We start from the raw sequence: 52,644 nt of genomic DNA, 5'->3' as shown, positions 1-52,644 counted from the left end.
CCATCTGAAATGAGATTTGGCGCCCTCTTCTGGCCTGCAAGCATGCATGTAGGCAGAACACTATATACATAATAATAAATAAATCTTTAAAAAAAAAAAAAAGACTCAGTCAAAATGCAAGACCAAAGACTTTAAATAGATATTTAATTTTTAAAACATTTTATTAGTGAATATTCAGAATTTTTTTTATTTGACATGTATGAGTGCTTTGTCTTCATGTATGTCTGGGCACCATGTGCATGCAATGTCCAAATATGCCAGGAGAGGGTGTCAAATTCTCTGGAATGAGAGTTACAGAAAATTGTTAGCCACCATGTAGAAGCTGGGACCTGAACTCAAGTCCTCTGGATCCTCTGCAAAATCAGCAAGTGCTCTTAACTGTTAAGCCGTCTCTCCAGCCCCAAAAGATTTAATTTTAATCATTTCTATATCTGTGTGTATGTATGTGCACACGAATGCAGATACCCATGGATGTCAGAAGTGGGCATCAAATATCCTGGAGCCGGAGTTACAGGGCAGTTGTGAACCATCCAACATTAGTGGTAGGGTTCTCTGTAGGAGCAGCACATGAACTTAACTGATGAGCGATCTATCTATTCCAAGACGAAGGAATTTAAATACAGCAAAAAAGTTCATTACTGTGATGCTGTTTTTTGTTTGGTTGTTTCGTTTTGTTTTTGAGGCAAGGTCTCCCTATGTAGCTCTGGATGGCTTGGAACTCACTCACAGAGATCTGCCTACCTCTGCCTTCTGAGTACTGGGGTTAAAGGTGTGCCCCACCACACCTGGGGCTAGGATAGTGTTTAGAGAGGTGATTGTGTCACAAGATGATGGCACTTGAGCAATAGAAATTAAATTTTGTCCACTATCCCATGAACAACCCACAGTATTGTTGATGCCTTGGGACATTTATTCCACTTTCGACTGTCACTGTTCTTACAATGAAAATGTCTGTGCATGCATTGCCCCATCACTATGTACCTCTAAGCACATTACAAAGTAGCAGAGGAGTGGATGCTTGAATTTAAGTGGCATATTGCTGCACACCGAGGAGGAGACCAAGCGACCGATAGTGTCCAGTGGAGGTAACTGACTAGAGAGCCCTGAGAGCCTAATGGGAAGGAGATGAAATTCAAAGTCATATTTCAGGCAGTGGATGGAGTTCAGTTGGTAGCATGTTCACACAGAGCCCTATGTTCCATCCCCAGCACTACATGAAACACGTATGATGGGGTTTTTTTTGTTTTGTTTTGTTTTTTGTTTTTTGGTTTTTCGAGACAGGGTTTCTCTGTGTAGCTTTGCGCCTCTCCTGGAACTCACTTGGTAGCCCAGGCTGGCCTCGAACTCACAGAGATCCACCTGGCTCTGCCTCCCAAGTGCTGGGATTAAAGGCGTGCGCCACCACCGCCCGGTGTATGATGGTTTTTAATTGCAGCATTCAGGAGGTGGAGGCAGGAGACTCAGATGCCCAAGGGTAGCTTTTCTTGGCTACATAGTGAGTACCCCACTCTGGGTACCAAGTTCAAGGCCTGTCTTCAATATTTGAGACTCTGGCTCAAAAGAAAGAGAGAGAGGATGAGAGAGAGAAAGGGAGGGGAGAGAAAGAAAGGAAAAGAAAATGACAGGAATAGGCAAAAGCTCCTTGTCCTAAGGACTGCCATTTGGACTTCAAACTCCATTTTACCTATAGGATGAAACAAAGTTCAGGTTCCTAAACCCTAGGGGAACTTTCCAGCGGCTGACCAACCTCCTCTTTTTTTTTTTTTTTTTTTTTAGATTTATTTATTATGCATGTAGTATTCTGCCCGCATGTATCCCTGCAGGCCAGAAGAGGGCACCAGATCTCATTACAGATGGTTGTGAGCCACCATGTGGTTGCTGGGAATTGAACTCAGGACCTCTGGACGAGCAGCCAGTACTCTTAACCACTGAGCCATCTTTCCAGCCCCCAACCTCCTCCTTAAACAATGGAAATGGTCTGTTATGCCCCTTAGCTCTCTAAGACATTATGGTTGTCCCTAACAACAGAACAAATGACTCCAATGTACTGGACTGAAAAGTTTACAGGAACACACAAGGAAAAACCCTCATCTTTGACTCTTATGGGTTAAAAATATAACTGTAACTTGGTACAAGTGTGTTTATGGTTTGGGGGCTTATAAACCCACTTCTGCCCCAGCTCGGGGCTGTCAGGAAAAGCAAGGCTCCTGAGTCCTTGTCCTTCAGCCCTGGTCAGTCAGAGACTTTGTTTATGTGGTGATTTATTAAAGTTTTTGGAACCCATAAGTGTTGTCTCTCTCCTTCCTCGTGGCTCACAACGGACTAGGTATAACAAACGAAAAAAAAGAAAGAATTGTATTTCAGCAAAAATATGTCCTGTGTTTTCAAAACCTTCCTCTGTATTCCCTTATTCCTAAGGGAGAAAGTAATAGAAAACAGTGCTTTGAATTTTGCAAGTTCTTCAGAAACAGCTCGTACACAGAGTGGTGTTACCATAAATTAAGAGAGAGCGTGCGTTCCAATCTTCTTTTTGTATCTTCTAGCTTGGTCTCAAATTATGCACAGTTTTTACAAGAATAGGGACACATTCTATTTTTGTGTAGATGTATGTGTGTGGTGCTGGGAATCAAGCTACCAAATGTCTTTACAAGCTACCAAATGTTCTACTATTGAACTACATTTCCAGCCTAAATAGGACCACACTTGACAGTCATATAATTCCTGCCTTTTTTCCCTTTCATTTCCCATGAATTAGACACCTTCACCATGTGATCAATACACATCATTTTCAGTGTCTCTTCCAGTTCTATTTGTGTGTAACTACAATTTATTTGATTCACATATTCAAAGATCTAGATTGTTTCCAGTGTTTTGAAAATATGATGCATATTCTTTTTTAGACAATTTTATGATATTTGTGTGTGTGTGTGTGTGTGTGTGTGTGTGTGTGCATTCACAAATGTGCCCCAGTGTGCATGTGAAGGTCAGAGGACAACTTGTGGGAGTTGGTTCTCTTCTTTCACCTTGTGGGGGACCACTGTCCAGATTGGCCTTGACTTCTACTTCTGAGCACTGGGACTACCTCTGTCCCTCTCCTCCCCAACTCCACGCTTCAGAAACAATTTTGTGTATACTTTACACAGAGTTAAAATTATATCGTCATTTACAAATTTTAAGAGTTGTTTTTGTTTCTTGAAACAGGGTTTTTCTGTTGTGGAACTCTCTGTAGACCAGCCGCTACCTCCTGAGTACTGGGATTAAAGCGTGTGCCACCACTGCCCTGAAATTTTTAAGATTTTATGTGTATGAATGCTTTGCCTATGTGTATGTATGTGCACCATATACATGCAGTGTTCACAGAGGTGGTCAGTACTGAAATAAAGTCATTCGGCATGGTACAGTTCACCTGTAATCCCATTAAGTAGGAAGCTGCAACAGGAAGATCCTTAAGTTTGAAGCCAGCCTAGAGTTGGTGACAAGACCATCTCCAATCAACATGGGGTTATTTGTGTCAGTCCTTCCAAAAATAACTATAAGGGCGAGAGGTTGAGGGAAATGGTGGTTTTATTTTGTGGGTTGTGTGTGTGTGTGTGTGTGTGGTAGTGGCGGGGAGTTGATTGTTCCAAAACTGGGTCTCACTATGTAGCCCTAGCTGGCCTGAAACTCTGTCCTCGAACTCCCAAGGATCTGCCTGCTTCTACCTCCCGACTTGCTGGGATTAGAGGCTGCACTACCCCGCCCAGAAAGATGTGTGTTCCTTACGTGGTTGAGATTCAGGTTGATATTTGCTTTAATGTACGTGTTTTGTAGCTGAAAAAGAGTTCATCGATTACTCGTGAAATTTCTAAAACCCAGGTTTTTTAATAGCGTACAAGGAGGAAAGAGACTGTCCTCGGAGAGCAGAACACAGTCCGCACTTCGGTTAATTGGGAAAGCGTTTCCCACCCTACAAACTTCCCAGAGTGCCTAGCACCGTGGCTCGGAGGCGTATGGGAATTGTAGTCCTGAGACCCGCGTCACTGCTCCGAGGACTCTGGGTACGGCCGCCCGCTCTACAGCCTGCGCGCTTGCGCGAACGCACCGGCGGTCGCCCTTCCCCCACCTGCAGTCGCGAGTGGGTGACAGGGCCCCCTTCTCCACGCGCTTCGTGACCCGGAACCCTGAGTGGAGGCTAAACCTCTCCAGGTATGTCTGCAAGGCCCGAGAGAAGGGTCGTGTCCGCGCCAGGGTGGGCGCCTCGCGGGCCGTGACGACCCCCGGGGCGTAGGTTCGGGCCTCCAGCCCTTCTGAGAGTTGGTCCCGGTGGGCTGCTCCTGACGAACGCGTGCGGGGTCGCGGGAGGACGGGCGGCTCCGAACTCCAGCCTGCCTTTGTCAGGAGACGCGCCTCTGCCGGGCATCGCGGGGCGGCCTCCCCCGCGCGGGAACGAGTCCGGAAGCCCGGCGGGCGCACTCGTGACCCTCCACGAGGGTGTGGGGGCGGGCCCCACTCGGCTGGCCACGCCCCCGCTGCCACCTTAGCGGGCTCCAGCAGCCTCCTTGCGTTCCCCAGGATGCCTGGTGTTTCCAGTTGTAGCCTCACGGAATAATCGCGTTTACCCCTTATTTCCGGCTTGCGCCTCAGTGTGAACAGAATTTTTTTTTTTTTCTTCTAAGATTGGCTTTTCTGGGTAGCTGAGGTTAACCTGGAGCTGGCCATGTAGCCCAGGCTGGCCTCAAACTCGAGTTCTGTACAAGCCCAGCTTCACCTGTATTTTCTTGATTAGAGTTATGCTTTTGACTTATTTTTTTTAAAGTTTTCACACAGGTATCGGCGACGTATCAACCATACTCCCCCATATCTCCCAGTTGCATTTGTTTAACCCTCCCTCCTGTTCTTTTCTCCCTAGTTTCATTTCTATACACGATTTTGTGCATCTCTATAAAAATCTAGGAACCACTAGTCAGAAAAAAAACATGATATTTGCCTGAGAGTAATTTGTTTAATATGATTATATCCAGTTGCATCCATTTCCGGACAAATGACATAACTTCGTTCTTCTTTATGGTTGAAAAAAATTCCATTGTGGGGTTAGTGAGAGGCGCAGTGGGTAAAAGCACCTCCCGCCAGTGCTGGAAATCTGCGTTTGAGCCCAGGAACCCATTAGTAGGAGAGAACTGAGAGTTGTTCTCTGACCTCCACGTGCACGTGTGTGCACGAACATACACACACACTCACATGCAAACGTGTAAGAGTTCCATTATGTATGTATGTCATGTTTTCTTTATCCGTTACTTTGTTGTTGGACACCTTCGTTGGTTCATAACAACTATTTGTGAGTAATGCTGCAAAAAAAAAAAACAATAATGTGCAAGTGTCTGTCTCTGTGATACGGGAATTTTTTAGGTAAAAACCTGGAAGTGGTATAGCTGAGTCATATGGAAGATCTATCGTTAGTTTCTGGAGAAACCGCTTTTTTGTTTGTTTGTTTGTTTGTTTGTTTTCCAGACAGGGTTTCTCTGTTTTTGTGCCTGTCCTGGATCTCACTCTGTAGCCCAGGCTGGCCTCGAACTCACAGAGATTCACTTGGCTCTGCCTCCCAAGTGCTGGGATTAAAAACGTGGGCCACTGCCGCCCGGCTGGAGAAAACCTCTTTTCTGACTTCCATAGTTGGCTGAACTAGTCCATTCCCACTGGCAGTGTACAGGTTCCATTTGTCCACATTCTCGCCAGCATTTCCTGGTAGAAATGGAATCTCAGTGTAGTTCTGACTTGTGAATCTATTTTGGCTGGTGGGGTGGTCTTAACCTCCGAGCCATCTCTCCAGCCCTGTATTTTATCTTTTAAGAACCACTTCTGGCCGGGCAGTGGTGGCGCACGTCTTTAATCCCAGCACTCGGGAGGCAGAGGCAGGCGGATCTCTGTGAGTTCGAAGCCAGCCTGGTCTATAAATCGAGTTCCACGAAAAAAAAAAAAAAAAAAAAAAGAACCACTTATGTTGACTAGAGTTGTGGGAGGTGGAGATCTTGTCTCAAAGACTGGTCTATCATGATGGTATTTTCAGTATTTTATCTGGTTCAGCTGTCCACATTGCCCACTTGGTGGCTTTCTGTGCCAAGCATTTCCTCTGCTGGTGCAAGAGTTGTCTTTTTAATGATACTTACAAGTGAGTGATAGCTGCGTTTGAGGTAGCATCAACACTTCTAGCAAGGCAATGCCAATTCCTTTGTTTCATAGGGAGCCTTTGGCCACTAGTAACCCTTTCTTCCAAATGGACGCATGAGCATGACCCATACGTAGAGTCAGTTTAAATATTTACTTGCTCAAGTTGTAGAAGTCCAATTAAAGCAGGAAGGATAGGAATGTGCTCAACGAACCATGAGCTCTATGGTTGCAGCGGCATTTCCTGTGGCATGGTCTTCCAAGCTCTGTCTTTCAAATTCTTCTGATTTTTCTATTACAAGGAGAAGGGTAGCATAATTTAAGATTTGGCAGGTTTGGGGTTTTTTTTGTTTTTGTGTTTGGTTGGTTGGTTTGGTTTGGTTTTTTTGAGACAGGGTTTTTCTGTGTAGCCCTGGCTGTCTTGGAACTCACTCTGTAGACCAGGCTAGCCTCAAACTCACAGAGATCTGCCTGCCTCTGCCTCTGAGTGCTAGGATCAAAGGTGTATGCCACCACCGCCCGGCAGTTTGGCAGTTTTTAAGGTGAGGTCAGGAGTGCCATAGCTGGGTGTGATGCTATGTTACTGTTTAATCAGTGGTGTACCTTTGTTTTTTTGTTTTATGTTTGCTGGGTTTGGTTTTGTTTTGGGTTGTTGTTTGTTTTCTTTCTTTTTTTTTTTTTTTTTTTTTTTGGTTTTTCAAGACAGGGTTTCTCTGTGTAGCTTTGCGCCTTTTCCTGGAACTCACTTGGTAGCCCAGGCTGGCCTCGAACTCTCAGAGATCCACCTGGCTCTGCCTCCCGAGTGCTGGGATTAAAGGCGTGCGCCACCACCGCCCGGCATTGTTTGTTTTCTTTAAGCCAGGGTTTCTGTGTAGTCCCCACTGTCCTGGACCGAACTCTGTAGCCCAGGACCTTTATCTTTGGGGCTGTCCTCCCATAAGTTTTGATGCTTCACCCTTAAGCCAAAAAAACTGGACCAGGTGCTTCTTAGACTTTTGGAATTGGTTTGTGGAAGTAGTGTGGAAGAGTTTGGAACTTTGGGTTAGAAAAGCCCTAAAATGGTGTGAGCAGAACGAAGCGGGCCATTCTGGTGGACGTTCAGAGGACCAGAATATCAAGAGAAACTTAAGGGGTTGGAGAGATGGCTCAGCAGTTCAGAGCGCTGAGTTCCTGCTTTTGCTGAGGACACAGGTTCAACTTCTAGCAACCATGTTGGGTGGCTCACAACCACCTATAGTTCCAGCTCCAGGAATTCCAACGCCGCCTTCTGGCCTCTTCAGGCACCCTGTAGCGAGCACATACCCCAGTTACGGGGGAGGAATAATCACTCTTGATTCAGACTTGGTATAACACTCATTTATTTACACAGTAAGATTACAAGCAATATTCATCCTGTCTTCCAAATGGAAGCAGGAGTACCTCTCTGGATATACAGGTCCGGACTCGCCACGTCTTTTCCTCTGGATCTTGGGTCAGCCTTCCTCAGGTCAGCCACGTCTGCACTGGGCACAGGATCTCACGTCTCTGGCAGAGGAGAGTCGTCTCACGCGAGGGCCTGACGAGCTCTGTTGGTCGGGTCTGAGGCTTCATCTTTTATATTCTTTCCTGGCTAGGTTTCTAGTCTTATCCCTACTTTCACACATAGTCTATAGCTTATCACTACTCCATTTGTGGTTTACTTACATCATTCTATTGCTTATCACTCCTGACCAGGGTTGTTCACCCTAGGCCTTACATGTGTTCCTTACATTCCATCCCCTGATGCCTGAAATGTCTTCAACATAAAAGGCATCACATGAGGTCGCAGCCTGGGAATTTACAATATATTATCCTAATTTGTTAATCCTAGCATTCTTATCCTTCTCATTCTAGGTGGTTTATTTTTATGTTTTTTCTCTATATATGCATTATATAACTTCAACCAAGTGCTATAAGCTGCAAATTCTTTTAACACATCTATAACAAAATCTCTACACAATATTCTAGTACATATGCTTTGTAAATACATTGGTTCTCCTGTTTCCCACTGTGGGTCATTCAGGAAATCTTTATCAATGCTTATTATTGCTTCATCAGGATTATGTTTTAGCCATGTTCTATATGTTTCATATAGTCTGTGATTACCGCGGCCCACATATGCTGCAGCTAAAGTGGCGCTTATATGTAGGGCTGCATCCATGTTATTTCTGTGTATTTTATACATTCCATTCACCCTATATATACTAGATTGCATGGTTCCATAATATCTCATGTATCCATCTCCAATTAATCTCATATCATGTATACCTCTTTCTATTGTCAAGTGGAACGTTAAGTGCATCAAGAGCATTGGGAGGTTGTCTACCTCACCTGGTTCTGATAGGTAGAACATTGCATATTTATGGGTGCAGTATTTGCATCCCTGTATCGTTCCTGCCATAGATAATATACCTATTCTATAGAAAATATCAGACAATGGTTCCATATATTTTTGGTATGTGGTATATAGTAAATTACTCATTCCATTTTTACTAAGTAAATCGAAGCGTCTGCCTGATGGATTCCAAAGTGGGTTTCCTGTTACTTGATTCCTGTAAGACATCTTAAGCATGGAGTTATTATCAAGCACTTGATTTTTTTAGACAAACATAAAGCAATACTTATCCCTAAAATTACTAAAAACCAAAAGGTTGCTAACTTTATCCAATGCCACCATGTGTAAATTGGTGTACATATTAGATCTAATCTGACTAATCTGCCTAAATAATCCCAGAAGCTGCATTTCTGCATCTGTTTCGCCCAGTCCTTGTGTATGTATGTATTTGTTCTTAACAGATTCACTAGATTGTGTGTTTGTGCTTGTGATGTATGTATGGCTGCATCTTGTTCTTTAATTTTGTTATGTATGGATTCTAGTTGTTTCTGATTGAAATCTGCAATGTGTTGTAACTCCATTGCTTGTTTTACAAATGTTTGGTGATGTTCTAATTCTGTTGGGTCATTAAATAAGTGTGAGCCATCAAAATAATGTTTTTCTTCTAGTGTTAATGTGGTCACTCTTTGTTTGGTTATGTTTTTACCATCATAATTAGTGAAATTCATTTGTAGGATGCTACAGTTGTGTACCATATAGCATCCTGATTCTGTAATATTGAATGTTGTGATATCATCATTCATTGTGGTTTCATTAAGATTTATGCAGCTAACTAAAGTAGGTAAATATTTAGCACATATCAAGAAAGTGTAATCTCCTGTATCTTCTAGTGACTGTGTGATAGTAGTTACTGCTAATTGACTAGTTTCAAGTGTGCTTTCTGGTAGATGTGGATAAACGTATGTATTTGCTCCTAATGATATGGAGTCTTCTAATGGTATGTACACTGGTGTGTCATTCATATTGGTCCATAAGTAATGGTCTATGGGTACTAAGTATTGGTGGTTCCATTCTGATACTCCTGTTCTTTCAGTATATAGCTGTGGTATCGCCTTGGAATGATATGCTGAAAATGAATTTTGTAAGAAGATCTGTACTAAATGTATATTGCATAATCCATCTGTACATGAGCTTTCATATTCAGGGTTTAGTATACTTTGATATTCTCTTGTTCTTCTCCCTAACCCTGTGCTAAATAAACTATTTAATTCATTATTCATATTACTGACTTGAGTTCGATACATTTGACACATCATCATGTTATGGTTAGTATTAATAAGTTTTGCTTGATAGGAGAACTGCTCCTTATAAAGGTCTTGTGACATTTTTATCTCGCCTTGCATAGTTTGTATAAGTGTATGCATGCCATCTATAGAATTTGATATAGCTGCTAAAGCTTCTGCTGTTTTCTTATTTACTTCTTGTATGTGGTATATTTCTGCCTTTATTGGTTCTATTATTGCTGCTGATACTCCTCCACCCATTATTCCACCTAAAATTGCTCCTGCCATAAAGGCTGCTACTGCCATTGCTTGTAGTGGTTTTCTTCCTACTCTTGTTGGTGATGAGTAGTCTAAATCGAATCTAAAATTCACATCACTACAATATTCTATAGGTGGTTTCAGTGCTGTCAAGTCTATTGTAATTTCAATTTTTCTAATCCTAGGGTATAAAACTAATTTAGCTGGACTTTTTAGGTCTGGTATAATAGCTGGTGCCTTGACTACTGTTGGGGTTCCTTCTGGTGGTATTAGGTATCCTTTTGGAAAATGAGCTGTATATAATCCAATATTTTCTTTATTTGGTCTGGTCATATTTCCTCTAAATATAATTAATGGTGTGTTGGAATGTTCGCTGAGAAAATCCTTATTTCTTGATATTGGGAGATAATATATTTTATCCCAATATTGTGTATGTGATTTCATCGATCCTCTAGGTTTGTGTGCTACCCATTCAGCCTTATTCCATTCTTTATATTGTGGATTTGGCATTAACATGTAGAAATAATATGGGAGATTATGGTGCTGTAATTCAATTACTCTATCCATTTCATAATCCAAAGTTTGCCAAAAACTCCCTGATCTAGTTATCCCATTTTTATAATGTACCACTAGGTCATCTGGATCCATAACCTTATTGATTCTCATAGCCTTTGCCATTTGTACATATGGTGGGATATATTCTACCTCCCTTATACCTGTGAAGTTGTATGCCCTTTGTTCAATTGCCCTATTAAATATGAAAATATTTTTTGCTGCTACTTCATCTGTAGTAACATTGGCACTGACTTCCCAGGGTATGGGCATGTCCAGTAAGTCTTTAGATTCGTGAAACCAGCAAATTGATATCTTACTGCCACCTAGCATGTTATGTATTTTATGTTTTGGTTCATGTATCATACCTATGGTTAATATTGGTGTGCTGTCAAATTTTGCTAATGACATATGTTTGTTTATTATGGTAATTTTACCATATATATTCAAATTTATTATTGTGGTTGCTTTATTTGTGGTACAGTTAGTCCATACTGCTGTATTATTTGTTTCGGTAAAGCATGATAATTTGTTTCTTAGGCTTGTGGCACCTCGTGTTAGTGATTTTGCTAAGGTTAGGTTAAAAAGTCCCAAATTGCTTGCTTGCGTAAAATATGTTGGATATGACTGTTGGTCATCATTAAATCTCATTATTGCCTGGACCTGTTTAGTAGCTGTTATATTTGCAGTACTGTCCGCAAAAATTCCTAGCCATGGTATTTCCTGGCCTATTGTATCTGTGATTGCTATTAGATCTTGTACTGACCTTGATGTTCTTCCAGTAAATAAAGGTCCTACATGTAGGTCCACTATGGTTTTCGTATTGTTGTTTTGTCTAATGTTTGTGTTTGCTTCGGACATGTTGATACATGCATATGCAAAAGAGTGTTTTTCCCTGTGTAATGTGGAATTTACTGTAAGTATGCAGATGTGTGTTGTGGTGTCTGTGTTGCAATCATATTTAGGTTTCATTGTGTGTCTCATTGAAGCCCAAGGTTGTTGTATAATATCTGTAAGTATGATTGGGAATCTCCAATGTTCTACTCCTAATTGCAGTATTTTTGTCCAGTCATCCCATTTCCATTCCTTTCCTTTTACTGACGGGTTATCTGTGCTATATAATACAGAAAAGTTACCATAGAATGGTAAATTGGGATAGTCTGCTACGCATAACCAGTTAGTACTATTTTGTCCTGGTACATCTAGCTTATGTTTTTTAATGTATCTCCATAAGTTATTGGGACATCTATTTCCCCAGGGTTTGGGTAATGGTATTATTCCAGATACTACTGGCCATGGTTTTACCATTTCACCATCATTGCATACTGTCCAATTCATAGGGTTGCATGGGTTTATAGGTGTTGTAGTTACTTTAGGTGTTGTTGAATATGTACTAGTAGGGTAATCACCATCATAGTAATCATCATTGTAATTATATACTTGTTCTTCCCACCTTTCTGATATCTTATTATACAGCATACCTATCTCCTCCATTTGCTGTGCTATTACTGGTGCGAAATATTGTCTCACAAAGGAGCTATTCATGCCTAGTTCACAGTCAAATTCTGGTTCTGTCTCTATTCCCATTGTATTGGTCCTATAGTGTGAGTTTACCCTTAATGTGTTTGTTCTGATATGTGAATTCTTTGTCCAATACATGTTGTATATGGCTGCGTGATTGGTAATGTTGGTCCATAATTCATTGTAATGGCATTTTAATGGGTTCTGCTCATGTATGTTGGTGTTAACATCATCCCCTGATTCTAGCATATATTCTTTGTTTGGATGGTATATGCTAAGTGCCATTCTATATTGATCACAACCCTTATACCAGGCATATGTTAAACATGCTGCATATTTTTGCCAAAAACTATGTGTTTTTCCTATATAATGTGTAAATCTTCTCTCTGCTGACCAATATAGTGGTAATTTGCCTTCTAGATCATAAATTGTTGGAGTAGCAATGGTATTCTGTTTCCTAGTGCCCACTTGTATAACATGTGGTGTGGTGGTGGGTCTGTTTGTTGTGGGTGTACTGTCCAATAGGGATGGCATTGGTATGCTGTTATTGCCATCACATCTGCTAACCTGAGACAGAAAAATGAGCACACAGAGGCCCCAATAGCATATAGCTTGCTTGCCTTTAGTGTGTACATCACCTTTGCTATTCTTATTGCCTCCTGTGCAGATAGTGTATCCAGCATACCGTGAAGTTGGCTGCTCTGGATGCTGCAGAAGCGTATCCAGGATTGGTATTGTTGACTATGTTGTATGAGTAGCTTCTTTGGTAAATGATGTTACAGAAGGGAAAAACAAATTCTAAGATTGGCAGTACTATGTATACTGCAATAGCTATTAGCCAAATTGTCAGGAGGGTTGCCCTTATGAATATCACCTCCCTGACACACATTTATGCTATATCCTCCAGCCTGGCTAATTTCAAGTCCTTTTTACCTTGAGTTATCCACACGTTGTTTCCTGTTCCTGGTGCTATTATTTCTGCTGGGGATAATTTGTTATTCTTCCGGTTCCTGTAAAGGCAATTAGGATTCCTTATTACTTCTCTATCTATAACTGTAGGATAATCTATTGTATGTTGTTTTTGTATAGCTTCTTCTATTGGTGACTTCCTATTTATTCTGGGTCTGGTATTCAATTCATAAGTTGCTATTTTTATTGCTAATGACAGTGGTATTCCCTTATGCATCTCTAGCTGTTTTTTAATCATTCCGTTCCATCTTTCTATTGCTCCGGCTGCTGTCGGTGTATAGGCTCTATGGAAGTCCCATTGAATGTTTAAGTTTCTAGCCATTCTTTGTGTTTTGGCTCCTGTGAAATGAGTTCCTTGATCTGATTGTATTATATCAGGTGTTCCATATGCTGCACACCATCCCCAGACTGTAAGTATCGTCGTGTTTTGATCTGGGTGTGTGCTTTCTCGGGCCATTCCGAGACCTGTCGTTATGTCTACTAGGGTACAGCAATATTTTCCCTTGAAGCTGTTTAATGGTCCTATGAAGTCTATTTGTAGGATTCTATTAAAATCCATTCGGTGTCCTATTATCCCTTGGTAATTGTGTGTTAATCTTGTCATAGCCTTTGGGCAATTGTTGCAACTATTGATTGCTTTCCTTATTGTCTGCCATGTTATCTTAAGATTTCTTTTATCGAACCAACTTTTTAGTGCATGTGTACCTATATGTCCTAACTGCTCATGGATTTTCAATATCTCTTCTGTACTTATAGGTATGTCCTTAGTTGATGGTCTTACCTGTATCCATTCTCTCTGTATTTTACCTTTTCCTGTTTCTGGATCAATGTTTGCCTTCCATGCACCTTTTAATTTTATACTTAATGCTGAAGCTAGTTTGTCTACTACTTCATTGTTTTTACTTGTCTCATCCTGTTTCTTGGTATGTGCATCTACATGGTATACTATGATTTTGATTAGTCTGCTTGCTGCATCCAATTCCTGCCATGCTGCCTTTGACCATATGTCTTTACCATTAATTTTCCATCCATTATTTCTCCATTTACCTGACCATACTGCTATGCCATTTGCCACACACCATGAATCGGTGTATAAATAAATTTGTTTATAATTGTCCTTTATGGTTTGTCTTATCGCCAATAGTGCGGCTATAACTTCTGCATGTTGGGCTGATTTATCAGTGCCCTGGTCTGTAATGACCATTCCATCCCCAGGTCTATAGGCGGCTGCTTTCCATCTCACTTTGTTGTTCACCGTAGTTGCTGATCCATCAGTGAACCAGGCATTAACCAGGGAGGGATCGTACTCTCTAGTCCCCCAATGGCCCATTGGTACCTGTTTCTGGGGAGGGGTTGAGGTTGGGAAAATGTATCCCTCTGGAGTCATGGGCCTGTCGGACTGAAGTATCGACTCCGATACCGCTGGTACCGACCCCTTTGCTGACAGAGGTGTTGATCGAAGGAACTCCTGAAGGTACCATTTCCATTGAAGTACCTTTCCTTCCATGGGTAGTCCAGCCCATGCCTCTCCTGGTGCCTTTACCCAGTCCAAAATGGGTATATGTGACCGGAGAGTCACATGGTTCTCTTTGAGCAGTGAGTGGATTGTCCTGAATGCCTCGTAGGCTGTCCATATGGTTCTTTCGAACAGCGAATATTTGTTCTCTGACCATGGGAATTTCTTGCAGTAGAAGCCTATTGGTGTTTCCCTGTCTTTATTTCTTGAAAATATATTCCAATTACCATAGCCCTGCATATACAAGATGTCCACAAATACGTGGTCACCGGGCTGTATATAATATAGGTGGCTGTACTGGTTTATATATTCCAGTACCAGTTTAATGGCATTTTCACAGTTTTGGTCCCATTCAAAATCCTGTGCTTTTTTTGTTATTTTATATAAAGGCTGTAATATGATCTGTAGGTATGGGATATGTTGCCTCCAATATGCAAATAGGCCAATTAGATGTTGTACCTCAGTTTTATTCTGGGGTCGCTTAATTTGTTTTAATTTATCTATTACTGTTTCGGGTATTGTTGGTCCCTCTGTAGTCCAATGTACCCCTAAGAATTTTACTTCTGTTCCTGCTTTATTTACTTTTTCTAGGTTTATAGTCCATCCTTCATTTCTTAAATGTTGAATTAGTTTCTCTAATGTACTTTGTACTTTTTCAATGGCTTGTCCTGCTATCATTATATCATCTACATAGGTATATATGTTACATTCTGATTCTGGTTCGAAGTTCTTTAATGTAGTTGTTAAGGTGTTGTGTGCAATAATAGGACTGTTCAAATACCCTTGAGGGAGTCTCAAGAATTGATATTGCTGTCCTTGCCATGTAAATGTAGTAAGTTCCCTAGATGTTGGGTGTAATGGGATTCCAAAGAACATATCACTTAAGTCTATAGTTGCCATTGCCTTTGGAGCTGAATTTTTAATTCTAAGAAAGATGTCTTCCACATCAGGAAGTTGTCCTGGAAGTTTGGGTGTTTTTTCATTTACTCTCCTGAAGTCCACTGTAAATCTCCATTTGCCATTAGGTTTCAACACCGGCCATACCGGGCTGTTATAATTAAATGATTGAGATTTCTCTATAATGCCTTCTTTTAGCAAAGTTTGTACAGTCTCTGTTATTTCCTTAATACCTCCTTTGATAGGGTATTGTGCCGTGAAGGTCGGGGGTGTGTGTGGTAATTTAATAGGTTGTATTTTTACTTCTGCTAGGTTACATCTGACCTTAGCTATTCTCTTATTATTTAGAAAGTCTGGGAATAATTTTCTTATTTCTTTAATGCCTAGGATATTACAGGGTGCATTGAAACTAGCTGCTTCAATCTCATATTCCTTATTATATAATTTGAGTCTTAATTTTATTACTGGTACTTCTGTTTCTGCTGCTATTCCCTGTATTATAACCCTTTTGTCAGTTTTAAAATGTTCTGTAAATTCCGTTATTATACTAATTTCAGAACCTGTATCTATTAGCCATTTTACTATTCTCGGCCCTTTGTTAGTTATTATAGGTATAGCTACGAATGGTCTACCAGCCAGGTTGATCAGGTCCGTCTTGGTATGTAGCGTCTGGGGGGTCCTGTTCTTGGGGGCCTGTGGTTGTTCTGATTGAAAAATTTTGGTCTGAAATTTGGTTTGAAATTTCGATTGCCTAAAAAAAGTTTTGGTTGGTATGTCTGTCTCCATGGGTTGCTCTGTGTCTCTCTCCATGGGATATTTTTCCTTCCTGTCAACCTTCTAATCGGATTCCATGGTTTGTTTGCATTCTGTCTTATGGGCATTTGATTAGGTTTTCCAAATGGTCTTATGTTTGAAAACCGTGGTGTAACTTTCTTCTTGTCCTGTTTCTTATTAACATTAAATGATACTACCTTGTCTATGTCCATTTCCCTGTAAGATTTAAAGAATTCCATGGCATCTGAGATGGTTTGACATGCTTGCAGGGGTCCAGCTAGGCTCATTTTAAGGTGTGCTGGAGCTCCTTTAATAATGATTTTTTTAAATTGTGGTGTAAAAGGTGCGGCTTGAGGTGTGGGTACCTGGTTGTATATGAAATATAATATACCTAATTTTCTACATTGTTTTATGGCTTGTGCGTATGTTGTCCACTGTGCTGCTGATTCAAATTGAGTGAGGTCTAGTGTTGGAAATGCAAATCTCCAAGCTGCAGTAATCCAATCTAATAGTGGATGTGTATCGCCTTTTGATGTCTCAATTACATGCTCTAGAGCTTCCGATACTGAGGGGTTCTCTACTATGTTTCTGATCTTTCTCATTTCTAGATCAGTTAACATGACTGTGTCAGCTCCCTTTTCCCACAGTCGGCACATATATTCTGCATCTTTCTGTCCATTTTGGGCATAATCTTTCCGTAATTCTGAGATCTCCTGAGGAGTATATGGCCTGATTTCCTCAAACTTCGTTCCCATTTCAAATTTGGGATGATTACTACCTCCTCCAGTGCTGAAGGGGTTCAGAGCTGATATAGTACTTCTAATAGGAGTTCTCTTACTTTGGGTAGAGACAGGAAATGATGGTACGGTGTTTCGTCCGTTCCATCCAGGAGTAGCGCTACGCTCCTGTTCCTTCCTCACTATGTTTAAGGCTAGCCTTTTGCCCATTAATCTGTCCTTATCAATATCCTGCACTGTTTTCATAAGCAGTGCGGTAGTTTGTGCCTTGCTACATCCCTCTAATTCTTGTTCTACCACATCCGGATTTGTTAATGTGTTAGTCACATTTACTGATTTCATGCCGGCCTTATTTTTAACCTTGGAGGCTACTTTCCCCCACTGTTCTTCAACCTCATCTTGATATTCTCTACCTGTCACCGGGGAGATGTTAGTTTTCTTAAATTTCTTAATTAATCTATTCATTGTAAGTGGTATACCAAGCCGTACAAAAATTTAATTAATTTTTTCCTACGGTACCACTCCCAGTCACTAATTCGTTTAGACTGATTTAAGGAATCATTTATCAATTTTTCAAATTTTAAATCCGCAATCCTTTCTATCCTTTTGGCCAGCCAGCGCCTCATTTAGCTCTTTCCCAGCACCTTCCGCTCTTCCCCAGGGGTCTGGGTTGGCATCAAGGTGTCCGGTATTCTTTCGGTACTCCGCACCCTTAGGGAGGGTGGTGTTTCCCGTCTGCTTCTGATACTCTCTCTCCTACCAGTTCTTCCTCCTTGGACCTTCAGATTTTCTTTAGGTCCTCAGAGTTGACTTCGAGGAGTTGATTTCTCAGAGCGGCTTTGAGGTCGCTTGCTACTTTATTTGGTTTCCTGTAATTTGTTACTCCACCAGAGTAATAGCCAATTCTTTTGTATTACTTATTTTACATTCCTCAGTGCTCAGTGGTCAAGGAGGCCTTAAGCCCAAAATCCTGCCGACTACGCCAACTGTAGCGAGCACATACCCCAGTTACGGGGGAGGAATAATCACTCTTGATTCAGACTTGGTATAACACTCATTTATTTACACAGTAAGATTACAAGCAATATTCATCCTGTCTTCCAAATGGAAGCAGGAGTACCTCTCTGGATATACAGGTCCGGACTCGCCACGTCTTTTCCTCTGGATCTTGGGTCAGCCTTCCTCAGGTCAGCCACGTCTGCACTGGGCACAGGATCTCACGTCTCTGGCAGAGGAGAGTCGTCTCACGCGAGGGCCTGACGAGCTCTGTTGGTCGGGTCTGAGGCTTCATCTTTTATATTCTTTCCTGGCTAGGTTTCTAGTCTTATCCCTACTTTCACACATAGTCTATAGCTTATCACTACTCCATTTGTGGTTTACTTACATCATTCTATTGCTTATCACTCCTGACCAGGGTTGTTCACCCTAGGCCTTACATGTGTTCCTTACACACCCACACACAGGGCATACACTCAGACATACACACATATGCAAGAATAAAAATAAATCTGTAAGAGAAAGAATGGCAGAGAAACACAGATAGTGAAGGCCTCCGGCTAATGAGGTTTCAGAGGGAGGCACGGACTTTTCTGAGATGACGTGGGAGGCCATTGGTGTCATATTCTGGTCAAAAGCTGGGCTGCCTTCTGTCTCTATTCTGAGAATTTGATGAGGCTGAATTCAACAGAAATGGATCAGTTTGTTTGGTGGAGGATGTCTGAAGACAAGATGGGGGCAGAAGAGGTGGCTTAGTGATTAAGACACTGGCTGCTAGCCGGGCGGTGGTGGCACACGTCTTTAATCCTAGCACTTGGGAGGCAGAGGCAGGTGGATCTCTGTGAGTTCGAGACCAAGGCCCACCTGGGCTACAGAGCGAGTTCCAGGAAAGGCACAAAGCTACACAGAGAAACCCTGTCTCGAAAAAATAAAAAAACAAAAACAAAACCCAAGCAAACAAACAAACAAACAAAAAACCACTGGCTCCTCTTCCAGAGGACCTGGGTTCAATTCCCAATGCCATTTTCTGGATGACATTCAGACTATATCAAGGTTACTGTTCACTGCGCTTATCTCAGTGTACTGTGAGAGACAGCAGAAAGATCGGGAGGTGGTTTGCTGGGGAAAGGAGGGAGTTGTAGGCTACAAAGCAGATGCAATTGTTAAAGAGATTGTTAAAGGGAGTCCTTATGCACTGAGATAATAGGAAAATGCTCCAGGGCAAAGTCCCTCGCTGTGAGGGGTGCAGCTTGTAACAAAGGAGGACCCTAAACCGAAGATGCCACTGCAGGAGTCCTCTGTTTGAAAACCACCACCTGGGGAGTTGTTTCCTCTGGGTAAGCTTGGAAGGCAGACCGAGGCTGACACAAGTATAGCTCGCAGGAACCAAGCTATATCTCCAGCTAGAAGCAGGTTTTGGCATCATGGTATAGGTATACTAGATGCAAGAGTAAGGGGTTCATGGAGGCTTGTGCCAAGTTTCTGGAAGACTTCTGAGGCCAAGCAGTGTGACCATTGTGGGAAGTTATGAAGGTTGTCAGTTCCACAGGAAATGCCCAGCTCCCCAAACTCCGAAAGGTTATCCAAATAGCCAAAAATGAGCTCAACCTGAAGTATAGGAGGATTTCTAATGGTCGGATAAAAGCCAGCATTCCTCAGGAACTTGTGAAAGTGATTCCCATCTGCTAAAATGAGTCATTTCCCTGACCTCTGGTGGAGGGAGCATATGGCTACCTGTGGCACCTATCGGCATTGGTGCCGACCAGGCTCCCTCAGTATCACAAGTACCTGTTATGTGTTGCAAAGCCCGTTCTAGCATCCTAGCCTTTCTCACCTTCCCAGGCTTCCCTCCTCTCATAGACAGTGTTGGGAATGTTTAATGCTCGGATAGGCCATTTGGGCATTTCCAGATACACAGGCTGAGTTTATTTGTGAATGGAGCCCTCCATATTGTTGGTTCTATATCCGTGACCTCAGATCTTTTGTTCTCTTTATAATGGCAAAGATTTTCCCTGCCCCTGCTCTTCTCATCATGCATTCTCTCTATTCTCTGTCCCTTGCTCTTCTTTCTTCTCTCTCTCCTCCTCTCCCGCTCCTTATTGTCTTTGTTCCCTCCTAGTCTCCCAGGAATCCAGTTATAAACCCAAGCAATAGCAATCCTCTCGCAGAGCAAGGTCACCAGGCTTGAATTCTTCCGGGGGTCATAAAGGTAGGTAAGAATTTTCCTCAGGCAGTGACCACCAGGCTTTCTTTTACAACCCAAAATGGGAGTGGTAAAAGAGGAGGTCAGCTGAGTGCTAATGACTGGTCAGTATATCAAAAAGGGGATCTGTGTGCTCAGTCTACATTCCTAGAAGTGGTCAAGTAAGAAGTTAGGGGGTCTTTTAGTAAGGTTGTGTAAGAAGGGAGGGTCTCACCCTAAATTACACAAGAAATAAAACTATCCACTTGACCTGGGAGACAGGTGTTGTTTCGTTTGGCCTTGGATGTTTGATAGGTATTTTAGATAAATACACTGTTAGGAGTTCTTGGAAGCACACAAGAAAATCATTTTAGGAACCAGCTAATGTATGTATGTATGTATGTATGTATGTATGTATGTATGTATGTATGTATGTAAAAGCTAAAATATCACCAAGACTTCTTAAGCCATGGCTTGACCTTTGGAGAAGTCCTTGACTTTTCCAAGTAGTAGCTTTTGTGATAGTAGCTGAATTCCATTACTTTGTCCTGCGGCTAGCAGCGCTGGATGATTTCATCACAAGCCTCAGATGCTGGTCATGGAGTTTGGGGATTTGGTATTTGCCTGCTGGGTTTAGGTCTTGCTTTGGTATAATCTTTCCTTGTTATTAGCCCATTCCTCCCATTTAGAATGGGAATGTTTGCCTGTGCCATTGTGTATTGGAAGTACAGAACTTGTGGGATTTTGTTGTTGTTCATTTGATTTTGTTTTTGTTTTTTAAGATGGTGTTTCTCTTTGTAGCCTTGGTTGTCCTGGAACTCACTCACTCTGTAGACCAGACTGGTCTCAAACTCACAGAGATCCACCTACCTCTGCCTCCTGAGTGCTGGGATTAAAGATGTGCACTATACCTGGCTTGCACTTACACTTTTGAACAGTGTTGGAACTGTTGAAGAAAATGGGCACTTCTGAAGTTGGACTGAATGGATGCGTTTGTATCATGAGATGGCCATGAGCCGATAAGGACAAGAGGTGGAAGTTGTGGCTTAGAAGCAGTGTTTGTCTGACGGGTTGACAAGTGGTAGACCAGTGGTAGTTAATATTGTCAACTAAATAGGATTTAGAATTACCTAGGAGACAAACCTCTGGGCATGTCTGTGAGAAAGTTTCTGAATTGGTTTAATTGAGGTGGACAGACTCACCCATGGCCAGGGATCCAGGACTAGTAGAAAGCAGAAAGCAAGTGAGTCGGCATTCATCTCTGCTTTCTGATGGCGGACTCAGTGTCATCAGTTGCCTCATGCTGCTCTCACGATGGACTCTACTCAGTGACTCAATGTGAGTCCTACTAAACCTTTCCTTAGGTTGCTTTTGTTGGGTACTTAGTCACAGTAATTAGAGAAGCAGCCAATACACTTGCCTTGCCCAGAAAATGTTGATGTTGTCTCTTAGTTTGAAGAAAGGACAGTGTGGTGGCTGTCGACTCTACCTGATAAGTTCAGGTTTCTGGTGTTAGTGCAAAACCAAGTGTGTGAAGGCACCAGGGCCTGGCAGGGAGGAGACCGTGTGACCATCCTTCAGCCTTGGGTCATTTTGCTTAATTCCAGTTAGAAATTACGAAGAGGCCAGTACTATCATCCAAATGAGGCTTTATGGGGCTTATGTTGGAGCTTATAGGAGAGAATGCATGGAGAGGCTCTTTGGGTTGGTCTCTGAGAAAGCAGTCAATAAAGAAAGCTCATATAGTTTGACACGTGACTTGCACAGGCATACGGCAACTGTTTTGTACAGGGTTTCTGTATGAATATTGTTTTGAGACAGCAAGTGTTGTTATTTGAGACAGCAAGCCCAGGCTAGCTCAACCTACCTAAATAGAACTTACTTTGTACCCTACTCTTGTCTGGATAGAACTTACTGTGTAGCCCAGGCTGGCCTTGAACTCAAGGCAATGATCCTGCCTCAACTGCTAGGATTGTAGGTGTGAATAACCACCCCCAGCTTTCATGATTGCGCAGCCAGGTGGTCTGCTCCTATGCATGGGTCTGTTCGTGCTCAGTTCACGTGGGTCTCACTATTGGCACACCTACCAGGAAGGTTGTATATGTCAGGAGCAGACAGTCTGCATGGGAAAGCTTCAGGAAAGAGAAGGTCCTTTTCGAGCTTTGAAGGGAGTAGGAATAGGGCTACACGGAGTAGGATGCATGTGCAGCTAAACTAGCTTCTCATTAGAACCAGGAAATACAGTTGGGAAATCAGGCCTCTCCTACTGTCTCGTATGTCTTTATGATATCAGGCTTTCCTGTGGTCCTCCCCATTTGTCTCTGTCTTCGTTTATTGCATCTTTTAGCAGCATTTTATAATATTCAAATTGCATTTATTAATTTGTGTATGTATGTGGGCACTTGCATGGGGGTCAGAGGATATCTTGTGGGAGTTGGTTTTTCCTTCCACCATGAACTCAGGACATTAAATGTGTTAGTCAGCACAGTTACCTGTGGAGCCATCTCACCAATCTTTCTAAGTTTTGTAAAGTAGTCTTAACTATTTCTGGGAAGTATTTTATTGGAAATGGAATCTTATTTTTTTTCTTTTGTATATTTTCTTTTGTATTTTGTAAACCTCTTTTTTTCTTCTTCTTTTTCTTTATTCTTCTCTCATACAGTACATCCTGACTACAGCCTCCCTCTTTGCCCTCCTCTTCCCCCCCCCACCTCCCCTTTCCCCAAATCCACTGTTTCTCAGTTTCCCTTCAGAAAAGAGCAGACCTCCCGGATATATCAACCGAACAAGATGCAATAAAACTAGGTATAAACCCTCATATGAAGGCTGGATGAGGCAACCAGTAGGAGGAAAAGGACCCACGAGCAGGCAAAGAGTCAGAAACACCCTACCTCCACTGTTAGGAGTCCCACAAAAACTCCAAGCTAAAGAGCTATGGCATGTATGCAGAGGACCTAGCATAGACCCACACAGGCTCCGTGATTGCCGCTTCAGTCTCTGTGAGCCCCTGTGAACCCTGCTTAGTTGATTCTATGGTTACAGAAGATGGCCAGTTCAGGCTCCATATCCTCCATTACTAGGAGGCCTTGCTAGGGTCATCCTCATCAGTTCCAGGAAGTTTACACTGCGCTAGGTTTCTACATTGCCCCCTAGATGCCTACTGATTCCAGTCATCTCTCCCTGTACTTCCTCCCTCTGCCTCTCCATTTCTCACCTGATCCCCCCCCCCCCCCCCCGCATCCCCTCCCACCCTCATTCCACCTGCAAAAATCTGTTTCCCCTTTCCAGGGAGATCATGAGTATCGTCCATGTCCGTCTGTGTGTGTGTCCTCGTTCTCCCCCCCACCCCTTGTTACTTATCCTCTCTGGGTCTGTGGGTTGTAGTGTGATTATCATTTACTTTACAGCTAATATCCATTTATGACTGAGTACATATCGTTTGTCTTTCCGCGTCTGGGTTGCCTCGCTCAGGATGATTTTTTTTTTCCTAGTTCTATCCATTTGCTTGCAGATTTCATGATGTCATTTTTTTTTCCGAACAGCTGAGTGTATAAATATACACTCCAGGATATAAATATACATTTTCTTTATCCATTCTTTAGTTGAGGGCCATCTAAATTGTTCCCAGTTTCTGGTTGTTATGAATAAAGCTGCTATGAACATACTTGAGCAAGCGTCCTTGTGGTAGGATACCTCATCTTTTGTGTATATGCCCAAGAGTGGTATAGCTGGTCTTGAGGTAGATCAATTCCCAGTTTTCTGAGGAACCCCCATATTGATTTCCATAGTGGCTGGACGAGTTTGCACTCCCACCATCAATGGAGGAGTGTTCCCCTTGATTCACACTCTCACCAGCATGAGCTATCACTTGTGTTTTTGATCTTAGCCATTCTGACAGATATAAGATGGAATCTCAATGTCATTTTGATTTGCATTACCGTGATGGCTAAGGGATGTTGCACATTTCTTTAAATGTTTCTCAGCCATTTGAGATTCAGCTATTGAGAATTCTGTTTAGAGCTGGACTTCGTTTTTTTAATTGGATTGTTTGGTTTGTTGATGTCTAGTTTCTTGAGTTCTTTATATATTTTGGATATTAGCCCTGTGTTGAATGTGGAGTTGGTGAAACTCTTTTCCAGTCTTGTAGACTGCTATTTTGTCCTATTGACGGTGTCCTTTGCCTTGTGGAAGCTTTTCGATTTCATGAAGCACCGTTTATTAATTGTCGATCTTGGTGCCTGTGCTATTGGTGCTCTGTTTAGGAAGTTGTCTCCTGTGCCAGTATGTTCAAGGCTATGCCCTGCTTTCTCTTCTATCAAGCTCAGTGTGTTAGGTTTTATGTTGAAGTCTTGGATCCACTTGGACTTGAGGGTTGTTTTTTTTTGTTTGTTTGTTTTTTTGTTTTTTTTTTTTTTTTGGTTTTGGTTTTGGTTTTGGTTTTTTCGAGACAGGGTTTTTCTGTGTAGCTTTGGAGCCTTTCCTGGAACTCACTCTGTAGACCAGGCTGGCTTCGAACTCACAGAGATCTGCCTGCCTCTCTGCCTCTTGAGTGCTGGGATTAAAGATGTGCACCACTACCACCTGACACTGGACTTGAGTTTTGTGCAGGGTGATAGATATGGATCTATTTGCATCCTTCTATATGCCAACATCCAGTTAGATCAGCAGAGGCTTTCTGGCTTCTTAATAAAAAATCAGGTGTCCATAGATGTGTGAATTTATGTCTGGGTCTTTGATTCTATTCCATTGGTAGGCCTGTCTGTGTTTATGCTCATACCATGTGCTTTTTATTACTGTAGCTCTGTAGTACAGATTGATACCAAGGATGGTGATAACCTCGGGAAGTTCTTTTTCTTTTTTTTTTTTTTCCTTTGAGACAGGGTTTCTCTGTGTAGCTTTGCACCTCTCCTGGAACTCACTTGGTAGCCCAGGCTGGCCTCGAACTCACAGAGATCCGCCTGGCTCTGCCTCCCGAGTGCTGGGATTAAAGGCGTGGGCCACCACCGCCCGGTGGGAAGTTCTTTTATTGTACAGGATTATTTTAGCTATCCTGGGTTTTTTTGTTTTTCCATATGAAGTTGAGTATTGTCCTTTCAAGGTGTGTAAAGAAAGAATCGTTAGAGTTTTGATGGGGATTGCATTGAATCTGTAGATTGCTTTTGGTAGTGTTGTAAACTCACCGAAATGCAAAAACAAGGTTTATTGGAGCCTACGCAGCGGAGGATAGAGGAGATGCCCGCCCCCCTGCAAGCTCGGTTTTTAAAGGCAAAAAAAAAAAAAAGGTTACATCAGTTAGGGGTGCTAGTACAGGTACAGTTCTGATTGGCTCAAGTTTTTTTTTGGGGGGGGAGGTTCAAGACAGGGTTTCTCTGTGTAGCTTTACGCCTTTCCTGGAACTCGCTTTGAAGACCAGGCTGGCCTCGAACTCACAGAGATCCACCTTCCTCTGCCTCCCCAGTGCTGGGATTAAAGGCGTGCGCCACCACCGCCGGACTGATTAGCTCAGGTTTTAAGGGCTTTCCAAAATTTCTGTGTTATCTTACTTTGCAGTTTTGACTGCTTGTTGGTCAAACTATAGACTACCTCCGGCATTGGGGCATTCTGTGGTTGATCAATTGCTACCAGATAGTCCTTCAAACATCCTGACTTTGTACTTTTGAGTTCCTGGGACCTATGTCAGCAGCTCTGAGAATTTCAAAACTCAGGCCTATTTCAAGCTGGGGTGAGGGGCTTGCTTGAAATGGGGGTGTTTTGGTTCTTCAGGTAGGATGGCCATTTTTACTGTGTTAATTCTACCAATCCATGAGCATGGGAGATCTTTCCATCTTCTGATATCTTCAATTTCTTTCTTCAAAGTCTTGAAATTATTGTCATACAAGTCTTGCACTTGCTTGGTTAAAATTACCCCCAAGATATTTTATATTGTTTGTGGCTATTGTGAAGGGTGTTGTTTCCCTGATTTCTTTCTCAATCCATTTGTCATTGTATATAGGAGGACTACTGATTTTTTTGTTTTGTTTTGTTTTTCTAGACAGGGTTTCTCTGTGTAACAGTCCTGGCTGTCCTGGAACTCTTTTTTTTTTTTTTTTTTTTTTTTTTTTTTGGTTTTTCGAGACAGGGTTTCTCTGTGTAGCTTTGCGCTTCTCCTGGCACTCACTTGGTAGCCCAGGCTGGCCTTGAACTCACAGAGATCCGCCTGGCTCTGCCTCCCAAGTGCTGGGATTAAAGGCGTGCGCCACCACCGCCCGGCGTTTTTTGTTTTTTTTTGTTTTTTTTGGTTTTTTTTTTTTTTGTTTTTTTAAGATTTATTTATTATGTATATAGTGTCCTGCCTGTAAGCCAGATCCCATTATAGATGGCTGTGAGCCATCATGTGGTTGCTAGGAATTGAACTCAGGACCTCTGGAAGAAAGTCAGTGCCCTTAACTTCTGAGCCATTCCTCTAGCCCCCTGGATCTCTTTGTAGACCAGGCTGGCCTCGAACTCACTAAAATCTGCCTGCCTCTGCCTCCCAGGTGCTGAGATTAAAGGCGTGCCCTACCAGTGCCCGGCAGCTATTGATTTTTTTGAGTTAATCTTGTATCCAGCCAAATTGCTCAAGATATTTATCAACTGTAAAAGAATTTTTAGGGTCACTTATGTATACTATCACATCATCTGCAAATAATGCTACTTTGACTTCTTCCTTCCAATTTGTATCCCTTTCATTTCCTTCAGTTGTCTTACTGTTCTAGCTAGAACTTCAAGTACTATACTGATTAGATATGGAGAGAGTGGACAGCCTTGTCTTGTTCCTGATTTAAGTGGAATTGCTTTGAGTTTCTCTCCATTTAATTTGATGTTGGCTATAGGATTGGTGTAAATTGCCTTTATTATGTTTAGGTATGTCCCTTGTATCCCTGATTTCTCCAAGACTTTTATCATGAAGGGATGTTGGATTTTGTCAAAAACTTTTCCAGCATCTAATGAAATGATCATGTGGGTTTTTTTTTTCTTTTAATTTATTTATATGGTGGATTACATTGACGAATTTTCATATGCTCAACCATCCCTACATCTCTGGGATGAAGCCTACTTGATCATGGTGGATGATCTTATTGATATGTTCTTGGATTTGTCTTTTGAGTATTTTATTGAGTATTTTTACATCTATGTTCATAGGGGAAATTGGTCTGTGATTCTCTTTGTTGAATCTTTGTGTGGCTTTGATATCAGGGTGACTGTGGCCTCATAAAATGAATTTGGCAATGTTCCTTCTATTTCTATTTTATGGAATAATTTGAGTATTGGCATTAGCTCTTCTTTGAAAGTCTGGTAAAATTCTACACTAAAATTACCTGGCCCTGGGGTTTTTGTAGGGGTTGGGAGACTTATAATGACTGCTTATATTTCCTTAGAGATTATAGGACTGACTATTTAAATTACTTATCTTGATTTGATGTTGGTAAGTGGTAATCAAGAAAATTACCCATTTCTTTTAGATTTTTCCAGTTTTGTACAGGTTTGTTTTTGTTTTTTTAAAACTTTATTTTATGTGCATTGTGTGAAGGTGTCAGATCCCCTGGAACTGGAATTACAGACAGTTGTGAGCTGCCATGTGGGTGCTGGGAATTGAAGGATAGCTAGTGCTTTTGTTTGTTGGTTGGTTGTTGGTTGGTTTTTTCGAGACAGGGTTTCTCTGTGTAGCTTTGGTGCTTTTCCTGGAACTCGCTCTATAGCCCAGGCTGGCCTTGAACTCACGGAGATCCACCTGCCTCTGCCTCCCGAGTGCTGGGATTAAAGGCGTGCGCCCCAACCGCCCGGCTCCAGCCAGTGCTCTTAACCACTGACTCTCCAGCCCTGAGTACAGGTTTTACAGTATGACCTAATGGTTCTTTGGATTTCCTTGGTGTCTGTTGTTATGTCCTCCTTTTTTGTTTCTGATCTTGTTAATTTGGACTTTCTCTCTCCATCTTTTAATATGGGTAGGGTTTGTCTATCTTGTTGGTTTTCTCAAATACCAACTCTTTGTTTCATTGATTCTGTTATTCTGTTTCTATTTTATTGATTTCAGCCCTCAGTTTAATTATTTCTTGCCATCTACTCCTCTTGGAGTGTGTTTGCTCCTCCCCTCCTCCCTGAGAGCTTTCAGGTGTGCTGTTAAGTTGCTGGTATGAGATCGTACCAATTTTTTTAGGTAGGCACTTAGTGCTATGAACTTTCCTCCAGCACTGCTTTCATTGTGTCCCATAAGTTTGGGTATGATATGCAGTGATTTTCACTGAATTCTAAGAAGTCTTTAATTTCTTTATTTCTGGCTTGACCCAGTAGTCATTCAGTAAAGAATTGTTCAGTTTCCATGACTTTGTAGGCTTTCTGTTGTTTCTGTTACTGCTGAAATCCAACTTTAATCCATGGTGGTCTGATAGGATGCAAGGGGTTATTTCACCTTTTTTGTATCTGTTGAGACTTGTTGGTGACTAAGTAAGTGGTCAGTTTTGGAGAAAGTTCCGTGAGGTGCTGAGAAGAAGGTATGTTCTTTTGTGTTTGGGTGAAATGTTCTGTAGATACCCGCTAGGTCCACCTCTTGAATTCTGTAGTTTCTGTTCACTTACCCAGATTTTCCATTTCCAGATTCTCTCAGTTTGTGGTTTTTTTGTTTTGTTTTGTTTTTTGTTTTTTCGAGACAGGGTTTCTCTGTGTAGCTTTGCGCCTTTCCTGGAACTCGCTTTGGAGACCAGGCTGGCCTCGAACTCACAGATCCGCCTGCCTCTGCCTTCCGAGTGCTGGAATTAAAGGCGTGCGCCCCCACCGCCCGGCAGTTTGTGTTTTCTTTATTGCTTCTATTTCCATTTTTCGGATCTTGAACATTTCGATTTGTTTCCTTCAACTGTTTTTCCTTGGCTTTCTTTAGGGAATTTACTCATTTCCACCAATGTTTTGTTCGTCTTTTCCTCAGTTTCTTTAAGTGATTTACTCACTTCTTAAAGGACCTCTTTTTCTTGTGCTTCAGCTGTGTTGGAATATTTAGGGCTTGCAGTAGTAGGACAGCTGGGCCCTGGGGGTGCCATATTGCCCTGGCTGTTTTTGTGCTCTTACGCTGGCATCTGGCATCTGGGTTGGTGGTGATTCTAGGTCTCAGTGCTGACTTCTGGGTTTGTCTTTGTTGGTGTTTTGTTCCTTGGTTTTTGTTTCCTCTCTGGTCTTCTTGGCCTGTGTGGCCTGTGGTTGAGCAGGGGATTTCCACCTGAGTTGGGGGCTAGACTGCTGGTGGGTGGTGTGGTCACTTATCCAGCAGGTGGATGGCCTACCTGGTCTTCTGGCAGATGTAGCCTATGGGTGGACAGGGCATGCTGCCTAAGAGAACCGAGATTGTGAGGGAGGTCCGTGAGCTGCAGCCTCCCTAGGCTTCTGGCAGGCATGACCTGTGGTTGGGCAGCCCACCTCCTTTTTTTAAATATTAATTTTTGTTGTTTTCAGTTATGTGTGATTTCGCCTTATATGCCCCATGCATGCTGGTGCCTGAGAAGCCAGAAGAGGGCATCAGATCCCCTGGAGTTGGTGTTCTGGGTGGGTGGCTGTGAATGTCTCACATGGGTGCTGGAAACTGAACTCCAGTCCTCTGGAAGAACAGGAAGTGCTCTTAACCACTGAGTGAGTGTCTCTCCACCCCTCCATTGTTTTACATTTTAAACTGTTAAAGAATATTTATGTGATGGATGTTATGCCTGCATGTATGTCTGTGCTTCACTTGTGTGCCTGGTGCCTGAGGGACCTGGAACTGGAGTTATGGGCCGTTGTGATCTGCTAGGTGGGTGCTGGGAATGGAACCCTGGTCCTGTGGAAGAGCAGTGAGCATTCTTAAACCATATGTCTAGTCCCCAAAGAAAACATTTACTATCCGCAGCAACTATGATAATGTGCCCTGGGTCATTCCAGATATTGGTCATTTGTGTTCTTTGTTGTTTGATTGTAGATTTTGTGTGGTTAGGCAAGGTCTTTCTGTGTAGCCAGGCTGGCCTAGAACTTGTGGTCCTGCTTCAGCCTGACGGGTGTTACCATCCCTCCACACCCAAGCTGGGGTTCCTTTTTCTTGGCCAGTTGGTGAGTTTTATTGGTGTTATTGATCTTTCCACTTACCAGCTTTGGTTTTATTGCATTCTCCATTGTTTGAAATTTATTGATTTCTGCTCTTACCGTTATTGTTTCCATCCTAATGCTTGCTTTGGGTTAATGTACTCAAGGTTTGGGTGGGAATGGGGGTAGGAATGACCTAAGGTCATTAAGTGTAAACTTTTGTTTTGTGGGGTAAACATTTTAATGCACATCAGGTATTGTATCTCATTCCTGTCATCCCAGCACTTGGGAGCCTGAGGCAGGAGGATCATGAATTTGAGGTTAGCCTGGGCTAGATAATGAGACTCTATCTCAAAAACTAAAGTGAGCAGTTTAGTAACTAAAGTTACTCTTTCTCAGATATTTAAATGCTGTTTTCACTGCTGTTTAATTCCTTTGCAGGAAACTGTTTTAAGGATCTAATCAGGCCTCGTGCATGCTAAGAATTTCTGCCCTTTTTTCCGGTTAGTGTTTTGTTACAGTGGCAGATGCCTGAGAGAAGCAGCTCAAAAGAGGAAAGATTTACTGTGGTTCCTGGTTTCAGGCAACAGTCCCTTGATCCCATCTCTTTAAATCGAAGGCGACGTTGAACACCGAGGCAGAGGTTGCTCACCTCCGCTTACTTCCTGGCAACCAGGAAGACAGGAAGGAGCTGGAGACAAGGTTTATCTCCCAGGGCATGCCCTGGCAAGCTGCTTCCTCTGAGCCCCACCTTCTATTTTCTACTAATGGCACCATGGAGTCCACTGGGGATTAATTCATAGATGAAGGGGGGCCCTCATGGTTCAGTCACTTGTCAGTGATTGAATTGGGCAGCGGGGAACTCACCTCATAGCCAGACCGGAACAGCCACTGAGCTATACTCTAAGTCCTTAGTGTTTTCCTTTTTGTTTTTCAAGACAGTTTCTCTGTGTAGTCTTGGCTGTCCTGGATCTCCCTCTGTAGACCAGGCTGGCCTCAAACTCACAGAGATCCACCTGTCTCTGCCTCCAGAGTGCTGGGATTAAAGGCGTGCACCACCACCTGGAATTTTCTTTCTTCTTCTAGTTTCCATCTTTGTTGAAGTTTCTTATTTGTTATTTGTGTTTGCCTTTACAGTAAAGCCTGTAGTGTGGGAATCAGTTGCTTTAAATTCCTTATCTGACAGTCTCAGGAGTTGGGCCTTCTGTTTTGTCTCTTGATGGTGAGATTCTTATCCTTGCCCTTTTTTATGTGTGTGTGTCTCATCGTGTTTGGTTCAAAGTAGATATTGCCAGCATGCTTTTTCTGAAGAGGGGGTGGTATTTTGGGGGGTATGTAGTGGTCTCTAAACAGAACATTCTGGGTAGCAGACGGTCAGATCTATCATAACAAGCTTCTTTTTCTTTTCTTCAAGGTGTGCCTTTGTGCTTTGTGCCTTTACCCCAACCACAGAAAATGATGAGGTCCCAGGTGAGTCGACTGTATATTACCCACTTGGTTTTTCATTTCGCTTTTGGAGTGTTATGTGTATAGAAACTGAAGTAGAAGGTATGATGAGTTAGATCTGGGCCCGAAAGATGGCTCCGTGGATGAGAGCCCTTGCTGCACAGGCATGAAGACCTGAATTTGGGTCATAGTGGGGTTTGCCCCATACCAGTGTCTCTAGCATATGAGGGGCAGAGAAAGGATTGCTGGAGCTTTCTGAAAGCCTAGCTCCAGGTTCAGTGAAACAACCCCATCCATCCTTGCCATTTTGGGGTGACCTTTCTGTTTTGAGGGAGTAGCAGAAAAGGTCTTATGTAGCATAGGCAACTCAAACTCAGTATGTTTTTAGAGCAGTGGTTCTCAATCTCCTAATGGTTCGACCTTTAATACAGTTCCTCATGTTGTGGTGACTCCCAACCATAAAGTTATTTTCATTGCTACTTTATAACTGTAATTTTGCTACTGTTATGAATTGTAATGTAAATATCTGTTTTCTGATGGTTTTAGGTGACCTATGAAAGGGCCATTCAACCCCAAAGGAGTGTGACCGACAGTTGAGAACCTCTGGTTTAAATGCTAACCCTCAGTTTCTGATCTGCCCCTTTGCCAAGGACTAGAATGACAGGCATGTGACACAGTGCCCAGTTTCTGCAGTGCTGGGGATGGAACCTAGGTTTTGTACATTCTAGGCAAACATTCTGTCTACTGAGCTGCATTTCCAGTCCAGTATTAGTCAGTTCTTGAAGGACATCTTGATTGCTTCCAAGTTTTGACAATTAATATGCAGGTTTTTGTGGGAGCATAGGTTTTCAACTCATTTGGGTGCATACCAAGGATTTCTGGACCATATAGTAAAAACATGACTCATTTTGTAAGAAACGGTTAAATTGTCTTCCAAGTGAAGTGCATTCCCACCATGAGTGAATGAAAACATGCTTCCACATCCTCACCAGCATTTGGCATGGCCAGTATTCTAGATTTGATCATTTTAATGAATTATGTAACCATACATGGTTTTTGTTTATTTGTTTCAAGACAGGGTTTCTCTGTGTAACAACTGTAGCTGTCCTGCAACTCTTTGTAGACCAGGCTGGCCTCAAACTCACAGAAATCTGCCTGCCTCTGTCTCCTGGGGGGTCAAAGGTATGCGACACCTCCACCCAGCTTAGCAGTGCCTTGTTTTAATATTCACTTCTCTGACACTTTGCCCACCTTTGTGTATGTGAAGTGACCAAATCTATTGCTTAATTTTTAATCAAGAGATTTGTTGTCTTGTTTTAAGCTGTCCCAGAGCTCGCTTGATGTATGGACCGGGCTGGTTTCAAACTCAGCAGAGATCTTTCTGCCTCCCGAGTGCTTATGACTAGAGGTGTGTTAATGTCCTTAAGTAAGGACACCACATCTGGGACAGCAGCCCCAATCAGAATCACTACTTGACTGAGTTTTCAGTAATCAGCTGTCATTCTCCACAGTCCATCTGTCTTCTTCATTGACCAGATAGGAGAATCGAAGGGAACCACCCCTGCATCTTTCAAGTCCTTGAACACGGCACTCATTCTGCAGTTCTTCCAGAGATGGAAAACTTTTTGATTTACTGTTTTTCTTGGCAATCTAAAGGCTTCTTGTTTATCCATTCAACCATAATAGCCCTCACTCCACAGGTCAGGAACCAATGTGAGAATTCTGCCAACTTCTGAGTATATCTATCTTAAGCATACATTCCAGGACTGGGAAAAATAACCACAGGATGAGTTTGGGGACCCAGTGGACCTACTGTGAGTTGGACTTCAACCAAAACTCCATTAGTCACCTGGCCTCATAAGCTCCTGCTTTAACTGGAGGGCCACACTGTTTCTTGGGATCTCCTGGAATCATAGTCAATTCAGAACCAGTATCCAACAGACCTGGAAAGTCTGATTGTTATCTATCCCCCCAGAGCACATTACCCTTGTAAAAGGCTAGAGGTCCCTCTGAGGAAGGACTAGAGGAAGACTAACAGTAAAACTCTTTGGTATGTTATCAAAGTCTTCTCTCAGGGGAACCTGGCCAGCCCTTCATTCAAGCCCTTCTGGGTCTGCAAACTGGCTCAAGTCTGGAAATTGGTTCACATTCCCTTTTGCCATGATACAGTGTAGCCTTTCTTTCATTTGAAAATTTTTCTGCTTTATACAGCTCCAAAAAATATAAATAAATAAATAAAATGCAATAGACTTATCTGTTTCATGCCTGGAAATAATATGATTGATTAGCCAGTCATGCCACTGTAAAAATCACGTTGCCTGTGCTGGCCATTACAGGTCAGGCCATTATGGATGTTGCTTTGTCTATGCTGCCCATTACAATAACTACAGTCATTTGGGGATTCCATGCTGTTGCCTGGCCCCTGCTACTTGGGGGCCGATAAACCCGTTGCATTTAATTCCCCCAACTGAGCAGGAACACCCCCAGCCCTAAGGTCTGGCCCAGGGGAAGGGCGCCAACAAGCTCTTCGGATGTGCTGGTGCACATGTGCTGGTGCACTATGGTGTGTCTTAGCCTCTACTCAGAGGGCCCATATCAGTAAACTCAGCCTACCCAGTTTCATGTTCCACCATTATCCCACACCCTTCAAATCCATTCCCATTCATAGTCCCCAGGCTTCTGCTTGAATGAATTAGCAGACTCATTCAGCTCTTTAGCAGTTTTGTGCACCTCCTTGTGGACTACACTTTGTGTCTTCCCTCTAGGAGCCTGCTTAGCTTTTAGACTGGTTAATGGTCTAAAGGCAACTCTAGGTGGGCCCTTATTTTTTTCACAAGTTGTCAAAGGTTGAGTGTGTGTGTGTGTGTGTATATATATATATATATATATATATATATATACACACACACACACACACATACATACATACATACATACATATACACACACATATACATATATACATATATGTGTGTGTGTGTGTGTATATATATATATATATATATATATATATATGTATATACAGAGTCACAGCTGTTGTCTCTTAGTTGGTGAATCAGGGTCATCAAATGCATTTGTCTCGTTTGTAGAAAAGTTCAGCCGGGCGGTGGTGGTGCACGCCTTTAATCCCAGCACTCGGGAGGCAGAGCCAGGAGGATCTCTGAGTTCGAGGCCAGCCTGGGCTACCAAGTGAGTTCCAGGAAAGGCGCAAAGCTACATAGAGAAACCCTGTCTCGAAAAACCAAAAAAAAAAAAAAAAGTTCACACCAGGGGCTTTCAGTATTCTCTGAGCTACATGTATATGTTGGCAGATTGGAAAGCTTATTCCAGATGCTTAAAAAATTCAGCCAGGCCAGACGGTGGTAGCTCATGCCTTTAATCTTGAGTGAGAGTGAGAGCAAACAGGCATCTCATGTCCTTTATCCTAGGCTACTAGCAGAAGATGTGGTCCAGATTAAAGGTGGATCTTCCCACCTCAGAAGAACCAGATTCAAAGTGGGTCTTCCCACTTAAAACGATTTAATTAAGAAAAAAAAAAATTCCTCACAGGTGTACCTAGCCATTTGGGTTTTACTTAATTCCAAATGTAGTCAGGTTGACAACCAAGGAAGGCCATCACAGGGTGTTTTATATACATGCATATCTTCATAGATTTTACATGAATTAGTAATTAACTCTGAGTTACCAAGAATGCATTGGTGTCATACTAAGAAATAAAAGCACTTCCTCTTGGAATCATTTAACCAAGAGTGAGTTCAGTTGTGAATTTTCTACACCATGCTCCCCATGTCTTCGGTCCTCTGCCTCATGAGTGTGAATCTGTCTGTTATGGTATCTGTATGTGCAGTATGTGTTTGTGTGTGAGTGGTGTCTGTCCCTAACAAAGGGCTTTGCTCTATATTTATTGAACAGCATAGAAAGCATCACATGGGGGACGAATGGGACTCTACAGAAATCTTTAACAGAGTTCTACAAGGGATTAAGTCCCTGGTTTCAACTGATCCCAACTGACCCAGATAACAAACATTGTTCATTAACCAATAGCCATACATGGATGCTTTCAACCTTTATGATAGATTTTAGGAAGTTGCTTTCAACTTCTGTATTTACTGCTTTCAGCAAATGATACACGTCCATTACTCTGGGTTGGGTTACGGAAAAATACGTAAGATTGGAGCTATGCCTTAGCTTAGGTTGTAAATCTAAGGCACCTAAGATCAGTTGTTACATTGTTCTTTTAAAGGCAGGTTAAATAAGCAGTTTGAGTACACAGTAGGTTGGTAGTGTAAATGACCTTAAGATGTATTATTAACTTGGGCTGTGAGGTCCAGTGAAAGTTCCAGTCTCTTAGAATGTACGAGATATTTTCAGAATTTTGCATTGTGCACCACCTATGTGCCTGGTGCCCTTGGAGGCTAGAAGAGGGTATTTGATTCCCTGGGACTGGAGTTACAGATGTTGTGAGCTGCGATGTGAGTGCTGGGAATCCAGGTCTTCTGGAAGAGCAGCCTATGCTCTTAACCATTGAGCCATCTCTGCAGCTCCTGTGCATTACAAATACTTTTTTCCAGATGTGTTTTTTTCTTCTCTCCCCTCCCTGCCCCAGACAAGGTTTCTCTGTGTAGTTTTGGTGCCTGTCCTGGAACTCACTTTGTAGACCAGGCTGGCCTCGAATTCATAGAGCCCTGCCTGTCTCTGCCTAACAGGGCTAGGCATGCTGCACCACCAGGCTCCTCATTCTGTTTTTTAAAAAATGTTTGAGGGGTATGGTGCCCATATCCTTAATCCCAGGACTCGGGAGGCAGAGGCAGGCGGGGCTCTGTAAATTCAGCTCCAGATAGTGCTACACAATGAGACGGTCTCAGAAACCCTGTTTCTTTTGTGTGTGCTACAGCATGTGTTTTGGTTTTGGGAGTTGGTTCTCTTCCATCGTGTGGGTTCCAGGGATTGAACCAGGTTGTCAAGGTTGGTGACAGGTTTACCACTGTGTCGTGTTGCTAGCCCTCTGTCTTTCCTAATTCTTTGTGGAATAGCAGTGTGCATACTGAAGGACTAGGAAGGGATATAGCTCAGTTGGTGGAGTGCTTGCCTTGTATCCCTGAGGCCTTGGACTTGACCACTAGTACCCCACCCCAGAAAAGAAGACACGCACAGTATGATTGCCTGTCCACACCTGGGTTAAGAAATGCACTACCTACCGGTGGTAGTGGCGCACACCTTTAATCCCAGCACTCGGGAGGCAGAGGCAGGCAGATCTCTGTGAGTTCGAGGCCAGCCTGGTCTCCAAAGCGAGTTCCAGGAAAGGCACAAAGCTACACAGAGAAACCCTGTCTCGAAAAACCAAAAAAAAAAAAAAGAAAAGAAAAAGAAAAAGAAATGCACTATCTGCTCCCTACGATGTCATCTCAGCTGAACCCTCTAGCAGGTAGATTTAAATTTTTAGTTACATTTTTGTGTGCATAGGGTGGGGGTTGGTGACTGGTGGCATAGCATACATGTGGAAGTCCGAGGTCAGTTTTCTCCACCTTATGGTGGAGAACAACTCAGATCTTCAGGCTTGAGTAAGTACCTTTACCAAGGAGCCATCTCGTTGGCCTTTTCTTTGTGTTCAGATTACAGTAGCTCGTGTCAGGTGAGAGGAAACAACTCTTGCATTGCTGGTGGCATGTAAAGGACAGTCTTCTGTGAGCAGCAGCGTGGCGCTCATTAACAGTGTTTATACAGTTTGCCAGAAGATGAGCCATGAAAATCCCTGGGTCTTAGTCCGGCTATAGCTTTCCTGAAAGTTCACAGACGCCTCATTTGGGGAAGTCATTGGCAAGGTCATGAGAAACGTTAGAAAACACAGGCCTCAACACGGTTGGTGCATCTGACTGGGTCAAAGTGTGCATCCAGTGTTGAGTGTTTGCTAGGACTGTGATTGGAAGGAGAAGAATGCTCAGTATTGTCTGCTTGGTTTACCGCTTGACTGCCAGCCCTCAGGAATTGGTTTTTAAGAGCAGAGAGATCTGTAAGATGGATTGTCCTCACCTGATTCAAGGCAGCATGGTGTGGGACGGGGAGCGAAATGTCCTTAGCACGTGAGTCGGAAAATAAAGAGCAAGTGCATGTTAGAGTCCACATGTAGCAGCCTGCCCTCAGCTTAATTAGTCTGCTAGCCCTCAAAATGCCTGCTTTGGAGTTCCTTCCAGTGGACACTGGAAACCGTCTGGTGTCATTGGAGAATCACTGCTGTTCTGCAGATCTTCCTGGGCACTGCTCTCAGCTCTCCCCTTGATTTGTCCCTTCTCATGTCCTTTTGAATTACTGTTTTGTTGGTGCTTTTCTTTTTCTGAGACGGTCTCTATGGCAATGGTTCTCAACACGTGGGTTGCGACCCCTCTAGGGGTAGCATATTGAATATTTACATTATGATTCATAACAGTAGCAAATTAGTTATGAAGTAGCAACAAAATAATTTTATGGTTGGGGTCATCACAACCTGAGGAACTGTATTAAAGGGTCGCAGCATTAGGAAGGTTGAAGACCACTGCTCTATGGGCTGTGTAGTTCTGGCTGTCCTGGAAAACAGTGTAGACCAGGCTGGCCTCAAACTCACAGAGATCAACCTGCCTCTGCTTCCCAAGTGCTGGGATTCAAGATGTGCGCCTGCCTTTGGTGCATTTTCAGTGGTTCCTTGAAAAGGGTGAGAAATAGACTTTGTGTTTTTGAAAGGTCTTCATTTTCCCTTGCTATTTGATGCAGACCTCTGCATCCGTGTGGATTTGCCTCTTTCTAGCTTGTATTTTTGAGGTCATGTCTCACTGTGTAGCCCTGGCTGGCTTGAAACTTGTTATGTAGACCAGGCTGGCCTCAAACTAAGATCTGCCTGCCTGTGCCTCCCAAGTGCTGGGGTTCGTTACACCACTGCCCCTGTCCTAACTGAAGGTCTTCACTGTTCAGAGCTGTGACAGACCACTGAACAAGTAGCACACTTCATGGTGAGTAGCTTACAGTGTGGCAAGAGTACATTTTCAGATATCCTGTCTGTTTCTCCCAAAGCCCATCACTTTAGAACAAACTGTGTCATTTCAGGGGTCGGTTTCATTCACTGATGTCACTGTGGACTTCACCCAGGAGGAGTGGGAACAGCTGGACCCCTCTCAGAGGATTCTCTACATGGATGTGATGCTGGAGAACTACAGCAACTTACTTTCAGTGGGTAAGGACAGCTTTGGGAAACGGATCTTTAACCTGGGATGGCAGGAGTATAGTTAGAACAGTCAGTTCAGAATTCACTACGGGAGCTGTGAGTCGGAAAATAAAGAGCTAGTCTAGTAGAAGTGATGTCCTAGTGTCTGAACAGGTTGAGCACCTTTGAGATTTTTTTTAAAGACAGGGTCTCACTTATATGGCCTTGGCTAGCCTTGAACTCAGAGATTACCTGTCTCTAACCCCGCCTGCCTCAGTGCTGGGCTGAAGGTGTGTGCTGTGAGATAATTTTGTTTTTTGTTTTTCACTCTTGTTATTCAGACAGGGTTTCTCATGTAACAGCGCTGGCTGTCCTGGATCTCGCTCTGTAGCCCAGGCTGGCCTCAAACTCACGGAGATCCGCCTGCCTCTGTCTCCCAAGTGCTGGGATTAAAGGTGTGTGCCACCACCGCCCGGTTAACTCCAGGATCTTGCTGTCTACTTGAGAGATGTCTTCAGAGACTTGTATTGTGATTGTCTCTGCAGGCCTGTGAGAAGTGCTCACTTTAAAGTTATTCCGTGGGGCTGGAGAGTTGACTTAGTGGCCGACAGTGTATACTGTATGCTCTTGCAGAGGACAGACTGGAGTTTGGTTCTCATTACCCATGTTGGGCAGCTCCAACCACCTGAAACACCAACTTTCAAAAGCTTTGGCTCTGAGAGCACCTGTACCTGTACATAGACCCCACAGACAGACATTTGAAAAAAAAAGTCTTTTTGGACCAGTGAGATGACTCAGTGGGTAAAGGCGCTTGCTTCCCTTCCGAGCCTGATGTCCTGAGTTTGATCCCTAGGGCCCATATTGGTGGAGGGAGAGAACCAGTCAGAGATGGTTGTCCCCTGACCTCCACTCACATGCCATGGTAATGCATGCATGTGCACTCACACATACACAAATAAGTAAAAATTATAAGTTGGGAATAGTGTTGCACACTTTTAATCCCAACACGGAAGAGGCAGAGGCAGGTAGAGCTCTGTGAGTTCAAGGCTAGCCTGGTTTACATGGAGAGTTCCAGACTAGCCAGGGCTACATAATGAAATGCTGTCTTCAAAAAAAGGGGGGTGGTGAGCTGCAGGGCTACTTCAGAGATTGAGAATGCTGGCTGTTCTTCCACAGAATATGTGTTTTATTCCTAGCATTTACATGGAGGCTGACAGCCTTTGTAAGTCCAGTTTCAGAGGATCTGGTGCTCTCTTCTGGCCTCTGTGGGCATTGCAAACATAGCATGCAGGTAAAACACCCATACACATAAAATAAAAGTAAATGAATCTTTTTAAAAAATAATTTTATGTATGGGTGTTTTGCCTGCCCATATGTCTGTGTACCATGTGTGTGGCTGGTACCCTCAGGCTAGAAAAGAGCATTGGAATCTCCTGGGACTGGAGTCACAGATAGTAGTGTGAGCCACCATGTGGGTGCTGGGAATTGAATCCGGGTCCTCTAGAAGAACAGCCAGTGCTCATAATCTCCGAACCATCTCTCCAGTCCCACTAAAAATTGTTTTTAATAATAAGTTATTTTGGGGTTGGGAAGAGTGTACCAGCGAAGCCCCAGAGCCCACAGCAATGCTGGATGATAGCCTCCCTGTGAGTCCATCCTTGGAAGGCTAGGAAGACTAACCACATCTCGGCTTGATTGCCAGCTGTGACTTCCGTTCCAGGGAATCTGACACCCTCTTCCTAGCATCCGTGGGTACTAAGCACACATGGTGCACAGCCATACATACAAGCAAAATACCCACACGTATTGAAAAACAGAGTTACTTTGGACCCAGTTGTTGTGCCACATGCCTGTAATAAAGAGGATTGCTGCAGGTTTTAGGCCAGCCTGATCTACATAAGGAAACCCAGTCTCAAAAAGGGTGACAAATAGTATAGGTGAGCAGAGTAAACCAATGCTAGCCTATCACTGTCATCTAGAACTAAAGTGTCAGCCACCAACAGCTCTTCTCCCTGAGTCTGGTCACTTACCACTCTTCTTACCTCGGCATCCTGAGTGTCAGGATTGTGGACTTGAGCCACAACATCCAGGTTTGACCTTCGTTTTTATTTTGTTTTTTTTCTGCCCATTTTTTTTGTTTGTTTTGTTTGGGTTTCTCTCTGTAGCCCTGGCTGTCCTGGAACTCACTTTGTAGACCAGGCTGGCCTCAAATTCACAGAGAGCTACCTGCCTCTTCCATCTGAGTACTGGGATCAAAGGCATACGACACCACTGCCAAGCTTTTTTCTGCTCACTTTAAGGTCGTTTTGTCATTAGGAAATTCTACCCCTCCAACATATATTTATTTTCCTTTCAAAGCTTAAGAGATGAAGAAAGTTTGCATTGGGGATTGTGTTTTAATGCTGAAAGACTGGGTCTGAAAGCAGAGTCAGCTCTGTAATGGGAGCACTTGTAGGGATTTCCCACTCTAACAAAGAAGGCTTAAGACAGTGCCTTTCACTGTGTTTTGTCCTAGAAGTGTGGAAGGCCGATGACCAGGTGGAGAAGGACCCCAGAGACCCAGGTGTGCAGGGGAGGCCACCTATGACTCTCAAGAACCAACCACCAATTGAAGAAAGAGGCAGTCTTTTTGAAAAGACTTTAAATCTGAACACAGACTTTGTTTCGTTAACACAAGTTCCCTATAAATATGATTTATATGAAAAAACTTTGAAACATAATTCAGACTTACTTGGTAATAGAAGCTGTATAAGAAGGAAGAGTGAGGAGTGCAATGGATTTGGGAACCCACTTCTGTATCTGAAGCAAGAGAAGCCCCATGCTGGAGTAGAGTACTCAGAATACAATGGGAATGGAAAGTCTCTCAGCCATAAAGAAGTCATCTTTAAACACCAGAAAATTAAGAACTTAGTTCAGCCTTTTGTCTGTAATTACTGTGACAAGGCCTTCTCCTTCAAGTCGCTCCTCATTAGCCATAAGAGGATACACACAGGAGAAAAACCCTATGAATGTAATGTGTGTAAGAAAACCTTCTCCCATAAGGCAAACCTCATCAAACATCAGAGAATTCATACTGGAGAGAAGCCCTTTGAATGTCCCGAGTGTGGAAAAGCGTTTACCCACCAGTCAAACCTTATTGTGCACCAGAGAGCACATATGGAGAAGAAGCCGTATGAATGCAATGAATGTGGAAAGACATTTGCTCAGAAGTTTGAACTCACCACACACCAGAGAATCCACACAGGAGAGCGACCCTATGAGTGTAATGAATGTGCAAAAACCTTCTTTAAGAAATCAAACCTCATTATACATCAGAAAATTCACACAGGGGAAAAACGCTATGAGTGCAGTGAATGCGGAAAGTCATTTATCCAGAACTCACAACTCATCATCCATATGAGAACTCATACTGGGGAAAAACCCTACGAATGTACTGAATGTGGCAAAACTTTCAGCCAGAGATCAACTCTTAGATTACATTTGAGAATACACACAGGAGAGAAACCCTATGAGTGTGCTGAATGTGGGAAAGCCTTCAGCAGAAAGTCTCGACTCAGTGTCCATCAGAGGGTTCACACAGGATAGGTCCTGAGGCTACAGTCAGACTGTACCGTGGAAAAGGGTCCAACCAGAATTCTTCCAATGAAGGAGAAGCCTTCATGAAGATACCGAAGGAGCTTGGGAAATTGTTTTGAGATGCAAGCTAACTAAAAACTTAAGAAAAAAGGATAGCATAAGAGTATCATACTGAAAGTTAGTATCCATATGTGTGTATTTCAGTACCTATATCTCCAGATCCAGTTGTAAATAGGCATACCCAGCTCTGTTTCCATGAGCTTTTTTGACTTTTTGTGCTGCTGGGATTCAAACCTAGGATCTTGCCTGTGCTAGACAAGTTTTTTTTTTACCACTGATCTACATCCCCAGTCCACAGTGACCTTTTTAAAATCTTGAATGAATTGAATATTCTAGGAGGAAAAATTAAGCTTATATAGACAGTACCTTAGACCTTTGTATTTAAGGATATGCCACAAAACAAATTGTTTTAAATCTGTTTAAGTTAATAGCTACTGGGAATTTGAAGTGCTCATCCATGAAATTGCATCACAGCACACAAGATTTCCCATACTCAGCATCACACATGTGTCTCAGCACCTCTCCAACCCAGTGTGCATCCAGAGGGGAATGTGATAGACCCTAAAGTAGTGTGTGCCTGTCTCCCCCGACAGCTGCTCACCTCAGTCCGTGTGGCCGTTGTACGTGAGCTGCCTGGGCACTAAAGAAAAGCAGTGTTGTTGGTTCTAACCTGCTCCTGGGCTTGGAGTTTTTCTAAAGCGTTATTTATATAAATATGCAAAGGTCTGAGATAATTGAGGTCTAAAGAGAGAGAGGCAGCTGTGAACTCTGACTTGGTACCCATTGCAGACTAGAGTTGTGCTGTGCAGGGAATGTCCTCATATCATGCTCTTGTTCTTTCTCCCTGAGACGTTTACACACAAGTGCATGTCTATTTCCAGAATACTGGGTACCCTGGAAAACTATTTTTGTATCTCTTGTCTTCCTCTTAATGCTTTATGAATTGTCCTACAAAAAAAATATGGGTAGGGTTCCTGTGTAGCTCACAAATGTTACATTTCAGAGATTTTAAAGAAAAAGGAACTGTCCAAAGCTGTGTTTTGTTGCTTTTTATAGTTCCCATGTGCATAATCCACTTTAGAAATTGTTCTTGCTGTGTCCTTTAAAGGAGGTATTTCTGCTTTCTCCTCATATAACACTGCCCTTTGGAATCTGGCTTAGCTTTAACTGTACCTTGAGTTTTGGTGTTCACAGCACTTTATAAGTATCTTATTTACTTTTCTATTGCAATGACAAAACACCATGACCAAGGCAGCTTAGAAGAAAGCATTTAGTTTGAGGCTCACAGTTCCATAGTGTTAGAGTCCCATGACCATCATAAGAGGAGGAAGCGTGGCAGCAGGCAGGCAGGATGGAGCAGTGCTTAGAGTTCACATCTTGAGACACAAGCACAGGAGAGCACGCTAACTAGGAGTGCTGTGTGTGGGCTTTGGAGGTCCCCTCCAGTGACACGCTCATCTTTACCAGATAGTTCCACCAACTGGAGACCAAATAGTCAAACCTATGAACCTATAGGGGCCATTCTTATTCAAACCACCACAGTAAGTGAGACTTCAGTGGTCTCCTTAGGTTGGCAGCTGACGTTTACAAAGTTAGGGTTCTTTTTTTGTTTTGTTTTGTTTTTTTGCCAGGTGTGCTATATGCCTTTAATCCCAAAATTCAGGAGGCAGAAGCAGGTAGATCTGAGTTTGAGACCAGTCTGGTCTACATATTGAGACCCTGTCTGAAAACAAACTATGTTTTTATATAACTGAAAGATGATCATTTGAAGCTTGATTTCAAATCACAAGTTCAGCTTTTTCATTATGCATTAGAATTATAAATGGAAACCACAACTGGATTTTTATTTTCAATATTTTATGTGTATGGGTGTTTTGCCTGTATGTATTGTCTGTGCACCATGTGCATGCAGTGCTTGTGGAGGCCTGAAAAGAGGGTGTTGGATCCCCTGGAACTGGAGTTACAGACAGTTGTGAGCCACCCTATGGGTATTGGAAATTGAAACCTGGGTCCTCTGGAAGAGCAGCCAATGCTCTTAACTACTGAGCTCTCTCTCTAGCCCTTTGGATTTTTATTTCTGAAGATAGTTGATTCTGTCTTTTGACATTAAGAAACACACACACACAATCTCTCTTCATACCAGGAAATTCATTCCTGGCAATCTGAAGATTTAAAAAAATCATTTAAAAATGAGTGAATAAGCCAGGCATGTTGGCACACTCCTTTAATCCCAGCACTCAGGAGGCAGAGGCAGGTGGATCTCTTGTGAGTTTGAGGTCAACCTGGTCTACAAAGAGTTCAGGACAGCCAGGGCTGTTACATAGAGAAACCCTGTCTCAAGAGATAAATAAATAAATTACAGTAAAAATATGCTATGGCTGAATGAATTTTTATTGAAAAGTGTGTAGGAGCAAACTTCCAGATCAGATGAGAAACTGAGAATATGCCAGTTTGTTTCTGCTTTTTTCAAATAAAGATCTAGCAAACTTACATCCGTGTTTGTCTCTCTCTCCCTCCCCAGCACTGGGATTACAAGAAGGTGCCCAGCTTTTCATGTGGTGCGGGCGATCAGACTTGGTCTTTATGTTTTCATGACTAGCGCCTTGCTAAGCCATAGCCCTAGTCCCAGCCTATTTTCTTTATGACATCTTTTTTTAGATCTGTCTTGGTCTTTCAACCCTGCACCTTTGACTTGTCAATCTGGGCACCTTCTGATGGCCCAGACGGAATGCTCTCCTTTTGGCCTCTCTTCATTCTGGTGTTTATAGTTACCAGCTAGGAGTCACCAATAATAGTGTGGATGTCCTGTTAAGGAGGGAGGGGGAGGAAAAAACCTAAGCTCTTGGTGATATTTAACCGAGAGCAAGTCCAGATTTGCATGCTCTGCTTCACTTAGTGTCCTCTGTCCTCCCTGTGGTAGGAGTCTGAATCTGTGCCTATAACTGTGTCCATGTGTGCGGGCCCCTCACACCTTTTTCTGTAGTATGAACATCACATCATCATGTGGGGAATGAACGAGGGATACTTTACAGAAACTCTTTAACAGTTTTACAAGGGATTAAGTCACTCCAGCTAACCCAGACCTCAAACATCCTTGTTTATAAAGCAATAGCTGAATGTGGTGTGTGACATTTATCATGGATGGCCATTTTATAGGATTGCATTTAACTTCCGGTTTTTTTTGTTTGTTTGTTTTTTTTGGTTTTTCGAGACAGGGTTTCTCTGTGTAGCTTTGCGCCTTTCCTGGAACTCACTTGGTAGCCCAGGCTGGCCTCGAACTCACAGAGATCCTCCTGGCTCTGCCTCCCAAGTGCTGGGATTAAAGGCGTGCACCACCACCCGGCTAACTTCCGTTTTGATGCTTTCAGCAAATGATTATTAGAGCACACATGCATTACTATGGGTCAGGGGCGTGGAATACATAAGTTAAGGTCACAGCTGTGCATAAGCTTAGGTTGCAAAAGGGAATATAAGTGGAAAGTCCAAAGCAAGTAAATACATTGTTCTCTCAAAGACAGATTAAACAAAGAGGGTAAATGCACAATAGGAAAGCAGTCTTAACTCTTTTTTTCTTTTTTCCTTTGTTTTTGTTTTTTGAGACATTTCTCTGTATTGCCCTGGCTGTCCTGAAACTCATTCTGTAGACCAGGCTGGCCTCAAACTCAAAGATCTGCCTGCCTCTGCCTCCTGAGTGCTGGGATTAAAGGCGTGTGCCACCACCGCCCGGTTCAAGGTGTCTTATTACCTCAAGGTCCAGCAAAAGTTATTATCTCTTAGAGTATAAGATTTTTTTTATCATAATCCTTTGCTGCACAAATGGATGTCCTTGTAAGACTGTGAGTCTAGATCATTGTCCGCCAGGGTACAGCTGAGGGTTCCTTTGTGGAAAGCCTTACTTCCTGTTTACATGTTGTTTTGACACATAAAGACTTCCTGTACTCTGTAAGGCTGCGGACTGCTATTCTTCTGGAAGCCCCTCACTCACCATGGATCCCCTGAGGTGGCTGCATTTGTAGTGAGGACTCTCTTCCCTCTTCCCCTCTCCTCTTCCCCCATCCCAGTTTTTCCTACTGTCCTTCAGAGCGGAAGGTTGCAGGGCCGGTGTGGCCTTAGTGTTTGTGTGTGCTCTTTCCCTCCTGGCCAGACTTCCTGCTCTAAAGGACCAACAGTAAAAGGCTTTCACTTTTCCAGGACCTTCAGCCCCATCTTCCCTCAGGGCCAGGTCAAAACCAGTTTCCCCTTGTAAGTGATTGCTTTGACTCTGGGCCGGCATGACTAAACTATGTAGAGCTGTCTCCAGAAGTAAAGAGGGTGTTTGTTTTCCAGAACACCCCAGCTTAGAGCATGCCTCAGTCAAGTTAGGAGGTCTACTGCTCGCCAGTGATGCCTTGGGGGTGAGTGTTGCACTCTGGTAAGGCCCTACCTCTATTTCAGTCTGACTCATGCCTGGGATGTGTTCTTAAGAATTGGCCCCAAATCGACTCCCAGATTCTGAAAAGGCAGTGGGGAGCAGGGGGTGGGTTCTTATTTTCCCTCATAACAGAGTTGGGCTCCTGTCTACTCCCAAATCAAGAATGCTGTACACCTCACAGGGCTGCATCCTGTGATTGGAAACTTCTTGCCGTAATTTAGGAAGGGACTCAAACCTCTTACTCTTAACCCAAGCCTCCGTGATCTTGTTGACAGGACTGTCAGCTGTGGGAAGGATGTCATGTCCCCAACTAGATTCTGTCACACTAGCCCCTCTCCCCTGACCATCCTTGATGGATGACCCTTCCTGAATACTCAAGCTCCTGTTGGATCTGGTCTCTACCAGCCTCCACCTCCCCTAACAATCCTGCTCCCTCCCCCTTCCTCTGGTGACTTTCTGTCCACCTGCAGAAGTCGCCAGCTGCTCTTGCTTACCAGGTGTCATGGTGTCACAGGTCAGCTGCCAGCATGACACAAACCTAGTCATCCAGGAAGAGGGAACCTCAGCTGAAGAACTGTCCGGGTCAGATTGGCCTGTGGCCCTGTCTGTGAGGCATTTTCTTAATTGCTGATCTATGTAAGAGGCGCAGTCCACTGTGGGTGTTGCCGTCCCGAGGCGGGTGAGTCTGAGGCAAACACAGAAAGGGACCAAGCCGGAGGGAGAACACGCCACTAGGCAGTACCCCTCCGTTTATGCTTCTGTTCCTGCCTCCAGGTTCCTGCTTGAGCGCCCGCCTGACTTCCCTGGATGGTGGGTTGTGAGTGGGTAGTGTAAGCCAAATAAACCCTTTCCTCTTCAAGTTGCTTTTGGTTGTGGTGTTTATTACAACAATAGAAAAAAATAACATCTTGATATGCATTCTCCCTCACACACTCCATCCAGAACTTCATACAGAGAACTCAGAGAATATTAAAAGCCATCCTTTCTCCCTCAGAAAAACATCCTTCCCCTTTACAAGTTGCTAATGAGGACCTTTACACCCTCTGAGTCCACATCCTCTCCCTTAGTCTGACCTGTCCCAAACGCACAGTCTAAACTACCACCATCTAGATAGAATCCCTCAGCTTCTCTGTGGCTTATGACCTAACCTGGCAAGACACATATCTTTGTAACTACTTTCTGCACACACAAGGAAATGTCTGTTTGATGGTCTTCAGTTCTGGGCTAAGGAAGTTCATGTTCGTAACCCATTATGGACAGGACAGGCTCCATTACTGTGTTTAATATAGAGAGCCCCACTGGTCCTGTCCAGCCACTGGCATAGGAAACAACGGGGGAGGGGCCTGTTCAGACTATATGATAACCTGTTTATTACATGGGATAACTACAGACAATAGAGTTTCCAAGAAGCCTACACTCCTTAAATCTAGGCTAGTTAGAGCCATGCACAAGTACATGAATCTGCATCCTAAGAGTCAGGAATAAGCTGTCCCAGTTCTGTGTTTTATAAACCAAACAAGCTCCCTCTCAAAACAGTAGACAAAAGCTTCCTAAAGTAGGCTCAGGACCCAAGGCTCTCCTCACTTTTTAGGTTCGGCTTTCACGGTCTTTAATATCCAAGAGGAGACCTTTCAGATCAGAAAGGATCCAACTGCAAGGTGGGCCGTGTACATGACTGCAGCTGCTTCCTGTGCCCTACCCATCCTAGGAAATCAGAGTGGACGAAGCCAGCCTTGGGTCTGAGGACTCTTCCCTGTCATCCTCGTCAGCTAGGAGTACCCAAAGCCTCTGGGCTGCCAGCCTCTCCTGGGGCCATGTCTAGTCTACAAACTAGAGGCCAGCTCCATCCCTGAATAATGTCACACTCAAGCCAAAGGCCCTGTTCTAACATTAAAGGCATGCGCCACCATGCCCGGCTATTTGCTAAGTTCTTGCCCAAAGTCTGGGATACCTCCATTTCCACATACCCTGTCACACTGCCCTGAAGGAACCTAACACTTTCCTTGAAGGCTCCATCATTCTCTAAAGATGCCTGCTGGGCTCTTCTGTACAACCCAACAGTCCAGTGGATCTTATAAGATGGTCCAAGGCCTGATGGTCCTGACCTATCCCATACCTTTACATCTTTACATGCTTTCTTTTGTGTTCCCATTCACGCAAACTCTCAGTACCCCTTGGCTTTTGAGGGCAGAACCCTCTATCCAGTTACTTGGCAGCTTATCTGGACCATCTTCCCGCAGGGCTACCTGCATACCCCTACCTCCTTGGACAAGCCTGTCTTATCCCTGGGAGTAGCCTCCTTCGGTATACAGATAACTCCAGCCAAACACACTTCAGGTCAAAGCACTGTCCAAGCTTTAAAAAACGTGCCTCATAAAGCTGGGTGTAGTGGCACATGCCTTTAACCTTAGCACTTGGGAGGCAGAGGCAAACAGATCTCTGTGAGTTCAAGGCCAGCCCTCAAAAAAATTATATAGAGATATATTTTAAATATATATATTCTAAAATATATACAAATTATATACATATATATACACACACATGTGTGTGTGTATGTACATATATATATATATTTAGACTCAGGGATTCTACTGCTGTGAAGAGACACCATGACCATGGCAACTCCTATAAAGGAAAACATTTAATTAGGGCTGGTTTACAGTTTCAGAAGTTTAGTCCATTATTATCATGGTAGGACGTGACAGTGTAGTACTGCAGAAGGAGCTGAAAGTTCTACATCTTGATCTGCAGGCATCAGAAGTCTGTCTCACTGGGCTTGGCTTGAGCATATGAGACCTCAAAGCCTATTTGCACAGTGACTTCCTCCAACAAAGCCACACCTATTCTAACAAGGCCACATCACCTAATAGTGACACTCCATATGGCCAAGCATTCAAACACATGAGTCTATGGGGCCATACCTATTCAAGCAACCATATATAAATATATATATATATACACACACACACACACACATACATACACACATACATACACACTATATGGGATATATGATTATATACAATTATGTGTTATATATTAATATACATTATATATATACACATATATAGTAAAAAACAAAACCCTAATTGAACCATATTAAATTATCAAATGGGTTTTTTTTTAAATGCCAAACTATATACACAACAAGAGTCATTTTAAATATAAAGATGAAAATCAGGTAAGTGGATGAGAATATTCTACACAGCCAGTGGCTGGGAAGGCATGATTCATCTTAAACTCAAGACAGTGTTGTCCAACATAGAGGAATTCCGAAGGATGACAGAGGGGTCATTTGAACAGACAAGCCTATAGCAAAGTTCAGCAGGAAGAGAGCACACCACAGGTAGTAAATCCCAAGCAGGACTGGAGACTGTAACACTCTCCCAGAAACTGATACACCCACACAACAATGTACTAGAGAAAATAGCAACAGTTTTTATCCAAGGTCAGCAATTTTCAAACTAAGCATGCATCCGGCACACCTAAAAGATTTAAGACTGGCCAGGTGGCGGCAGTGGCATATGCCTTTAATCCCAGCACTCTGGAGGCAGAGCCAGGCAGATCTCTTCTCTGTGAGTTCAAGGCCAGCCTGGTCTACAGAGTGAGATCCAGGACAGGCACCAAAACTACACAAAGAAACCCTGTCTCCAAAAACAAAACAAAACAAAACAAAAAGACTTAAGACAGACAGGGCTGGAGAGATGGCTCAGTGGTTAAGAACATCCGCTGCTCTTCCAGGAGTCTGGTTCTCGGCTCCCATGTCAGGTAGCTCACAATCACATGTAGCTCCAGCTCCAAGGGACCTGATCCCCTCTTGTGGACTCTGTGGGTACCTGCACCCCATGTGCATGTGCTGTGGGGTGTTCTGTATGTTAAATGTGTTGCTCTGATTGGTTAATAAATAAAACACTGATTGGTCAATAGCCAGGCAGGAAGTATAGGCGGGACAAGGAGAGGAGAATTCTGGGAAGTGGAAGGCTGAGGCAGCGAGACGCTGCCAGCCGCCACCATGACAAGTAACATGTAAAAGATACGGGTAAGTCACAAGCCATGTGGCAATTTATAGATTAATAGAAATGGGTTAATTTAAGATATAAGAACTAGATAACAAGAAGCCTGCTGCGGCCATACAGTTTATAAGTAATATAAGTCTGTGTGTTTACTCAGTTGGGTCTGAGCAGCTGTGGGACTGGCGGGTGAGAGAGATTTGTCCTGACTGTGGGCCAGGCAGGAAAACTCTAGCTACATGCATGCACACATACACACAGTTGAAAAGCGACAACAGAGGTGACTTGAGGTGCAGTGCCCATCCCCACCCCCATTATTTTCTAGTCTAGGGTCTGGGAGTCTGGAGAGCTCGCATTGCTAAGAGCCCCAAGCTGCGTCTGTGGTGGTGGTTTGCACCCGCCCCAATTAAGCCCATTACTTTATAGGACACTGCAAGAAACAGTTCCTGCCTTATCAAGTCCACCCTCTAGTCTGGAGTGGACTTCGTAGGCAGGAGATTGCAGTGGAGTGGGGAAGACTGACTGCCTATGCCGTATAGAGGAGGGAGTGCCCAGGTCTGGATGAAGCAAAGGAGACAGGGCAAACGGGAGGCGCCACAGATTTCTGTTGCTACAAGGTCTTACAGTGTGTCGAGACCAGCCTTGAAGTCCCCATACCTCTCTCTGCATCCGTTTCCCAAGCGCACATTTTGTTATTGCTTGTTTTATTTAGATACAGGGTTTCGCTGTGCAACCCTGGTTAGCCCAGAACTCACTGTGTTAGCCTGGCTGGCCTGGAACTCACAGACATCCACTTGTTTCTGCCTCCCGAGTTGCTGGGTGGGATTAAAGGCGTTCATCGTATAATTTAAAAAGTATTGTTGTTGTTTTTGAGACAGGTGTGTGTGTGTGTGTGTCTGTGTCTGTGTCTGTGTGTGTGTGTGTATGTGTGTGTAGCCCTGAACTCACAGAGATCCATCTGTCTCTGCCCTCCGAGTGCTGGGATCAAAAGTGTACACCACTACTGCCTGGCTTAAAAAAGATTTTTAATGGTCCATTTTCAGTATGAAGTGTTCTTTTTGTTTTTTTGTTTTTTTGTTTTTGTTTTTCGAGACAGGGTTTCTCTGTGTAGCTTTGCGCCTTTCCTGGAACTCACTTGGTAGCCCAGGCTGGCCTCGAACTCACAGAGATCCGCCTGGCTCTGCCTCCCGAGTGCTGGGATTAAAGGCGTGCGCCACCACCGCCCGGCTGAAGTGTTCTTAAGAGTAGCCCCATGGGAAATAAGATCCTCGACGCTCTAACACACCCCAGAGGCTGTTGAAAGCAAAGCTGTTTTTAATACACTGTTGCTGGGATCTTTCTGGAATCTTACATCAATGAGAGTGGAAGAGAGAGATCACCAGTGGACCAAAGCCAGGACAACTTCTGAAAGGCCTGGTATCGGGTCCAATCCAATTTATATTTTAAAACCATAAGGTGGGGTGAGCTAGCGAGTGAGACTGGTCAAATTGTTAAGGGCAACGAACCATTGTTCCTCCAGGTCATTCTGTCCCAGGTAGCAAGTGACGTCATGGTTGGCAACAGGCAGTACAAGTAGTGCTTTAGTAAATCTAAATAAATCAGTGTCTAATTGGTCTCTTCTACCTTATTTGACTTTAACACTGTCCTGCAGTGTGAGATGCCTGCCTGCTGATTTGGTACAAAACGGTGTTTTTTTAAATCCCCTGATTTCTAGAAATGTTTGTCCTCTCTTCCC

The 52,644-nt window shown here is 43.2% G+C and overlaps 1 protein-coding gene across 1 annotated transcript; it reads left to right on the top strand.

Annotated features, from left to right (window-relative positions):
* Positions 1-4,023: 4,023 nt before the first annotated feature.
* On the top strand, positions 4,024-44,080 carry Zfp1 (ZFP1 zinc finger protein). Its single transcript, XM_059263977.1, has 4 exons — positions 4,024-4,185; positions 31,650-31,705; positions 38,756-38,882; positions 41,368-44,080. Exons 2-4 carry the CDS (start codon positions 31,691-31,693, stop codon positions 42,435-42,437), a joined length of 1,212 nt encoding a protein of 403 aa, XP_059119960.1. The 5' UTR covers positions 4,024-4,185; positions 31,650-31,690; the 3' UTR covers positions 42,438-44,080.
* Positions 44,081-52,644: the final 8,564 nt, after the last annotated feature.

Source organism: Peromyscus eremicus, chromosome 5, assembly GCF_949786415.1.
Source record: "Peromyscus eremicus chromosome 5, PerEre_H2_v1, whole genome shotgun sequence".
Lineage (NCBI taxonomy): Eukaryota > Metazoa > Chordata > Mammalia > Rodentia > Cricetidae > Peromyscus > Peromyscus eremicus.
Note: the sequence above shows the minus strand (reverse complement) of the source record. Positions and strands in the feature narration are given on the sequence as shown.

Excerpts from the sequence above, each read along its gene's own strand:
- Zfp1 (XM_059263977.1), top strand. Across the intron at positions 38,883-41,367 it reads CAGCAACTTACTTTCAGTGG|AAGTGTGGAAGGCCGATGAC; the intron begins GTAAGGACAGCT and ends GTTTTGTCCTAG.